Raw genomic sequence first — 72,089 nt, 5'->3', positions numbered from 1 at the left:
GGAGGACGGACTTTCACCGCGACGCGGCCACTACGTCAGTCTGGTGCGTTCTGCTCCTCGAGGTCTTGCTTCCTCGCTAGCACTCAAAGAATTCCCGGCCGCCGGGGTCTTCGAACATCTGTCTCGCAACACTGTAGGACTGTAGTCTCACGATGGTGGCATACTCGTGGAGCATTTTTCGACATAGAGTTATTATAATGTACGCTAGAGGCTCAACTGGCGCTAGTGCGCTGTTGCAAATTGAAGCAGACGGCAAGCAGTCGGAAATTGACCTCCGGTAATGTATTTCTATGGAAAAAAGCGAGTGCATTTCCTCTCTGCGCTCGATTATAAGAGCAAATATAACGAACAATTCGTACCCACTAGGCACATTAGAACATTTCCCAGTCACGCAGATGAAATAATTGGTCAGTTACGGCGTTTTTATTTTAAAATCGTGGCATGAAAAACGGTGCTAAAACTGTTTGGTACGTGTATTTATGTGCACTGTCGGACACTGTTGGCGCGCACACGGCGTCGGCGCTTTCCAGCATGGGGGATTACGTGCCAAACGAATGAAGGACATGTGGAAAACCAAGAAAGACGGCAAGAACAACGCAGTAACACTGGATAAGTAACTCATTGTGCTTGCAGACGATCAAAATAAATTGAGAGTCACGTAATACAGTCCGATTTGCAATAAATAAGTACTGCTTTATTCTTTCTGCTCATGAATATGTGCGAAGATGCTTGTTCTGTGCTCAAATCATCACCCGCGCGCTCCAAATATTTGCAAATAGGGGAAAGCCTGAGAACTGGTGCGCGATAAAAACTGCCCGACATAGGAAATAATAAGAAAACACACCTTTCGTAGCCCACGTACTTTATTTATTATGTTTCTAGCGTTTTTTTAGCCACTCGTAACGATGCACGACGGGTTCATGTTCATATAGTGAGAGGACAGGCATATTAGCAATATATAAAGCGCGAAACACATGTACGACGAAACCGTCCGATCCGACGTCCGACCGCGCAATACGACGGTCGGAGGCGAGGGTTTTCAACGCTCTCCGATGCTACGAAAACCCTCTCCCCCCAGGGTCATTCCGGCAGTCCGCACGTCGGATCGGACGGTTTCGTCGTACATGTGTTTCGCGCTTAAGCACCAAAGGAATGCTAGCGGACTTTTAGCACACTCTACATTCCTTTGGATCGTTATTTTGCTTAGAATCGTCGGTCGTTTCTGCATACCTGTCATGGGACAGAGGTTTGGGCCTGAAATATAGCGAAGTTTAACATCGTTCAGTGGTAAAAGAAAAATGCTGTAACTAAAGCAATTACACTTTCACAATAGTAATAAAGGTGCATACTATCCGGTACAACCGAAATAACAAGCGTTATTAATGTTATTTTCCGGCGACGAGACAAAATTCACGCGTGTTTTTTCATAGGAATACACAGGAAGACTGGAAAAGTAGACTGCATGCCCGGAGCGCTTTGTGTAGTGAGGCATAAGTGAGGCAATTCGAGCTTCGTAGCCCGGATCCTGCCGAGACGACGCCATCACAAAACAAAGCGAGTGCCGCGGTGCCGCCAGTGCCGCTCTAGACAGAGCGCGTCGCGCGCCCGGGCTACAGGCACCATTCCCGGGCTGCGCGGGCTGCCCGGGCGACGACCCGGCTTGACGACAGCCGCTGATTGGTTGCCTGGGGAGCCGCCGTGACGTCAGCTACCGTATGCGGAGACCCGCGTTGCGCGCCGTTCAAACCAAACCGTGACGTCAGCGCACGTAAACGGGAGCCGGAAGTGATTACGTCAGTACGGGTTCCGGCTCCCGGGTTCCGTATTCCGAGTCTGTTAGAACAGCCCTTTAGAGTTAACCAGCTTCGAGCAAACGGGCCCTGGAGTAGTACTGGACTGGCTGGAATGGGGCTCGTCCTATTCACTGCGGTTCATTGGAAGATCGGGAAGCGGAACGCAATATCCACCGAAAAGCTTTTTTTTTTTTTTAAGTTAGCGAGCGTGTGTGGTTTTGTGCATGTGCGTGTGCGTGCGTGCCAGCCTACATGTGAGGTGGAGGAAAATAGAAGTGCGTTGTTTGCTCATTTCGCGTGCGCGTCGGTCTCTAACGTTATTAGCCCCGTGCGCGACCGAAAGCGTCGCTGTGGTCGGCCTTCCACGATTGGCCCAAAAGCTGACTATGACGTCGGAAAGGGTATACCATCGACGGAAATAAGAGGAATGAAAGAACTTTAATTTCGACGGTGTTGGCAGTGTTGCTTTGAGAGCGCAATGATTTCAGGCTTCCACCATGCTATTTACAAACACCATCGAACTTGTTGTTCGCAAGGTAATGACGTCACAAGGGGGAACCATAGGAGGGCGCCACCAAAACATCTCGCCGCTAATTGTGCACGGTGGCCTGTGGTTTGCTGCTCTTCACTTCGCTGCCTGGAGCTTCTCAACAATGCCAAAAAAGAAGGTCCCAAAGAGCGTGCTGATTCGGCAATAGACCCAACATCCCTTTTGCTACTCTACCGACGGGGATATGGTCTTCTGTCAACTTTGAGCGAAGCAGGTAAGAAGACACCCTTAGAGGTACCTTGGTTTGGAGGAAAACCAAAAGTTGATCGAACGATGATTTAGCGAATGAATACGAAACCACGACATTTCAGCGAATGACGCTGTTGCGAATGGCAGCTTCGTTTCCCCTGATCGAGAGCAAGGGGTAACCTCGCCAGTTTAAAAGCCTAGCTCGTCACCGCCGAAAAACAGCCTATTCGCTAAAATGTCATTCGCAAAAACGTTCGGTCGCTCAAATATTTTCTAATCGCTAAAACGTCATTCGCTCATATAATATTGACCAAGAAAAACACCCGCATCTTTATTAAAGAGATGATATAGATGTATTATTTAATCAAATGTTTAGTGGCCCATGGGTTGAGGAAGGGTTTCCTGCACAAAGTCCGCATGCCTCCACAAAACTGTCTACCCCCCCCCCCCCCCCCCCCCCTCCGTGGCCCAGACAGGCACATACATTTGTAATGCAGGAGTTTCCTGAATCCTGGGATGATCCTCTAAAAACAGATTAAATATTTTTTTATTCGACGGATACCAGTCAAGCACAATACTTTGGAAATCTATTAGCCCTGAAAACGAACACAACCGTTGCTGTGGTTGCAGCGTGCTGATTAGCTGCTGTGTCCCTCCGTGACGTCACAGTGAGAAAAGCGACGTTGTTCCCGTGAGATTAGCATTGCAAGAATTAATTTGTAAGCATGGTATTCAAAGACCAAGCAGAAAGAATATTCGAAGTTAACATTAGCCATTACCGGGCCGTTCGCAAGGTGACTCAGGAAAAAATTCCGTGACGTCCCGGACAGGGACCACCGAAAGGAGTCACACAAACTTCTTGACGCTAATTGAAATTTTACCTAAGAAATTAACTATACTCTGTAACAATACAAAAGGCACACCGTCTTTCTATCGGACTACTGATCTCCAGTACGTGGTTGTGGCCTCCCGTTATGCTTTGGATGGGCGTGTATAAAGTTGAAACTCACGTTGGGGGCGAAGCAACTGAAATATCCCTTACCTTGCGCGACATAATCGGCAAACCAACTCTAAAGAGATGAATAGCGTGCAGCATTTCACGATGCCCCCCCTAAACAGCACGCACCCAATTTGGACAGGAGTCGTAGTGCACCCAACAGCCCTACGCCAGCTGTTACCTAAGCGACAGATAGTCTGGCAAGAGTGAGCTTTGGCAGCGGAGCGTATAGCAGCTGTGTGCTCTGATGCTAAACTAAAACCTGAACAAGCATGCACAATGGGTAGGCTTTTTCACTATTGTAAAACACTTATAAACACTCGGTGGGCGAGAGCGGCCCAGGTTTCACGGTTGAGTTACCCAACTAATGGCGAATTCGATTGGTCGTTTTGGAGTGCGCCGGGATCGACTTTTCTGGAGCGAGCATTTTTCACTAGGCGATCAGGATCGAGACGGACGTGTTCCACTGCTCGTTTTGGATTAGCTCTCGCTCCAGATCTCGATCTGGATCCGAAAAAAGTCGCTCCGACGATATCGGCGGATTCAACCGGAAGCCAGCCGGCGCACACACGTGACTTCCTTTCTCGCGGGGCATCTATCCTGATCTCGCCCATCTCGCCTCAGAATTCGTAATGGCCGCTTGCTTACCGCTTGGCTGCCTTGGCTTGACAGCCGGTTTGTTTTCAAGGAAGGAGAAGAGAAGGTTTTGCCACGCTACGGACATTCCGGCAATCTTTGCTAGTAGCTCCTGAGCCATTCCTGCCGCTCGTGCGTCGAACACGTGTTAGCACCGCGGTTGCGAAAACGTCTTCGAAACAACCGCGGCGGCCGCGGAAAGGGGATTCTTGAGCAGTTGAATGACGGGAAGGCATCCGCCGATCCCGGAGCGGTGGTCATGTTTCAGCTGGGGATCCGTAGGCGGCGTGACCCTGTTCGAATCGTGTGCTCCCTTCCGGATCTGGTCAACTGATCCCGGCGAGCTCCAAAACGCCCTGTGGAATTCATCATAAGGGTTTTAGTAACGTTCGTTGGAGAGGAAGAAAAACTGCTATTTCATTCATTTTTCTTGTACAAGTTAATAAACCGAAACGAAATCGGATGTCTATTCGGCGTTCAGTGAACATTAAAGGTTTAATGTAAAAGTTATATAACAAACGTAGAAAAATCATTTCATGGTCCCTTTAACATTATTTTATTCAGTATATAGTTCTGAAATATCGAACATACTCAATTTCCTTTTTAGAGTTCGCTTGTTCCTTATCAGGGAAATTCGATAGGGTAATATAGTCATTCTTTCAAACTAAATATGAATGCGGGTGGCGGGCTTTCGTCTCATTTACAAAATGAACCACTGCATCAGCTGAATGGTACTTCGAACGGATACGGTCTTTTTGGGGCCCTCTCTGACCCTGCGGAAGCAGCAGTAAGATCTAGCGGCTCCGTGGTGACCACACAGCTTGCTCCGCTCTGTCTGCAGACTCGAACTCTCTGAAGTACGACCACCGGTACACTGGCTACCAGAATGAACGTGAGAGCGCCGCCAAGGAACAATACGACGGTCTTGTAGACCGCACCCTCCTCCTCGAAGACTTGGAGCGCCAGGTCCTGGTTCCAATCGCACGGCCTTGAAGTATTTGCGCAGACGCACTGGTAGTGTACGCACTGTCTCTGGCTGTCCTGACACGGCGACAGGCGGGAGCACTGGATAGCGACGCAGGAGGCGACGCCATCTTGGTCCCTGTAGACGTATCCAGGCTTGCAGGTACACCAGGGCCTCTCACCGCAGAGGCTGTTGGGAACAGTGGAGTCGCACTCTTGACTGCAGTGGCCGAAGGTTTTTCGGTTGCATTCACCAGCGATGATGCTGCATCCGACACGACAAGTGCATCTTCCTAAAAAAAAAACAAAAAAAAAACACAAAGCTGAAAAAAAAAAAAAAAAAAAATCTGTTTCTTTCTGGGGTGTCACAGTTGATTTCTTTTACATGATCGGGACTTAAAATCGGTAAAAGACTGATGGTTACGTTGGTCATAGGTCCGAGTACTTAAATGGGAAAGCTCGGGCCGCTCACCCACAAGGGTGCACAATACACAACACCATGAATATAATGAAACTATAGTGGAGTGAAAGCAGAAACACTGCGACTTCTGCTATGCCAATGCTGCAAGCACGAGAGCACGCGATCTTGGCTTTGAAGCGTTCGTCCGCAGAACGAGCTCTCGCGCAAGATAGGCCTCTTCGTAGGTCGTAAGCAACATTCTCGTAAGCTGCAGATAGAAGGGCTCTGAAGGCGCGTGCTTAATCCGCACTCAGAAAGACAACACAAGCTTCCGCTATATCCCGCTAGCAACGCAAACATCTTGCATACGATCTTCGAAATTTTCTTTTTGTTAGCGCTATGCCAGAACCGAACCTGCAACGAACCCCGAGAAACGCTTCAGCATTGATGGCGTGAATGGTTTTTTCAGCAGCGTTTGGTGCAAAAACGCTATGCTTGAACGTTCAGCTGTGTTTGAATACGACCTTCCAATGTTTACAACTCCGGAGATCAGGATGCACACGTTCGCTGCTTTGGAGCGCGAGCAACGGTACCGCCATAAGCCCGTACACTGAATAAGCTTGCCGAAAATAATAAAAAGTAAGTTAGAGCAACAAAAAGCAACCGGCAAATGTGCGTATCGCCTCAGTAATTTAACAATTCAATTAGCAATGTGAAGTTATATAAACTGCCTGAGCAATTGCCTGTAAACTAGGCGGTGTCCTGACACGCTTTAGTGGGAAAGCATTGCTCGTAGGGGTCATTATGCAAAAAACTTTAAATGTTTGTATATAAAACTTCATAGCCTACTTGTTAAGCTCTCTCCATATAAATATAGCAGCTTATGTTGTATGTTATGCGGACGTTTCTTTTTCTATAAATAAGTAGGCTTTATGATATTTGTGCGCGTCTTCGTGGAAAGGAGATGACTGAAGAGTTCTCTTTCCAATGGCGCGATTCTTGCTGGGCCGTTTCAAAAGGCACTGTTGTGGTCCGGCCATACCCGATTAAATAAATTATAATAACGGCCGTATTTACACACAAAAAGCACGGCGGATTTTGTTACTATAATATAACCCGGCTTTATTAATAAAACACGAATCAACTGATACGCTCAAATTATTAGTTTAGCACTGTATTCTTATATCACTTTGAGGCAACCCATACCTGTATACTCAGCTCGATCTTCGTAAGTTCATGCTACAAAAAAAAAAGTATTTCTTGAACTTCTTAAGTGATAATAAACACCAAAAATTGAGTGAACTAACCAAAAAATCGAACAATGCAGTCTAGCAGATCGTCGGCTTTTTCAAATATGTTCGACAACCATTTTCTGTTCTAAAGAAACTAACATCCTCAGAAACTCCAATCTACGTGCTTTCTCACTTACCCGACACACACACTCGCTGTTTTTCCAGAAGCAGTCCCGGTTACTTAGACATTCTGCCGCCTTGCAGTTGGCATCTTCGACCACGTATCCAGGCAGGCAGCGGCAGCTTCCGGACACGCAGGTCTCGTTGGCTGGACAGTCCGCATCCGCGGTGCATCGGTCCGGGAGACACGTCCTATTGAAGAAGTGGTACCCCGCCGAGCACTCGCACACTCCAGCGAAGCAGAAGCTGTGCTTCACATACTGACAGCTCCTATGATCCGCGCATGATAGGGTGCATACTCCCGCGAGGGAGCGACCGAACTCCTTCCCCGTGCTGTCGGTGCATGTACAGACGTCCTTGAGGCAAAAGCCGTTCACGCGACTGCACTCTGCATCATTCGCGCAGGGGTCGCCTATTCCGGACACCTTCTTTGGGATGTCTACCTCAACGCCCTTACAAATGGGGGTGCCCGACAGGCATGCCTTTACGGTGAGGCTCTTGCCAAACGTGAAGTCGTGGCGACGTACCAGGTACACGCCGTTGAAGACCCGCCGATGGCCGTCCACGAACAGTTTGGAAACTGTTTTTCGTTCCAGTCTGTCCGTGATCCAGTAGACGAATGTGTCTCCGTAAGTGACGAGATAGCAGCCAATCTCGAGGAGATCGCTAATCGCCTTTGGCAGCTTCCTGATCCTCGCTGTGAGGGTAAGAACGCCCTGGAGCCTGCACTGACGTCGTCCTTTTTTCGAGAAAAAAGCCTCGTTTGACGACGCGCAAGAACAACGGTCGTCAGCGCAACTGTGGGTGTCTAGCTCGGTGCAGGCATCCCTTGGGGTGCACGCCGGGAGCTTTGGCTGGACGTCGACGCTCCAGGACAGTCTGGCAGAGGGACCTTCGTCGATAAGACCGGCTTGACAAACATAGATGCTTGTGTCCCGAAGTCTGATTGAGCTGATGTCAAGAGAACTGTTAAGGCTGACGCTGTCCTGGCCTGGTACAAGGACATAGTAGGATGATGTAGGCTCGGAGTCTTTGAAGCACTCAACGAGGACGCTGACCTTGGTCTCAAGTGTGTAGTTGAGTCGCAGTCGCTCGCCGACAATAGGTGTCAGCCTGGTGGCGTGGAGAGCAGTCATTGTGATGCCGTTCGAATTGAGGTCGATGGCTTTAGAAAATATACTTAACGTCGCCAATAGAATTAGAATGGTTCTCCTGAAGCGCATCTTTCTTTTCTTCTTCTTTCCTGATTTACCAGTTTCCCGAAAAGAAATGCTCGGAAGAAGATAAAGTCTCTTTTTCTGCATGTTGGCAGCAACAGTAGTGCGAGAGTCAAATGCCATCGATCGTTTAATCATACATGTCCTCTTACGGTTTCTGCATGCTAAATCTGGTTCAAACTTTAAAGTTAATATATACAAACTCAACTCTGTTACGTCACGCCGTGGTGGTGGCGCGTCGGGTGCACTTCCTCTCTAAGGCTGTGGGCGGAAGTCACTGTGCGAAACATGCATTCCTGCATTCTTTAGGAAGAAACCAGCAAAAACTTGCCTTCTCGTCAAAAAACCGCAACGGGAGACCAGAAAAGTCGGGAAAGGTTTGAAGATAAGTTTTCATGTGTTTTTTTGCCTTCTCCGTTCGTCCGAGAACGTGGATAGTAGCCGTGAAATGGGCAAAACAGACGCTGTCGAACTACGATTTATTATGTGGGAAACTCTTTAGGTTGAATTAATAGAAACTTTTTGTCGTCACATTTATTTGCTTTGTTCCAACATGAGCAAGAGAAAACCGCCAAGTTGTCCCGACCACCCGCGGGTTCATTGCGTCTTCAAGTTCAATTGGCCACCTGATCGTTCAAACTGTATTCTGCTCTTTCATACTTGTCTACATTTTGCTGTCTGCTCGTTCAAACAAAAGCGGCCCGTAGACCAAACGTTGACCGGTGATTGCGATAAGACATTTAAGAAGGCTCGGTGTAAGCAGTAGATACAAGATTGTGATCATTGGTACCAGTGGCCATCATCGAATTGTTACGCCTGATTCACTTCGTCTGTTTCCGCTTCCGATTTTCAGTATCGACGTCGATCATCACCACTACCGTCAACACTTTTACAGCTCGAGCGACGTCGTGAGCGAAAATAGCGAGAAGAATCTCTTCATGGTTTCGGCGTCCACTCTGCAGCATTCACACGGATGAATTGCCGCACGTCAAACTATTTACTGAACGATTTCCGGCGTAACGAGCCTTGATAATTTCGCTCAGACGACGAAGGTGGTAAGACATACTGCTATGAGGACGTAGAATCGACAATTCCAACGCGAAAAAGAGTACAGACTCACACGGACGCCGACAACGTGACATTCCAATGGTTTGTTGACGCGGGACGCAGTGCTTCTTGCCCACACTCCATCGCGCACGCGCGGTGGCAGTGGCGTGCCGCTAGGGGCGCTCCCTCCTTCCCCTCCCCTTTCCTCTCTTCCCCCGTTCCTCACCCCAAGTCAAGCATTTGTCAAAGCTACCTAACTCCCCCCCCCCCCCCCTTCCCCGAAAAGAATTCCTGGCTACACCAGTGGATTCCGTGTGTATGGTACGTGCTCTGCTTGCTTTCCAATGCTCGTGTAAGAATAGGCGCTCTCCGCTTAAAGGGATACTGAACCGATATTTGGATTTCGCAAAGTTAGGCTGCAGAAGCGTTGAACGGAACTCTACGAACTCCAAAACATTACTCGTACATCGATATCTCAAACGGATGGCCGTGCTTTTGGAAAAGAAGGGCGAGATCAAGCGAATTCTTTGGCGTAACTGCCCTCCGGGAGAATTTGAGAATGAGGAGAAGCGGCCTCGCTCCTCTCCTCCTCGCTTCGGTTCACCAGCTTGACGGGACGTAGCGAGGAGATGCGAGAATGGGAATCGTGACGTGCCTTGTCTCGTCGGCCTCGTCGGCCGGGTGCGTGAACGCTTGTGAACGTGTGGCGCGTAGACCTACATTCAGAGAACAAGCGCTTCGTGTTGTCTGTGAACCGAAATTTGGATTTCAAAAAAACAATGCAGGAGATGTAGGCGGGACGCTACAATCCTTACAACACTACTTGTAAGGCGATATCTCGAATGGACGGCCGTATTTTTTGGAAAAAGAGGTCGAGATTGAACCAGGCCGACGAAGCGCGTGATGTCAAGATACCTTGCTTCCTCCTCTCTTCGCTTCGCTCCCTCAAGGCAGCGAGGCGGAGAAGACGCGAGGTCGTTCCCTCTCCTTCTCGGAGAAACATGAAGTCAACATTTCTGCCAAATGCGCCTCCTTTTGTGAAAAATACGGTCATCCGCTTGAGATATCGCTGTATGAGTGATGTTTTTGTGTTTGTAGCATCCCGTTGCACGGGAATCCAAATTTCGGTTCAGCATCCCTTTACAGGGGTCATGAAACGCTTTTTCAACTTTTTCCTGTTTAACTTTCCTCCTCAACTCATAAATCGCGCATTCTACCAAACAGTTCAAAAAGACGGAAAGGAGGAGTCCCCTCTTGCTCGGACTCTCGTTTGTGTAATCCCGGACGCATCCATTCTCCCCCTAGAAGATTAGCCCGTCGCCCAAACTTCAGACAAAAGTTGCTTTCCCCAACCCGTTCACCCCGAAGCTGACAGTGCTGTGGAAGCTACGTGCTCGTTGGGCCAGCCAGACTTGCCACGTGATCAGGCTCCTTCGCGCATACCCACCCGCAGAAGATAAGGTCAGGTGATGACAGGGAGGCGGCTGATTGGTCCGGCAAGCGCGTAGCTTCCACCACAATGTCAGCTTAGGGCTGAAGGGAATAAGTGAGGTCCGGTTTCGTGTGACGTGCGTTTGGACCCGATGACGCGCTTTTGGGACCGCGGATGTATCACAGTCAAAAGGCAGAGAGCTTGCGAAGGGGAGGAGGTACGAAATAGTCCGCTGTGTTTTCAAATTTTCGCACTGAAAGTCAGGCTTTTGACTTTCTACCTTTTTTTCTTTTGGCCGACTGAACGATGTGCTATTATTAAAACCCCAATCTAAAATGATTTATCCCAACCAAAACATTGTTTCTTGGGCCCTTTTAAAAGCCTCTGACACGCCAAAAAAAATTGTTTTTTCATGCTAGGCGTTGAAATTGCATGTCAGGACATTACAAAAAAAATTGTTTTACTATTCATTCATTCATTTGCTTTATTTTCAGTGCCACACAAACAGGTATACGCCTTCTTAGTGGTGCACTACGTCTAAATAAAAAGAATTCGCATCTCAAGAAAGAACAAATGTTGACATGTCAGAACGAAAGGAATACATCGATGCACTATAGAGGTGCGTAGTTTTTTATAAAAAAAAATAGAAATCCGAGGCCCAATTCAAAGTTTACGCCTGTGCACTGTGACGTAACAATGTACCGCAAGGTATCGGGGCGGTCAGAAGGGAGGCATCGCCGGAAGTCACGTGAGTTGTATACTTCCTCGTGCTTTCCGCGAGCGCGTGTAATATTTGTTAAATATTTTTGTTATTCTCCGCACCTCCACGAGCGATCCAAGCAGACAAGGTTTCTTTTATTTGCTTTTCATCGCTTAATGTTGCTGTACAGGTAGAAGAAGAGGAGTCAGTGAATTGACGTGATCAACTACAATGCCTAGAAGATGCTGTGTGAGGGACTGTCCCGCGGTATTTCAGCAACTGAAGAAGAGATCACACTGCATGCATTTCCGAGGGACGGCAGGCATCTTCAGCCTGGAGAATATACGATGATTCGACGACCTCGGTTTCCGAACCTTCAGCAATGCAATTGGGCGTGTCGTAGGCTAGCAATCCTAATTTGTGCGAGCGTTCTAAAACTTTTTTTTCAAAACTTGATAGCTCCTTTTGTGCCCAGTATAGCTCTGTATCCTCGGACTGACGGCATGCACTCGTACACTGGCTTGTACTCGCAACGCTTTCATCATTGACCTCCATCACGTCGATCTACTGACTCTTCGTCCTCAACCTTTACAGTACGCAAACTAACTGTGGCGGCCCGTGGCCCGTCTAGACATGCTCCAGACAGCGGACGGTCCTGCGACGAAGACCGCGCAAGCGGACGGCGGTCGTAGGTGTGAAACCCGGCACCGCGCATTCCGGAGGGGAAGAGCTTGGTGGCCGAGTGTCGGGGGACCGTCGGCTCAAGAGCCAGACGGCTTAATGGGTTCCCCCTCGCCTTCGTAAAGACAGCTCGGCGAGGGGAGTCTTCGTCTGGGAAACACGTCTACTGGTCCGCCTGTTAGCTTTGATTATTAAACCTATGTAGTCCTTGTTAAAACAGTTATCTTTTTTACTTTACCTATACTGAAGTTCCTTCGCGACCAGAATTGGTGACCCGGTATTCTTTACGCAACCTTTTCTCGACGAGCGCCATGGCTAACGGCGACGACCACGCCCAAACATCGGCGTAGCAGGAACAGCATCAGCAACCGTCCTCCGTGGCATCACTGGCTCTGAAACTCCCACCGTTTTGGCCGGCTGACCCTGCGCTATGGTTTGCCCAGGTGGAAGCCCAGTTCAGCACCCGGAGGATTACGGCACAAATGAAGTTTCACCACGTCATCGCTGCACTGTCACCAACTGACGCAGCTGAAGTCCGGGACCTTATCCTGACTCCTCCCGATGACAACCCGTTCGACAAACTGAAGCACGAACTCATACGACGCACTTCGGCATCAGAACAGAAACATCTCCAACAACTCCTGACGGCCGAAGATCTTGGACACAGGAAACCATCCCAGATGCTTCGCCGCATGACTCAAATGCTCGGAGAAAAGGCGAGCAACGTGGACGACTCCATCCTGCGCCAGCTTTTCCTGCAGCGCCTCCCCCCCAACGTAGGCATGGTTTTGGCGGCGGCTGGTGACATTCCACTCCACGACCTCGCAGCTCTCGCGGACAAGGTGCTGGAGGTGGCGTCGCCCACAGTCTCCAACATCCAGGCTCCTCTCCAGGCACAACAAGCGACTGTGAGTGCAACCTCTGCTTCCCCGTCTAGCGCCGAATTCTGCACGCTTCATACGGAAATCCGGAACCTGACAAAGGCCATTGCTGCGCTCCAAACCGAACGTGGTAGATCTCCGGAACGCCGTTCGGGCTACCGCAGCCGGTCTCGTTCCCTGTTATCTTCCACCAACATCTGCTGGTACCATTCCACATTCGGGGACCAAGCAAAAAGGTGCAGACCACCTTGCACAGCGGGAGCGGGAAACGAGATCCCCGGCACTGAAGTCGGCGAGCAGTGTGGAAGAAACGGAGTGTCGGCTTTTCTTCGTCAGAGACAAGTCAAGTGGCCTTCAGCTACTAATCGACACCGGAGCCGAGGTCAGCATCCTCCCTGCATCCCCCAGCGAACGTCGGCAAATACCGTGCGCACTCTTACAGGCAGTGAACGGCACATCCATCCCTGTTTTTGGAGAACGATCCCTGACCTTCGACCTTGGACTTCGACGTACCTTTCGTTGGATCTTCTTGGTCGCCGGGACTCAACACGCCATCCTCGGCGCCGATTTTCTCCGGAACTTTCGATTATTGGTGGACGTTCGCCGCAAGCGCCTCCTAGACGCAACGACGTATCTCTCCGTTTCGGGAATAGCGTCCAGAACGTCATCGCTCTGCCTCACCCAGATTCCAGAGAACGGTACCTGCCGTTTTTCTAACATCCTCAAAGAGTTCCCCGACCTCACCCGTCCCTGCAACACCGAGGTTCCCATGCGACACCCCGTCACGCACCATATCGAAACATCAGGACCTCCCGTGCACGCAATACCACGGCGACTCCCCCCCGACAAACTGCGGATCGCTCGTCAACAGTTCGAGCATATGCTTGACCTCGGAATCATCCGCCCGTCCGAGAGTCCATGGTCATCACCGTTGCACATGGTCCCAAAAGTAACACCTGGGCCCGTTTGCTCGAAGCGCTAACCGCGGCTAAAGTTAGCCGCAGTACCTAGGAGGGGGATTTTGAGATCACGTGACTGGCTCGGTAGGGATGCGGGGAAACATGGCGGTGCCCCAGTGAGTGAGCGCCGCTCGCTTTGGAACTAATATGCCGTTGTAACTGCGATATCGGGCGCGTTAGTCAGCAATCAACGGTGTAGGAGGCTTTCGCGTTGCCTTACCCTACTTAAACCGCAAAGCATGGGCAATGGCATCGCCGCATTTTTTTTTATAGACTTTTGATTCCGGGCATTCCTAAGCCTAAATGAACGCGACAATTGTCGGCATGGCAACGTCTTTGGAAAGCGGATTGTTGATAGCACACAAAAGCAGACAGCGTCCCGACAGACTTTTTTCTAAATTATCCAATCATCGCGAGGAGAACGCTGGAAGTGTTATTCTACGGTCCACGCGCGCTGGCCTTCCTCTTATAAAACATTTGAAGTAAAAAATCATAATAAGGCTTTAACGAACGCGCGTGCAAGGCAAAATTTGTTTCATACTTTTTGCTTTAGAACGGTTACTACTGCAGACGCCAGCACGTGCGACGCGTGCAACTACAGTCGTAGCATGCACCTCGGTGCTTGGATAATTTAGAAAAAAAGGTCTGTTGGGACGCCGTCTGCTTTTGTGTGCTATCAACAATCCGCTTTCCAAAGACGTTGATATGCCGACAATTATCGCGTTAATTTAGGCCTAGGAGTGCCCAGAATCGAAACACTATCTAAAAATTGCGGCGATGTCATTGCCCATGCTTCGTGGTTTAAGCAAGGTAAGGCAACGCAAAAGCCTCCTGCACCATTCGCTGCTGACTAACGCGCCCGATATTGCAACCACAACGACATATTAGTTCCGAAGCGAGCGGCGCTCACTCACTGGGGCACCGCCATGTTTCCCCGCATCCCTCCCGAGCCAGTCACGTGATCTCAAAATCCCTCTCCTAGGTACTGCGGCTAACTTTAGCCGCGGTTAGTGCTTCGAGCAAACGGGCCCTGGAGACTGGCGGACATGTGGGGACTATCGGGCTCTCAACCGGATCACGACAGCCGACCGTTATCTAGTGCCTCACATTCACAATTTCACAGCGACTCTCGACGGCACCACGATCTTTTCCAAAATTGATCTAGTCCGGGCCTACCACCAAATCCCAGTTGAACCGGCCGACATCGAAAAGACCGCGGTCACAACACCATTCGGACTCTTTGAATTCGTCAGAATGCCATTCGGACTCAAAAATGCTGCACCAACTTTTCAGCGTTTCGTCGACCAGGCGCTGCGAGGTTTGCCGTTTTGCTACGCCTACATTGACGACACCCCGTTGCAAGCGGCTCCGCCGAAGATCACGCACAACATCTGCGTACGCTCTTCGCTCGCCTGGCGGACTACGGCATCGTCGTCAATGTCAGCAAGTGTGTGTTCGGCAAAAATGAACTGGAGTTCCTCGGACACAAAGTCGACGCATCGGGTATTCGCCCTCTTGACAGCAAAGTGCAGGCAATCCAAGAATTCCCCCAGCCCGTCAACAAAAACAACTACGTGAGGTTTTGGGAATGCTTAATTTCTACCGCCGTTTTTTACCTAACTGCGCCGAAAAACTTCAACCACTCACCGACTTGTTGAAAGAAAAGCACAACCCAACGACAGAACTTCAGTAGGACGACCCTGCCCGCCAGGCATTTCACCGCGCCACAGAGCTCCTCATAGAGTGCACACTCTATGAGGAGCTCTGTGCAACACATCGCTTGCCCTGGTGACGGACGCCTCCGCCACCGCAGTGGGTGCGGTGTTGCAGCAGGTGGTTGACGGATACCCTCAGCCGTCGTCGTTCTTCTCACGCAAGCTCTCACCAACCGAGCAACGTTACAGTCCCTTCGGCCGTGAACTGCTGGCAGTGTACTTGGCTGTAAGGCATTTTCGCCATTTTGTGGAAGGTCGCAACTTCGTCATAATGAACCACCACAAACCACTTGTGCACGCCTTGCGCAACTTGCGGCCAGATGGTGGAACTCATTCCCAACGGGAGCTGCGTCAGATGTCATGCGTTGCGGAGTTTATATCCGACATCCGCCACGTCCAAGGTCGCGACAACGTCGTTGCTGACGCGCTCTCCAGGGCAAACATTTGCCATCTAGAATCCTCCGCAGTGGTCGACTTCAAGGAAATGGCGAGCGCTCAGCAGACGGACAGCGACCTGCAGAACCTGTGTAACGCACCAGGTGGACTCGAGTTTCGGATGGTCGCACTACCGATGTGCGACACGGAGCTCCTGTGCGACATCTCCACCGGAACGCCTCGACCTTACGTACCCGAACCTCATCGACGCAAGGTGTTCGACACCCTTCACAAACTCTCCCATCCGGGAATCAAGGCAACTCAGCGCCAGCAGACCACAAAATTCGTCTGGCCCTCCATCAACCGGGATGTCCGGCAGTGGACAAAGGCCTGCCTTCAGTGCCAACGCTCCAAGGTTCACCGGCACACAGTGACGCCCCTAGCAAACTTCCCGCTGCCGGACAACCGATTCGAGCATGTGCACCTAGATATCATAGGACCTCTTCCACCATCCGAAGGTTACACGTATCTCCTCACTATGGTGGATCGATTTACACGCTGGCCGGAGGCCGTCCCAATCACAGATGCCACAGCGCCAACCGTCGCTCACTGTTTCATCTCTACATGGATCTCCCGCTTCGGAGTGCCGTCCCGGGTAACAACTGACAGGGGTCACCAGTTTGAGTCAAATCTGTTCCGGGAACTGACGCAACTCCTTGGCACGACGCACCTGCACACCACGGCCTACCACCCTTCAGCCAACGGTCTCGTCGAGCGACTCCATCGCCACTTGAAATCCGCCCTCACAGCCCACGGTGACAGCATCCACTGGACAGAGACCCTACCCCTAGTTCTCCTTGGCATCCGCTCAGCATATAAGTCCGACCTCGGGTGCACTAGCGCGGAACTGGTGTACAGAACATCACTCAGGCTACCTGGGCAGTTTTTCGAGCACTTGCAAGACTGACTGCCAGATCCAACAAACTACGTCGACCGACTGCGTGCAGTGATGGACAGCCTTCGGTCAACGGCAACCAGGACATCAAAGAGCAACCGCCCTCACGTCAGCGAGAACCTGACACATTGTACGCACGTTTTTGTCAGGCACGGTCCCATAAAGCGCCCTCTTCAAGCCCCCTACGACGGTCCTTTCCGCGTGTTAAAACGCGAACCAAAACATTTCACACTCCAAATTAGAGGCCGAAAGGAGGTGATTTGTTTGGACCGTCTCAAGCCCGCCCACATCGAGACATCACCCCCCAGGCCCACGACGACGGAACCCCCCACAGACGTCGAAGGAGACAATCACAGCAAAACACCCTCGCCTTCCCCACTCCTCGCTCCCAGAAAGGCAGGTGCTCCGGACCCCCGGGGCAAGCAGGGCTCTCCGGCAGCTGCACGGAATCCCCATCAGGGACAAACGACACGTTACGGCCGCAGGGTTCGCTGGCCTGATCGGCTCGTTCTCAACGAAACCCAGCGTTCGCCTGCTCACTGAGGAGGGAGTGCTGTGGCGGCCCGTGGCCCGTCTAGACATGCTCCAGACAGCGGACGGTCCTGCGACGAAGACCGCGCAAGCGGACGGCGGTCGTATGAAACCCGGCACCGCGCATTCCGGATCGGGAGAGCTTGGTGGCCGAGTGTCGGGGGACCGTCGGCTCAAGAGCCAGACGGCTTAATGGGTTCCCCCTCGCCTTCGTAAAGACAGCTCGGCGAGGAAAGTCTTCGTCTGGGGCTCGAGAAGAAAACACGTCTACTGGTCCGCCTGTTAGCTTTGATTATTAAACCTATGTAGTCCTTGTTAAAACAGTTATCTTGTTTTATTTTACCTATACTGAAGTTCCTTCGCGACCACATAACCAACGGTGCAGCGATAAAGAGCTAGGGGAACTGAAACTTCGTTTTCTACAATCGCTCGTACAAAGTAAAGTCACTTTAGTACAAAGAGCAGAAAAAAAAAGCCTTAGGCACGGTCGCGGAAAGCACGAGGAGTGAAACTCACGTGACTTCCTGCGAACCCACTTTTAATAACGTAGGTCGATGCCTCCCTTCTGACCGCCCCTACACCTTGTGGTACACTGTTACGTCACAGTGCACTGGCGGGAACTTTGAATTAGGCCTCCTATTTCTATTTTTTATATAAAAAAACTACGCAACTCTATAGTGAAACAATTTTGTTGTAATGTCCTGACATGTCATTTCAACGCCTAGCATGGTGGTGGTGGTGAACAACTTTTATTTGGAACCAGCAGTTGGCGGTATCCCCTCCACACGCAGGTGGTGGTGACTACGCGCCACGCGGTACGATCCCCTCGGGTATTCCCCCCCCCCCCCCCCCCCACCAGCCCTCAGCCCCGGGCGCGCCCCTTTTCTATCCGGGAACGAGAGGGGGAGCCCATCGGACCTCCGCGAGCTCCCTCACCTCCCCCATGATCCCTTGCCCGTTGCCTATCTAGAGCGGTTGTGATCAGCCGGACGGCCCTACGCTGAACCTCTAATTCACAGCTCCGCGCCGCGTCTTAGAACTGCGGCGGAATCGTCGTCTTCTCGCTTGCCTCTCTTGGGTTGAGTTCACAGTCCCACAACAGGTGCGACGCGGTGGCCCTCGCCTTCTTGCAAAGTCCACACGTGTCGTCCGCGTAAAGTCCTGGATATATGCGTTTAGCTAGCATCGGTGTTAATAGCGACCCTGTCTGTAATTGTCTGAAAATCACAGCCTCCTCACGTTTTAGCTCGGAATGAGGGGGAGGTACTACTCTCCTTCCTAACCTATACCACTTCACTATTTCGTTATACGTAGTCATGCGGTCCTTCGTGCTAAACCACTCTCCACCACGTGAGACTGTCCCGTTTGTCGCCGCCCGGTTGGTGAGTCCTCGCGCTGCGACGTTGGCCGTCTCGTTGTGGTTGGGATTACCGTTCACCGACACTTCAATGCCCATGTGGGCCGGGATCCACTTGATCACCACTGCACCATCACGATCACGTCCTGTCGTTGTGGCCGCTCGCAAAATGCGAGCCCCCTCACCACACACCCTACCCTTTGCGAAACTAAGCACTGCTGTCCTGGAATCACTGATCACCGTGTCACAGCCTGGGTCGGCCACAGCTAGAGCTATGGCCACTTCTTCCGCCTGATGCGAGTTGCGAACTCGGGTGCTGGCTGCAGCTCTGGTCGCTCCATTCGATGCGCTCACCACCACCGCCGTGTAGGCCTCTCTTCGGTCCTGGTATTCCGCCGCATCTACGTACACGGCTCTCTCGTCCTGCGCGTAGCTGTCCACAATGGCGCTCGCCCGCGCCGCGCGTCTCCCCGTGTCGTGTATGAGGTTCATGCTTCGCGGTATCGGCTACACCTGGAGTCTGGTCATCATTTGGCTCGGAATTGGCACCGTGTCCCGCGATGCGATGCCGCTGGGATTGACGTCCAAGTCTTGTAAAATCTTCCTCCCAGTTCTCGTGCTAGAGAGCCGCTCGAGGTGCGCCGTTCTTTGATCTTCTGCTATTTCTTCCAGGGTGTTTTGCACCCCCAACTCGAGAAGCCTCTGCGTGCTCACGTTGCCCGGTAGTCCGAGAGCTATCCTGTAAACCTTGCGAATGAAAGCGTCTATCTTGTTTCGTTCGGCGGGGGTCCATTTGTAAAAGGCAGCCACATATGCGATGTGGCTGATTGCAAAGGACTGCGCGAGTCTGATCATGCTTTCTTCCTTCATACCGGCTTTGTGGTTGGAGATTCGTCTTAGCAACTTGGTGGCAGACATGACCTTATTGTTGAGCTTGGTGATCGTCGCCCCGTTCACCCTGTTCCTCTCGAAGAGCATTCCCAACACCCTGATCCTGTCAACCTCCGGTATCTTGTGTCCCCCTTTGGTTCGGATCGTGATATTTGGTCGTTCCACCATAATCGGTGCGTCTTTTCTCCGCCTCCGTACCCTCTTGGAGGGGATAAGTAACAGCTCTGATTTCACTGGAGAGCACACAGGTCCCGACCCCTTGAGGTGATCCCTCAATTGCCAACACGGCTTCTTGCAGCAGATCCTCTATGTGTCCATCACTGCCCTTGGTGACCCATAGCGTGATGTCGTCAGTGTAAATGGTATGTCTGACGTCTCTAACTTCCTGTAGCCGCTGAGCCACCCCTATCATGACCAAGTTAAAGAGCAGGGGGGAGATTACCGACACTTGTGGGGTACCGACACTTCCTAGCTCTTTCTCGTCTAGTTCTACGTCGCCGCACACAGTCTAGTGGTTCTTCCCGTTAAGAAGTCTTTAATGTAGTTGTAGGACCGCCTCCCCATGTCAAATTTAATAACCTGGGCAAGAATGGCAGAGTGTTCTACCTTGTCGAAGGCACTCTCTAAATCTAGCCCTATGGCCTTATTGTCTCCGGTACTTAGCGGTACGTCTGCGATTTTGTGTTTTAACTGGATCATCGCATCCTGCGTTCCCAGCTTGTTCCGAAAGCCAATGATAGAGTCTGGGTACAGTCCCGAGTCTTCCAGGTATTGCTGCCACCTGCTAAGCAGTACGTGTTCGAGCACCTTGCCCACGCACGAGGTAAGCGAGATCGGCCGCAGGTTCTCCACGCTAAGTGGCTTGCCTGGCTTAGGGATCAAGATCGTCTTGGCCGTTTTCCATTGCTTAGGCAACGTGCCCTCTCTCCAGCATTTGATGGAGTATTTCGTGATGTGCTTATTCGAATCATCGCTTAAGTTCTTGATCGCCTTGTAAGTGATGCGGTCCGGGCCGGCGGCCGACCTGCCGTTGAGCCTTTGCATGGCAGCTCTCACTTCCCACTGCTCGATATCTCTATCCAGGATCGCGTTGTCATTACCGGTATACTCCGGATGTACTATGCTGGGGGTAGACGGAAGGTATGTCTCGTTTAGTCGCTTCTTAACCTCTGCTTCTCCCGCCCTGCTCATGGCTTCGTGCATTATTCTGGCTAACTTGTTGCCATGGCTGCTCTTGGTGTTGGATTCATCAAGTAGATGCCGGAGCAAGTTCCAGGTTTTGCCTTTGCTCATCTGACCGTCGGCTTCGTTACATACTTCGTTCCACTGTTGAGTACAGAGAACCTTGCAGTGAGCTTCAACGCGTCGATTAAGTTCCGCCACCTTCCTCCTTAGCTTCCTGTTTGTACGTTGCCCTGACCATCTGGCCTTAATTGACTGTTTGCCTTCCATCAAAAGTGCTAATTTACTGTCTACCCTCTCTATGTGTTCTTCCGCCTCGACCTCCTTGGCTGTCGCCTCTATCGTCCTGTTGACACGATCGGTCCACTGATCAATGTCCCTAATCTCCGATTGCCAACTACCCAGCGCTTCCCGAAAGGCGTCCCAGTTAGTGATTCTATTATTTCTCCTTTCCGTGTGACTGCCGGGTCTCGTTATCGGGATTGTCGCCTCGACTATAAAGTGGTCGCTCCCTAAGTCTTGGCCTGTGTTACGCCACCCTACCGCTCCTGTGCGCCCTATCCCCCTGAAGAAGGTGAGATCTGTAGTAGTGTCCCGGGTAACCGATGATCCCGTCCGTGTGGGGTATGCAGGATCCGTGATGAGGCTGAGCCCCGCTTCCAATGCGTCCTGTAGCAGTTCTCTTCCCTTAATATTTGTTTTACTGTATCCCCACGTCTGGTTAGCCGCGTTAAAGCCGCCACAGATCATTAATTTATTATCCCCCGCCAGCCTGCATGCTCTGTGAAAGAGCTCTTTGAATCTTTGGTGATGATGATTCAGTTTGCTATACACGTTGACTAAGAAGACACTCTCCTTTTGTCTCTTCTTCCCTACTATAACCTCCACCGTGCAGTGCTCAATAGTGCTATTACCCATTACCTCGTGCTTTATGAATGTGATTGCTCTTGCATACGAATATACACACTCCCCTGCCCTTCCCTTTGGGCAGCTCGCAGTCGTCCGATGGCTTGTTGAACGCTCGGTAGCCTGTGAGCTTTGGTGTCTCTGTGGCATTGGATTCCTGCAACATGATCACATCCGGTTTCCTCTCCACCGTCTTTTGGTGTTTGTGTAACACTGCCTTCTTCCTTGCATGTGCGTTGCAGTTCCAGTGCCAGACTACTAAGTCCTTCACTGGCGAGGTGGTTGTTGCTGCGCCATGTGACCCATACATGATTGCTGAAGTTTAGCTACGATCCTGGCTTCCATACTCTGCATCTGCGTCTGTATTTGGGCTTGTACTTGTAGAATCATCTGAGCCACGTTCTTCTCAATTTGTGCCACATTCTTCTCGTGCGATGTGAGTCGTTCCTCTACATTGTCCAACCTTTCCCCGTGTCTATCTAGAGTCTTCCGTTCTTTAAGGCTTTCGATGGCCCTCCTCTTCGGGGCCGGCTCCGCCGCTCTGTCTGTCCTGGGACCGACCTCTATTTCTGGATCCTCCTCGATCATGATTTCGTTAATCTTCGCTGCCTGCGCCGGAGACGCCTGCTCTTCCTTGTTCCTAACCAAGGCCGCTAGCTTTTCGTTAATTTCCTTTATTCTGTTATCCTGCTCTAGGATCGTGTTTCTTAGTTTCTCGTTCTCATCCCTGAGGGCCTTTATAGCCGCCAAGTCATCCTGACTGTTTTTTGTCGTGCTGGCTATCGGCGTTAGATTGTCTGTCCCCTAGCTTAGGGGTCCTAAACGTGTCGGCCCAAGAGGTTTCTCCTCTCGGCGGCGAAGCTTCTCTTCGTCGGCTGACACTTCTGCCTCTTCTCTCCATGCTATCCACTCGACGCTGACTGTCCGCCCTCCTTCTAGATGTACTATTCGTCCTCCCGATGGCGCGCGGTCCCAGCAGCGGGAAGTCTCCTGCTGTTGTTCGGCACTCCGAAGCGTCCGTTTTCTTTTCCCATTGGCGACACTTTACCACATACGGCTGCTTGTACTTGTTCTTGCAATTCCGCTCTCCAATCGGATGAGGTCGCCTGCAAAGCTTACATTTTGACTGGCATGCGAGCTCGTACCCCTCCTCCGGGTCTACCTTCCCACAGCCAAAGCAGAACCTGTTGCCTGGGTTAGGGCAGACGTCCCTTCTGTGTCCTATTTTACCACATGCCTTACAGACGTCGAAACGTTTGCGATATAGCCCGCATTTCATCAACACTATTCCGTACTTGATGTAGCGCGGTACCTTGTTACCAGCGAAAAGCACTGCGGTGGAGTCTCCGATCCGGGGTGCCTCTACGGCCAAGGGATTGTACTTATTGACGATATTTAGGGTAATGTCCTCTGCCGTTTCTTCGATGTTTATGCCTCTCACAATTCCCTTAACTGTCTCGTACGTCTTGCCTCCCTCTTCGATTGTCGTCATTCTAGCGCACCGCGTAGCTCGCTGTTCGTCTGGAGTACTGACCACGATGATGTTCTGCTGGGCATTTGTGCCGACCATGTCCTCGCTTGCCTCCTCTCTGGTGACCTTCGCCGCCCTTGTAATCGCCGCCATGGCGGCCGGGCCCCCCATTTTTGCAACGTTAAGTCCGCCATGCGGTCTGACTACGATCTTGATGTCCTCCTTCGGCATGCTAACTGGCATCCTTGCCCCCTTAGTGATTGCCGACGTAATTTTCTTGACGTAGTTAACCCTAGTTCTGGGTCTAGATTGGCGTTGAGTTGCATCGGACTCACCACCGGACGTGCCGTTCACGATCTCCTTGATTATCTTGCCTGAGACTTTCCATCCCTCGGTCTCACCCGGAGAGATTCGTTCCCCGGGTACCTCGACGAACGTACGCCCGTCCACGTTGCCGATTCTAGTTGCACCGTCTGCTGCGTCTCCTCTGGCGTTGCGGCGGCCGGTTGTTCGACCAGCATATCGAACGTGACTGCCTTCGGGTTAGGCCTAGTGGCCGGCACCGATTGCCGTGCTCGACCTAGGCCTACTTCAGGCTTAGCGGGGTGCCCCCGCCGCCCCGGGTGAAAGGTCCACGACTTCGGGAAACTTCACGTACCACTTGGGAAAGTTCGGTGTCCTTCGGTAGTCCACACGTTCGCGCACACGTGAGAACCAAAATCCGGGTGAAATTGATTAATGGGCACCGCGTAAATTGGCTTTAACTCATGAGCCGGTGTGGGAACGCGTCCGCTCCTCTCGGCGACCGCAGCGCCCCCCCCCCCCCCCCCCCCCCCAGCCTAGTATGAAAAAAAAAGTTTTTTTTGGCGTGTACTCAAAAAGAATTCAACTGGACGCACGCGTGGCTCTATCCTGGACGACCTGCCCGAACTAGGGGTGACTCATGCCCCGCTGCGTGGCGTGTATCCGGTCGTTCTGTCCATAGCGGTTTTCCGTTCCCAGCCAGGTGCTATGAGCAAGGTTCAATTCTCGCGCTTGCGGAGCGTCACGTGTTCGAGGATGTACATTACAGTTATGCCAAGGCCAGACGAACAAGCCGGGCCCGCAATTGATCTCGCGCGACCGCAAACTTCACGTCTTGAGGATCTATTACACATCCTGCCCAGGCAAGACAAACAAGCAGAAAAACAAGCTCGGGAGCAAACAGCGCCATGGTTACTTATTCCAGTATTCAGCCCGTAAAAATGGACCAGTTCATGAGTATGAAAGGCAATCTCGCTGGAAAGTTTGGGTTTAAAGTAAACTCCAGCGGTGAAGTTTTCAACTCGAAGGAAGTACACTGCATCATCTGCTAAAAGCCGTTTTCGTACAGTGGAAGCTTAGGTTTGCTTCAGTATCACCTACGAGCGAAGCACCCATGTACGCCGCTGCAGCAAGGACCATCCCCGCCAAAACGAAGAACACAACCAACGCCTTCTCATTGAGGCCCTTTTCTCTGAAAAAAGAAGAAAGCATCGCCCAAGCCCTGACTACTTGCCTTCCTGTCGAAGAATGTGGACAAACTTCTTTCTCTTCGGCGCTGGAGCAAAAATATGAGTCTTTGAATTGTTGAACTATATGTGTCTTCAATTCTAAATGTCCTTTGCGCCATGTACCAGAGAGTAAAATAAGTCTTCAAAGGCAAGACGAGTTGCATTCTTTTTAATACATTATTTATAAAAGATCAACGCAACCAATTAATCGATTAAAGGGTGGCGATTAATCGGGATAAAATTTTTAATCGACGCCCACGGCTACAGCCGTTAACATCCATGTTACTTTGGGGCGCTTTTGCTGCGCTCAAGCCTAGGGTTCTTGTTTCCACCACCTCAAATCACGGCGTTACGATCGACACTGCTGCCGGACCGCCGGGCGCCACCGTACGTGGAAACCGTGGCAAGGCGCAGCCGGTGCGACGGTCGCCGACTTCCGATGAGCGTGAACGTCTGCTCCGAGTGTTCTGCTAGATTGGCGTTGACTAGAATATGGCCTCGAGATCGACCTAGAGGTGGCGCTACGGTCGCGCCATCATCATCATCAAAGCGGGGATAGGAAAACGGCCGCCCCATAGGCTTTCCACGTTCGCGCGCGAGACGGCGTAGATTCTTGCGTTTAGTTTGTCACATACTATAGGTGAGAAAACTATTCTAGCGGTAGAGGATGCGGTACTGTCCGGTGGTTCAGTGAAGACCGAATGGTGTTGCCAGCGTGCGGCCTAAATTTATATAATCGCTTCTGTGGGAGCGTCGTCTGCTCTATGCCGACGTTGGAAAGCATGGATCACCACGACTGATGCATGTTTCCGGCTGAACTGGAATATTTATGTTAAATATTTGTATCTTTTAAAATGGATGTATCGGTTCATCAACGCGGGAATTAAAAGAAAAAACCATAAATTCCAACCCAGATAACATAATACTGGTACTGCGGGCTGTGAAATCGCAGCTACGATGCTTTTATTTAAACTTCTAGCTTTTTCAGTAATATAAATATTTGGAATGAAGATAAGTTAGCGCTGTATTGGAAATTACTACGCTATTGAGTTCCTCTGCCCTCTTACGCTGCCATGGTGTGGGTAACTTTTTTGGAGTCGGAACAAATCTACTGCGTTGCGACGAGGAGAGAGTGTCTCTTCTAGTTAAGTCCAGAAAATTGCACGGTTGACAGGATAACGGAAACAAGTGAAACAAACTGTTCTAATATATCTGCCGTGACAGTAATAAATGAGTGTAACCGAGCAACGCAGCAATGTTTATGTTATTAAATGCTTTTCTCGGTAGTGTGAGTTCACCCGCTTCAATTTTCTTGGTGAGGGCCGCGGATGTCAAGAGGGTAATACTATAGATTTCTGGATAAATAATCTTGTATTCAAACACAGTAGACTCTGCGACCCCAACAAACGACGCGCACCACGACATAGACAGCATCGGCCGCAGTGATTCTGTTTTACTGATCAGGGCTAGCGACCTTCACGAGACTTTCCGAACAGCCTGCGCCCTCACCTAACGTATATCGGGATTGGGCAGTTCATCGATTAACTTTCAAAATATTCAAGTAAGGCTTCAATTGCAATTTTTTTGACGGTTAATTTTAGTCTTGTGCTGGAGAAAGTCAACAAGAAGTAAAAAATGCCTGCTTTAATATTCTTGACGTCTCTATTTCTTTTGTGACATAGGCGTGCGCGATAAACCACTTCAGCGTGCTTGTCATTTCACCGAGGGTGATTATACTGTTTAAATAATAACTTAAAAAGTACTTCATTTTAAAAGGCTTCCCGTGTTCATATTTATGTAGGACACACAACGCGAAGTTTAGAATGGGAATGCAATATGCCATTTATGACACAGTAAAACCAGTAAAACAATGTGTAGTTTTAACGTCTTTCACGCAATCTGACCGGCGAAAAATCAGCATACGGATTTATTGATTGATTATTTTATTAAAGGATTGCGATCAGTCGGGTTAATTTCCTAATCGAACCACAGCCCCACTCAACATCCAATGCTTTATGAAAGCCGCGGTTTGTGCGAGATAACAAAAATACGTGGGATGCAGCGATTGTATACAAACCAACACACTAAGATTATGGAAGCTTCCGACTTAATAATAATCGCTTTGCTGAATTTCTACGCACGGGAAACGATACAACTCAACCTTTAGTAAGAAGAAACGGCAACAAAAGCATAAAACATTTAGTAAGGAATGTCAAGCTCAGCCTGAAACGGGCTTGCGTCGTCGAGATCCATGCTTCTGAGCGTGCGTCCGTAGCAGACGACGCACGGCAATATCTTCGCTTTCGCGCGTTTCCAATTTCGGCCGCACGGTGGTGACACAGTTCGATCTCGAGGCGAATAGCTAGTAGAGACGGCGATTGAGCGCCATGCTTTGAGGTGGCGGAAACAAGAATCCTACGCTTGAGCGCAGAAAGAGCGCCTCAAGGAAACGAGGGATGTTAACGGCTGTACTCGTCCTAGTGGTCGGAGTCGGTTATTAACATATTTGACGTCATCGTGACGTCACCCTACTTTTCTCTCTCTTTTTTTTTTTCGCTCATCGGTCGCTCTTTTTCTCGCTTCTTTGCTCGCTCGGACGCCCGAAGCGCGTTACAACAGCCAAGGCTACGGCAGCGCCGGCCTAGTCAAACCAGCCGGCAAAGCTGAGTCACAGTCCGTTGCAGCACAAGCCTGGCGGTGGTTGATTTGAAATAGTAGGATGACTCACGCAAGAAGTTCAACAGATTTCCGAATGCTTCTGCGCCCTTAGTATTGCACGGCTCAAGGGTACGTCATCAGACGACGTGAACGTGATCCGCTGCTCTGGTGATGCGATACCCATGGGAAGGAGGCCAGACGAGGCCTCGCTGTGCCAACCCAGACTTTGTACACCTGTGACTCGCCTCAAGAGCGCTGTTTCTCAGAGAGCTCGAACCTGCGACGGAAATTTCAGGTCGCACTCCACGAGGGCCTCTGTTTGGATGATGCTAGGCGAAACTTGAGCGCTGCCATTGTGAGCATAGCTTAACCGTAGCCATCTTTTTTTCTTCCATCCCCTCTGCGGCCCCCGCTCCGTTCTTTCCTTCCGAATTGCTCCCCGCAACCCGAGTCCTCTACAGCCGTCTACAGCCAACGAGTCCTCGCCGCTCAAACCGACCGTCCCTTCTCCTCATCCTCAGTTCAACCCATCGCCCAAATGTAAACGCCAGCCAGGTCGACTTTGCTCGACAGCCCCGGCAGCCGACTTCGCCGCAGCTGTAACCTTACCCCCCTCCTCACAAACCAGCTTCGCTCTCGCCCTCGCTTCTGCCCGCTGACATCGCCTCTTCGCCGTCTTCGCCTGAAGATTCTCCAAGGCAGACTGCTTCCGCCCGTCCTACTGACTCAGACAGACCTTCCTTTTCCGTAATAAACAGTTAATCTTTAAAGTTATTCCTTCTTCGTGGGCCCTCACACCATCCGTGCGTCAGCAGGTCAGTAGAAAGGATCGTCACAACAGCGATGCCGCCGTGTCGTTTTTTCAACCGTAACAGAAGGTAAGACATGTGTCCCAGGATGCTTCAGGTGGTTTACCTATTTTCGAAAATTCCAAATGCAACTGCCTGCACGATCTTCAACGAGATCACCTACAAGGAAAGTACGTATTGTCCTTTCATACAGCAGCGTGGATAAAGTTTGATGTTGAAGACCCCACCTACATATACACGAATACCAGCTCATTCCACCGTGACGCCATGCGATCACTGCTGACAGGGGCGCCCTTATTGGACAGGAGCGTGGTGACGTTTTTATGGGATTTAAGGCGTCATGGAATTTATTTACAGGTCGAAGTCTTTTCGCTTAGCTCGTCCGACAGACAGGATGTCCGGGAAGGGGCCGCTGTCAGTCTTTGATGGGACGTTTTTTTGAGCCCACTGAAGACTACTCGTCGTCCGAAATCACTACCTTCAAGGCAATGTGCCAAGCCAACGGAAAAGTAATTTCGGAATCCAAAACTTCCACTGCAAACGTCAAGCTTCATCTCAGTTGGCGTCTTAAACAAATTTGAAAAATGTATTGCGGTATCAGTATTTCGGTATATGTATTTCTGCCCTCCCTACAATTCCTGTATTTGTATTTCCAAAGACTTTTTGAATATTTTTAAAGTGTATTTCTGACACGTATCGCGATAGATTTTGACGGATATATTTTAGTATCAGTATTTTGGCTACTATTCTCATGTATCCCAGTATTTGTATTTCCAAATGCATTTTTGAGTATTTCTGCCTAACCTTGCCCTATCTCGGCCAGAGGATGTCTTTTGCCGCATTTGTGACGGACTGCGGCTCCACGGCGGCGGGCACGACCGGTCCCTGTTGCACCGGAGCCGGGCCAACGGCAAGAACGCTGACGTCAGCGGGCCCCGGCGCGTGGACGACCCGGCGGAACATCGAGACGCCATCCGGTGCTTCGGCGCTCGGCTGGCCCGCGACCCTGTGTTTTCTGCCGCCGCCCTGGAAGCAGCCGGACTGCAAGGGGTAGCTGCTTCGGCCTTGGCGACTGTGCCACCGAGACCGCCAACACCGCGCACCGAAGACCAGGCCGGGCCCAGCGGACTATAGGACCTGATCGACGGGGACATTGACCTCAACCCGCTGTGACCTGTAGACCGCTGGGCAGGGACGACGACTACGAGCCCCTTTGGGCTCGGGTAAGCCTGCTGTTCCTTTTTTTTTTTAATTTATGAGAGCCGGTGGATCTCCATTTTATATCAGGTAGGCCCACCAAGCCTTTTATGGAGGAGGGGGGGGGGGGGGGGGGGGGATGGATGTGGGGACCGCTGGTCGTTCGTCCCCGATGGCTTGTATAACGGCCGTGGTTCGGAACGCTCGGCCCGGTTGTCGTGAGCTCCAACATGTTCGTGAAGCGTAGGAAAGCCGCCTGTCACCGGTGGCGCACAACTAGGCTGCACTCCCTAGAGAGAAAGAGTATGGCTAAATGGACACCCTGGACAAAGATGTATATAGCTTTGATATTCACATCGTTATATAAATTTGTAAATATAGAACTTAACGCATTTAAGGCCATTTTTGTATATAGATTTATTTGTACTTTCACCGTCTTGAGGAGGGCACCATAGTGTACACAACGCTAAATAATTCGCTATGGACAGACACTACTATACAATCGAAATGCAAAACAATCCCAGTAGAAGACAAATAATTCAGATTAATTTGGAAAAATCAAACGTAGCGACAGCACACCTAGAGGAAGTTATAACTGAAACTAAACCCGCATTTATTTTATTCCAAGAGCCTCGTGCAATAAACAATAAAATTTTAGGAATACCATTACGATTTCAAATTACAGCATCACAGATTAATCCTGAATGCGAATTATTTCCAATGATAATAACGATTTTATTTTTCCTTTACTGCAACTTTCTGACATCGTAACTATGCAATGTACATATAGTAACATCGAAATAGTCTTAATCAATATTGGTTTATCTCCCAGCTCTGCATTTTAACAAACTTTGGATAATTTAGATAAATTTCTTCGTTCATTAACAAATAAAAACATAATAATAGGAAGGATTTTAATGCAAAACATGAAACATGGGGAGGACACGTCACAGATAACAAAGGAGAAATTTTAACTAAATTTCTAATAATACATAACCTTTTTATCATCAATATTAAGCATTTCCCGCCAATATTTATAACTACTAATGGACGAAGTTGGATAGATTTACTAATAATTTCAGGCGACTTATTAAATAAAATCTCCCACTGGGAAATCCTAGACCAAGAATCTCTCAGTGATCATCAATATATATATTTTTTTTATATTAAAGGACAACTCCGGTTCATACTTTCGATTTTGGGATTATGACCGTTTTTAGTGCAGTCAGGGTCCCTGAATTGCAAGGTGTAATTTTTTCTCTCGTTATTGTGCGTAGTTTTTTCTCTCGTTATTGTGCGTAGTTTTAAAGATATCGACGCCTCAAAGTTTTGTTTGGGGCGCGGCAAACAAAACCAAAACTAGCCGTTCGAGGCCCCGGCAACACTGGAAATCAGCGTTGCGGAATGGGTACCCCCATTCCATTCCAATTCCATTCCGGGGAATTAGAGTTTTCGATAGTTCAATTCCTTTCAATTCCTAGGAATGGAGACACTCGGCTTATTCCCACTCCTGGACTGGCTGAATCGTTCCATTCCATTCCTCTAATTCCTAAACGTAAAAATTGGCACTTGACAGCTACATTGTGTTGCCGGCATAAGCAGCATAAAGCTGACATAACTAAAAGCAGAGACAATTGCAAAAAAAAAAAAGAAGCTAAATTCTTCAAAAAAGCACTGATATTACTAAGCGGGCCACTGGTGCCACAAAGCTTTTATTTATAATGTACTGCAAACATCGAGAAAGCCCCTTGATATGTTGATGCTTGTCTAAGACATCGGTTTTGCGACCACGTGGCTCGCAACAAACAGCAAAATTTAAATCCGCTCATTTTCTTTTCCTTTTTTAACTTTTTTGCATTTGACTTTTAGGACATACGCGGCCAGCGTGTTTGTTTGATAAGACCATAAATATGTCCAGTTCGTGCGTAGCGCAGGAATAAGCTATATTACTGTATTCTTCAAATACTGCAACACGGCTAGTACACTGCTGGAAGTGACTCCATGTACAGCGGCAAGAATACATCCACTGACAAAATGCAACCTCTGCGGCGCAGCATGAGGGACCGTATAGTAGTGGTGTAAAGCTATCGATAGTACTATCGGTAGTATCGATAGTCGCCAGAAATCTGACTATCGATAGCAAAAATATATCGATAGTCGATTATCGAAAGACTATCGATAGTACTATCGTTAGTCGTCCATCGAAAAACTATGGATAGTAGTATCGATAGTCGACTATGAAAAAAACAAGACTATCGATAGCACTATCGATAGTCCGCTATTGAAAAACTATCAATAGTTTTATCGATAGTCCGGAGGCATGCAGTTTAGAGAAGCTCGTTTTAGCGAACGCCGTTTTACCGACCCCGGTTTATCGAATGCTTTTATAGAGAACCCAGTTAAGAGAAAAGGGCGATGAGCCTCCTTTTTAGCGAATTCGGCCGCCGCGAAGCCGCGTGTACGGGTAAATCAGATGAGTTTACATTTTTGTAATAAGCCGCCGCGAAGCGGCGGCTCATTACAAAAATGTTAATTGACCTGATTTACCCGTAATGAGCCGCCGAGGGACCGCCGCTTCGCGGCGGCGGCGGTCCCTCGGTGGCCATTTTGAACAAGTTATTAGTTCAACCACTAGATGGCGGAACTCATCCGTGTGGCCAGAAAACAGTCTCGTGGCAGTGATGTTCCTCCTCTGCTCTTAATTTCCTCCTTTCTGCTGCTCGCCCGTGCACGTTCAGGGCTCAGCGCGTGCTCCCGCTGACACAAATGCCAGCAAACGTGCAAGTGGTGCTAGCAGTGCCCAATTTGCACAGAAGCGAAGCCCAGCTAGCTCATGGACCCGATCGAGAGTGTCCAGCTGGGCAAAATTTGTTCTTTGATACTGGCTTGATTCCGCGCTACAGGGTTGGCAAAGCGATTTCGTTAGAGGCTCACAAGCTAGTAGCTATCGGTTTAACTATTCAAGAATTAAAAACATAGTCAATCAATCAAACGATATTCAATTGGAATGTTTTTCACTTTACACGAGCTTACTGGCACTAGTGGGACTCAAGGATACTCGCACGCAACGCCACTGGCCAAGAAACTCCTTTGTTGCGGTGTAATTTCAAGGACAAAAGCGATCATTTTCATTCAATCTCTCCTTTGCAAAATTTTATGACGTAACGTGGGGATCGCAGTACACCCAAGTGACGATATTTGAATGCGGTTCATAGATTGGACCCGAGCATTGCGTGGGCACTCGACTTGGGCTCGTTATAATTACTAGCTCGAGAAGCACTCGGGTAGCGGGCCCGTGTCCAATCGCTGCAACGACGGCAATAGCCGAGCCATAACAATGTCTGGAACTCAGCGCGTGTCCTGTGCTTTGCCAACCCCAGGGCGTGCCTATGATCGCCATTGGCGGCATATAATCCGCTCCGGATCATGTGGCCGCTTCTTCTGGCTGCGAGTTGAGGGGGTGAACGCTGCTCGTTTTTCTTTAATTTTTTTTTGGGGACTTCTATTCCGTGGGGTGAAAAACGAACGCCTGTTTCATGGGTCATTAACGTCAGGGATCCGTTCTAAGCGGTATTTCCGCAAAGTACAAAAATTGTTGCATCGCCCCTTTAAAGAACATATATAAGACATGCCTTGTCAGCATTTCGCGATCGAAAGGGCTTTTGCACGACATAAACGTTTAAATTCATTTTCGCCGTAAGTCAGAGCGCAACCGACATAACAGGTCAATGAGGCCAAGCAAGCAGAGCCAGAAAACACTATGTCACGGAGCTCAACCTCTTATAGTGCGTTTTTTTTTTGTCCCCGGTCAAAGCAATCAAGCGCAAACCATGCACCATGGCCTGGCGCTTTTAGTATGCGTGTTTGTGCTTGTGTATCTTATAGTCTTTGACTGCATTTTGATCTATAATAAAACAAGCAATAGCAAACTTTTTTTTCATGACGGGTGTTCAGAAGGACGCCCTATTTAGCTCATCATTTATTGGTAGTTTGATTAAGCTTAATTACCAATTATCTGACCTTATAAATAATCACCCCAATATTGTTGAAATAGTACGCCGAGGTCGAAGATTTTGTATGTTCAAGAAAAGAGTAAAAGTGTATTTTAGAGCGCAGCTCTTAGGCGCCCGTTACCAGCTTGAGCGGCGTCGGCGTCGGCGTCAGGACCTCGGGTTCCTTCGGGAGGACCTCGGGTAGCTCGGTGACCTCGGGGAGGACGTGACCCCCCCCCCCCCCCTGAGGTCACATGAACCCCACTCCCCGAGGTCACGTGACCCCCCCCTCTTCCCGAGGTCACATGACCCTCTCCCCTCAGTACCTTCCCTCGTCCTCAAGAGCTGCGCTCTGATTCGGCGTTACAGGGAGTTGTAAATGACTTTCACTTTTTCAGTCCCAGTGACCTTAACTTAAAATTTGTTAGGCGAGTGGGTAGCAGATTTCAAAGTGATTTTTATAGTGCTTTTGATATTTTTTCATTAATATTTAAGTCTATGGATAATTTGATGTTGAAAAAATATATACCAACTACTTAAATGTATATATATATATATATATATATATATATATATATATATATCTGTTTGAATGCAACAGAAATGGAGAATTTTACAGTAGCGCTGACATTGTATGTAAATGAATGTGATCTCAACGATGTCGATGTGAATGATTGCTATTTCAAACATTTCATGAAGTTGATATTAATATCTGCGACTATACGGTGCTTAGCCAATGTCTATTTGATTATTTTATGTATAATTGCTTTTTATGCTGACAAAGGTCCTGTACACCGTTGAATGCTGTAAAAAGGGGCTGATGGCCAGGTCAGAAGACTCTTTAATGCGAAAAGATTATTTGCCCCACTACACGAATATCCGGCGGCAGCGGCGGCGGCATGACCAAGCGATGGTACCGAAAATGGCCGACGGCGCAAAGAGTGAAAACAAGTTAAAAACGCTCGGATTGACGTTACAATTTTCACGAAGGTTTTTAAACAAAGTAAATCAGTGGCTTTGGAAACAAACTTTAGTACATTTCGGTCTGGATGGGAATCGATCCCGGGCCTCTGGGGGGCGAGACGGACAAGCTTTTCCGACGGCGGCTCCACGGTCCTGCAGCTGACTAAGGTCTGCCTAGTGCGTGCGTCATTGCAGGCGTCACGTCGCAACCATCTGGCTGACTAAAGGTGTGGCCAAGTGAGTGCGTCATTGGGCCGGTGACGGCGCAGCCAGTGGAGAGAAGGTGGCGCCACGTCATGAGTGTATAAAGTGTGCCCGCTGTCTCCCGCGCGTCACACAACGAATCGGCAAAAATAACGCATGTGCAAAAACTAAATCGAAGTCTTTTCACCAAAGGAACTACAATGTTTTCGCATTCCCACACGTAAGCAATCTTAAGTGTCTGTGCCGAATTTCCTTTTGCATTCTTTTGCCATAGCCCCTCAGACAAATGTATGTCTGAAAATAAGGATTATTATTATTATTATTATTATTATTATTATTATTATTACTATTATTATTAACTCACGCACACTTGTTGTCGTAATATTTATTTTTATTTTTGCAACACGTACACGGGAGCACCGCCAAGCGGTCCAGATCATCCAAAGTTCAATGTGTCTTTACGTTCCTATGGCCGTCTGCACGTTCACGTTCAAATGGCAAAGCACCGTAGACCATCTTCCCTTTTCAAATGACAACGAACCGTAGACCAGATGAATGTACATGCACGCTGTCTTCACGATAATTGCGAAATAAAAGTCATAGGCCTCTAAAGGCTTATGAACTTAATGGATCATGGAAGAAGAAAGAATAAAACAATTAAAACATGGACAACACAACCACATCTTTCTTGTCCCCGTTTTAATTGTTTTGTTCTTTCTTCATCCATGACTTAAACCAACACGCTCTTCTCCCAAGCAGAACTTAATGGATGTTCAGGCTGAATTGACTCAGTGTAAACAGTAAATAGAAGGTGGTGCTGAACATTGTAACTGGTAGAAAACGCCGACTTGTTATGTCTGATTTACATGATCCGCTTCTGCTTGAAATGATCAGTTTCGACATCGAGCACCGCGGTTTCCGTCAAAAATTATTTTGCAGCACGAGGGACCTCGCAACTGAAAATAGCGAGCGGAATCTCATTTGGAATCTTTTGATCCATTCACGAAAGCTATGCGACGGTAGCGGGAACCTAATGGAGCTCGAGCGGCCGGCAGCTCTGCAGAGCCCGGCCACGCTCTCCCTCTTACCGGAGGCCGGGCCGCTGGGTCATGGAGAGCGCTTCTCTGCGGGGTGGCGTTCCTTGAAACTATGGCGCGCGCGAGCCAATAGAAATGTATCCATCAATTCGTTGTTACAGACTTCAGGCTTCGCTCCATAGGACAGAAAAATTTAGGTGCCCTTTGGCGCCGCTTCAAAAGCTGATAACGTCGGTTGGCTCCATAAAACAATTAATGCTTTCGCATAAAAAAAAAAAAAAAGAAACGGCAGACCAAGGCACAGACGTTACCTAGCCACTCCTTCCAGAACGCATATGCGGATAGCGAACCTGCGGCTTCCAAAGAATGAGGGTCTTTTTATTTATTGCAAATAAACGTATGGCTTGACTAATAAACTAGATGAACGTCATTGAAAACAACTGTAAAGTGAATATTTGAAAGATTTTAAGCGGGTGCTGCGCTAAAGTTACCACTCAAATAACGGGCGCAAGGCGGGTGGTTTGGAAACGCACAAGAAACAAAACAAAAACGCGCGAGCATGTCCAATTCGGACGCATTTTTGTGACGAAGTGACGAGGCGCCGAAGTGCCTCTCGTGCCAGCTCCTCGTGTATGCCGCTCCATAATCTGCTCATGATCATGATCATGATCAAAGCAGGTGGACATCCGTTTAATCTAGCTAATGCTTTGTTCACACTATTAAAGCCCCTTATCTATTTACGCTTGTCTTGCAAGTAGCGTCAAATGTGCCAGTGCACTAGGCCCGTGTCTCGTGCGGCCCTTGGAAGCAAATAGAGGCGCAGCGCTGACCTGAGCGGCCCTATGGAGCGAATGGCCGCTCGTGGCACGTGTCTCGCGTGTTTACACCACAATGGTGGGCGGTACTTGACCAAAGAAATAAAAACGCCTTTATCAAGGGGATTTACATCCGCCTAAAGAGCCTGGATGTGTTTGCGTTTGTTTTCCAAGTAGCGTAAAACACGTCAGAGCACGAGGCCCATGTCTCGAGCGACCCTTGGAAGCAAATGGAGGCGCAGCACTGAAATGAGCACCCCTTCCTCGGAAGCGAATGGTGGCGGTGCACCTTTTCGTGGCACGTGTCTTGCGCGGTGGCCAGAGACACGAAGCCCCTCGATGTGTTTGCGTTTACTTTGGAAGTAGCGTCAAATGCGCCAGTGCACCAGACCTGTGTCTCGAGCGGCCCTTGGAAGCAAATGGCACAAGCACAGCAATGAACGCGCCCTCGTACGCTTTCGTTTGCGCGAGAACACGTGCAAAGTTCAAAGTCTACGGGACATTCCTGGTTTGAATGAGGCACGGGATCCAATTCAAATAGTAGATTTGCATGCGACATGTGAAGCACAGATGTCCCGCGGAATAGGATGTAATTATGACTGGGCGTCAATTTTAGTCGAATAATTAATCGATGGACCTATTGCTATATTACCCAAGCATCAAGGAGACTTCAGGGACTGGTGTTCCACGGGCTACACGCGCACGCCTTCCCCGTATAAAAGATTCGAATTAAATGCCCGAAATAAAGCGTTGACAAATGCGTGTGCAAGGTGTCATTTGTTTTAGATATTTGCTTTAGAGAAGTTACTAAGGCTGACGTCAGCACGTGCGGCGCGTGGAACACCGATCACTTCATTTTCCTTGATGCTTGGATAATATAGCAGGTTTCGTACATTCCCATGCATCATAGTTTTAAAAGAGTTAAAATGAAATTTTTTGTTTGCCTTTGTTAAATTTGTGATAAATGGCAAAATGTACAAATTCAGATTTTAAATCAACTTCGATGTGTATTTGAGAACAGCCGAAAGACAGCCACACTCACAAATTATTACTTCAGCCGCAGAAGCAAACAGGTTCATTAATATTTTCCATCAATAGGGAACTCCTTTGATTGTTCACAATAGACCTATAAGGAGTATTCACCGGGCGCCATATTTGTGGGTGATGTCTAGAGCGCATGCTCTGAACGAGCCCACATTAATAAGCTGCTAAGACCGGCACTCTTGATGGCGTGAAATGCACGCTGCAAAAGAACTGTGGAAGCTCGCCATCAGCACGCGCTCAGCAGTCGTGCACACAGCTATGGCCGCCAGTGAATACTTCCTATTGCTAAATTACCCAAGCATTAAGGAGAATGCAGGAAATGGTGTTCCACGCGCCGCACGCGCACGCATTCCAGGTATAAAAGATTCGAAGTAAATAACCAAACCAAAGTGTTCACGAACGCGCCTGCAATATGCCATTTGTTTTGGGCTTTTGCTTTAGAACAGTTACTGCTGCAGAGGCCAGCACGTGCTGCGCGTGGAACACCGTTCCCTGCATTCTCCTTGATGGCTGGGTAATTTAGTAATAGGTCTATAGCAGGCACGTAGCCAGGATTTTCTTACGAAGGGGGGGGGGGGGGCGGGCCCCATAGGCTACCCCCCTGACTACGTGCCTGGTCTATAGGCTCAGCTGCGCTAATCGTGCGGACAACGGACAAACGGACAATCGCACGGCGTTGAAATGGCTGGGACAAGTATAACCTTCTCCACTTCTTTCGGGTCACACCATCTCGCCCCTTTAAGTCAAATCTTCACCTAAAGTTTGCCTTGATACAGGAGTACTCGTACACGTCTGCGTGGTGAAAGCGTTAATTTTTTACTTCTTCCTTTGTCAAAATTTAACGGAGTAACTGGTTAAAAATTTAATCACGATTAAATTATTAATTGATTCATCGGTAGGTTATAGATCAAGTGCCCAGACCTAGTTATAACGTAACGTAGAAACACATAAGCAAACGCCCCTGTGTGAGCCGACATTGCCTCCTTCAGCAGTTTAAAGAGCAATGGCCAGGCTAGAGTGAGCAGGCGCGATCTCTTATGGCCTTTGCACCGGGAGTAGACGTTGCTCCCTGCTGCGGCAGCTTGGAGGGGTCGCTGTAACCCTACCGCTCCTACAGCGCTCTAATTCCTTCTGAAAGGCACGTCCTCCTCAACGTGTTGTCCTCTTTGCTCCGGGGTTGAGTTGGATAACGTTTTAGAGTAATTAGACTTACAGGTCGTAAGGCCGGCTGCCTTCAGGGACTTATGCGGAACACGTCTTTCTTTTCGTCTCCTTAAGAAACGAATTTGTAAAGACAAGCAATTAATTATTGTAAGCCGAAACTTATTTCAATCGGCTCACTACAGTTATTTCAAGCAAGTATAATTGCACACATTTTCAATCGCAGTGGTCGGGGAGCAGCTGTTCAGGATAACTCAGGCTGCGTTGGGTATAGTTGTGTGGTCGCACCCCTACGCGGCTAAAGAAGTCTCATTGCTCCTCGGCGAGAGTGTAGGCCACAAGGCAGGCACGTAGCCCGGGGAGTGGCCCATGGGGCCGGCCCCCCCCCCCCCCCCCCCCCCCGAAATCTTCCATTTTGCTGGGGACTCCTCTCCCCTCTCTCCCTTATACAATATTTTGTCATGGGCGCCCCCCCCCCCCCCCAAAAAAAAAAAGAAAAAAAAATCCTGGCTACGTGTTTGCCACAAGGAAACCGCTCTCCAGCCCAGTCATGGAAGAGCATGGCAGGGCAGCACTGAGCCTCTCGTTTGATTTTATTTCGCAACACTCATTGCGGGGACTCCCAGAAACGAGAGAGAAGCGCGAGGAAACTTCACAAGTGTTGATCCTGGGCCGGCTTGTTAGAACAGCGTCTCAGCTGAGACCGAGTGAAAGAAAGCAGTGCAAAGGGTGGGGCGCGCGACTGTCTTGAGACGCGGCTTGAGTCCCGCTCAGCTCGAGCGCTGGCTTTGACACTGCTTTCTTTCCCACAGTCCCAGCCAGACATGCACAAATTACTCAAAAAAGGTAGTTAAGTTAAGTTACTGAGTATCGACGCCAAAAGTAGTTGAAGTAGAGTAGAAATTACGCATTTGTAATAGTAATTGAATAAACTACTAACTGCTGTAAAAAAGTAGCGAATTACTTTGAAGTTACTTTCGAAGTTACTTTTTTATGTTTTTGTGGCAGCAAAATGCACAGAAGTTTCGATCAGTGAAAAACCCTGCGAGCCGGAAATAAATGCAGTCATGACTTCCAAAATAGTTTGTTCGCTCGCCGAAGCAATTGTCTTCCAAAGTTGTTATCGGAGAGTTTTCCTCTTTTCCTTCTAATGACGTCTTCGGTCAAGCTAAAGAGACGTGCCACCGTGGCGCTGGATGCAAAGACAGCGTTCAATTTCAAAAGCAGGCTGTGCAGGGTCGGGTAAGCGAGTGTCGGCATCTTTGGTGTCCATGACGAAACATGTGAGGCTTGCCTCGCCTAGAGGGTCTTTTATAACAAACTTTCCTTTTTTTCTTCGGAAAATTGAGATTGTTATGACTGGCCCCTCTTCATTCTCACGACGTTCCGAGATTTCGCCAAGCGAGTGCACCTCACCGTCAAGGGATCAAGTCTCGCGCCACGACGATGAGATCATCCGGACGACTGCGCTTCTCGTTGCAATGTTAAAGCCACGCCACTTAAAAAAAAACAAAAAAAATATTGTTTTTCGCATTTGACGTTGGGTCCAACAAAAGGATCTCCCAAGGGTGACTCGAAATCATCGCCGGCGACTACGGTATCCTGACTAGGGATGCCGCGAACTTTTTTCGAATCGAAGTTTCGATGATCGAATCAAGCGGTTCGAAAGGTTCGAAAGATTTCGATTTTTCGAATTCTCTATATCGTAAAATTCGACAGAGGTCGAATTTTCGAACTTGTTAAGCTAAGAAGTTCGACGCTTTTCGAACCGTCGAACTTATTACGCTAAAAAATTCGATCTTTTTCGAACTTTCGAACTTATTGCGCTGCAAGGTTCGATGCTTGTCGAACTTTCGAACTTGACTGACCAAAAAATTCGATAAATTTCGAACTTTCGAACTTATTTATCAAGAAAATTCGAAAAGTTTCGAACTTTCGAATTCTGAAAAGTCAGAAGTTCGACGAACTTCGAACTTATAGGGTAAAAGTTCGACGTTCGTCGAACTTCGAAAGACCGGCGGACGGTTTCATTTGATTTCAAGTAGTGGGGTACATTCGTAATTTTTTTTCTGGAACTTTTACACGCGGTGCTGCGTTCCCTACGAAAGACAATGTCATTTATTTCAGTGTTCTGGCATGCTTAGGTTTAAAGAAATAAATCCCCGAAGGGGCGAGGACGGACGACGGGTTTTTGACGATTATCGTTTGTGCCAGATTTGAAGCACTCTGCAGCCAGAGCTATTTATGGTAGATATGTTATACTTTTTTTTTAAGAATGATCTATGTATAGCGTAGGTAAGTGCCGTCTTAAGATGTGATTATTGTTATTCAACGTGAGTTTCGAAGAAATGTCCAAACATGTATCTGCATGCAATTATGACCTAAACTTGATATTTATTTTCGTCTAAGTTGTTTGAGGTATCGCATTTAAATTAACACCACAGACAGTACATATCATTGCCATCTGCAGAATACGAAATAATATATTTATTGTTTTTTCACGTTAAGGAATAAATTAACTCATGGCAGAAGATTTCTAGTAGTGTTCAAGTTCAGCACGTCATTAAAAGAAAACTTTTTTTTTTTTTTTTTTTTCGCTTCACGTTCCTGGGACGTGTTTCTTTTAGCCTGTACACATTTTGGTAAAAGAAACTTGTTTCGAAGTTCTGAACCTCTGAATATGCAAGAATAGAACACTTCCGACGAATTCTTGATAGTTTTCTTTTTTTCTCCTGCTTTTTATTCCCGCATTTATTCTTTTTTTTTTTCTTTTGTTACTATCGGCACGGGTGTTTAGGTCGAAAAGACAGCTTTGAACTTCCGAACCACTAAGCATGTGACGAGCAGTGCCTTCTGACAACGAGTTTCTAACAATGACCATCTACGCAACCTTTTATGCAGTGAAGAGCGACAGTAGCTATACATATGCATAAATAATATCAGCTTAAAATAAGCTCGACCACGCCCTCTTTCCCCGTATTGTTTTCTTTAACAGTCCGAAATACCTGCAAAAGGAAGAAGGAGACTAAAGCCCCCCCCCCCCCCCCCCCCGCAGCCCTCTTTCCCCCCGTTTTTCCTCTTCCGACGCCACTTGTATGGTAGAACGCTTCTCGACCTCGAGTTGTGTCGGCTTTTGTGCTTTTTGCGAGGCGATTCCTCCGTCCCAGAAAATAAACCTCCAGTACAATTATAAACTTCACCGGATCGGATTACTACCAGCGTGCAAGGGGTGGCGAGCTAGTTTGCCAGGTCGCTTCAAGGTTTCTCTGAGCCTCAACCTCCTGCTCGCCCCTGGCCGTTTCGTACTGGATGAGTCTCGTAAAACAGTGTGTTCGTGCAATCACTACTGCGTAATAAAGAACCCCCCCCCCCCTCCCCCGGGGGCTGGCGGTCACAATTCTGCACTGGCAAATATTCTAGCACGTCCGGGACACTCGTCGTCTCATTTAATTGCCTGACCAACTTCGCAGAATCTAGATATCACACCCTAACTTTTCTAAACTTGATTTTGTGAAACCAAGTGAGTCGTGAAAACGTTATTTGAAACTGAAACTGTAGAAAAACTTGGAAATCGGACTTCAAACTTTGAAAACTTGGATTAAAAAAAATTCAAAATCTTCAAAGTTTTTTTTTTTTTTAATTTAGCGTTAAAAGAGAATCGAAACTTTCGAACTTTTCGAACTTTATGCCAAAAGAAATTCGAAATCTTCGAATTGTTCGAACTTCATGTCTATAAAAATTCGAAGCGTTCGAAGTTTTCGAAGTTTTTTTACAAAGAATTTCGAAATCTTCGAATTTATCGAACCTGAAGTAAAAAAATAATCAAAATATTCGAATTCGAAATTTTAGAAACCGTGAAAGCTTCGAAATTTTCGAATTCGAAACTCCGCTGTGGACAAAAGTTGCGAATTTTTCGAAATCGAACCTCGGTCGGTACGAAAATATCGAAATTTTTCGAAATCGAACCTCAGTTCGCTTCGCAAATATCGAAACCTTTCGAAATCGAACCTAGGGTGGTTCGCGACATCCCTAATCCTGACGCGCCCCGACAAGTAAAACGTTTTCAACAAAGAGGAGGTCTCCCTGGCGTGGAAGGTCGGAAGGGCGCGAAGGATTACGTGAACAAGCATCGGCGCTCGTACAGTTGCACTTGGAAGGGGGAACGTGCTCCCATGAACGGATTATCCGTGTCTGCGTTTGTGCGCGGGGGAGTCCGGCTTTGCAAGGGAGTATGCGCTGACGACGAGGCGACCATGAGAACAGGCGCCCAGTTGCGAGGTCATCCCAGTGGCGCCTACCGTGGAACCTACCACTTGAGTCAGAACTCACTAAAGGCACACCATGAAAACAACAACAACCCTCGGAGTGTCCCCTTCTTTCACGTTTGCAGCTGGAAACGCGGCGCTTGCGTGCATTACGGGATGAGGTCAACACCCGACCAAGGCTTGTCAAGCATCTCTGACTGCGTTCGTGCGCGCCGGTGTTATGTTTTGGCTGCTCGTCGTCGCCACCTTGGCCCAAGGACGCCTGTGATGCAGTTACTAGGGCTGCCGAGTGTAAGTGCGTGGGAACGGAATGTGAGGGGGCCCCTTGTTCGTGAATACCACTTAATCTGCCAGCGTCTTATTTATTTCTGCACTCAAATTTTTGTGATGAAAAAAAAGATAGGATTAAATTTCGAAAGTAGTTAGTAATTTGAGTAGAAGTTACATGAAAAACGTAGTTAAATTAAACTACTAATTACCCAAATAGAGTTGTAATTGAAAGTTACCAAGTTACTCGGAAAAGTAGTTAAACTACAGTAGTTTGAGTGGAGTAGTTGAACTACGTCCAAGTCTGGGACTCCCAGCTGAGACGCTGTTTCTAGCAAGTCGGACCTGGCTGCTTTTAATTAGTTGCAAAGGACAAGAGTCGTGGTTGGTGTAAAGCGCAAATTGGAAGCTTGGAGTCGTTGCATTATTAAACCAACACCATGAAATTCGATTGTCTGACATTGTTCTTAATTGAATAAATGAAATAAATATTAATCCAAAGAAAGGCGACCTAGTGAGGTTTCGCACATGTGCAACGCTTTTGATGGAGCACTTCATGGAAAGGGGGTTTAGTAGACCCTTTTCTTGAGCCTCAAATCTGAGTCACGATGACTGGCTGCAGTGGCTGGTCCATAAGGACCAGCCAACACTCCCCGTAAGTTGTCTAAGAGCAGAGTAATGTTAAAACTGAAAATCTCAAATACATGCACGACAGACGAACACACCAGAACCAGCGCGGTTGCAAAGCTGGAACCTTAAAAAAAAATGTCTGCTAAAAATCTTGAAGTGAGGGGAAAGAAATTCCGCTTCGTCGTCACCATTAAATGGTGTTCAATATTTGCACTTTTCGTAGTGTCGGAACATGGCAGGCAGCATTGAATAGCTTATTTATGGGCGCTATACTCTGTTTCACCTTATGCTGTACCGCAGGAAAGGCTGTAAGCGCGAGATCCTTGCTCTGGGTACAGTGTTCTAGAGGGGGTTGTAGTGGCAAGAGCGGCGGCCACTTTGTGAAGATTTTGCGCGTAGACGACACCATGGCGCTGCTGTTCTGTGCCCTAGGAGCGCGCCCCCGTCAGCCCCATCATCAGCGCTGTTCGGCGCTTACTACTGTTGTTTGACTGGAGCTTTTCGCGGTGCGAAACAACTGCTAATGTTGTTCTGTATACTCTGTTTCACCTTATGATCTACCGCAGGAAAGGCTACAAGCGCGAGCTCTTTGCTCTGGGGCACATCTTGGCGGCACACGCTCTCGTGAATTAAGAGCAGCTGCCAACGCTATGAGCTCGCGCTTCTAGCCTTCGCTGCGGTACAACATAAAGTGAAAGGGAGTACGCACTTAAAATTTTAACACCCTTATTGGTGTAAATGGCTTGTCCTATGGGGAGCACCCTTATTCGTGTAACAGAACACCCTAGGACATGGGAGTAAGTCTTAGCACCTTAAAAAAGGGGTGTGCTTTTCGGACACCCTAAAAAAAGGGTGTGATATTCTCACACCCTAGAATAAAGGTGTGATGTTTCTAACACCCTTAGTCATGGGTGTGATTTCTAGCACCCTTAGTCATGGGTGTGCTTTCTAACACCCTAAAAAGGGGTGTGATTAATGTCTAACACCCTAAAAAGGGGTGTTACTTTCTAACCCCCCCCCCCCCCCCCCCCCGGTAAAGTCAACCTCTCAGAAATTCCTGGGGAGAACCCTGCTTGCGACATTTATTCTTTCTTGCACTGGTGACGTAAGCAAAGCTCGACAGGCTTGGAAAGACGGAACGACCGGAAGTTACTTGGGACGCAAGCGGCAGTTCATGTTTTCAAACATGCTTGCAAAGTGCTTACAAATAAGAGAGCGATCTCATGTAATCCGTGATAGATGCATAATCTGATTCGGGCAGCACAGAACAATTCGCAAACACAATGCCGGGGATGAAGGCGGTCGCTCACATTCAACGGAAGCCTCGCGGTCACCGATGAGCAGCTCTCTATCGTGATAGATGCATAATCCGATTCGGGCAGCACGAAACACCGCAAACACAATGTCGGGGATGAAGGCGGTCAAACACATTCAACGGAAGTCTCACGTCCGCCGATGAGTAGCTCTTTGTCGAAACTCGTCCAACAAACACAGCACAATAATTCCATAGACTCTGACGAAATAAATGGCCAATAGATGAAAAAGTTGGCATAGATGTATTCCGGCCGTTCACGACGAAAAACCACGGTCGCGAAATGGAACTCGTCAGGACCTGCTTGCACGAAAAAGAGAACACTGACGGACGCTTTTTGGAAACCGGATTTACGTGGTCCCTACAACTCACCATAAACTGGCAAACGGCGAAGGCTATGACCCCAGTAAGCCATCAGCGTGTCAGAGCGAGTCGCGTGACAAATGTTCGTCCAACCGTTTTTGTCCTACGGAGAGCGGTCACGTGTTTCGCTCCACACCTCTGATTCGCTAGACGCGGCCTTCGCACTCGCTCACAGCCACACGGACACAAAAGAAAGTGGGGAGGCTTATCAGAAGAAGAGGTCAAAGGGGGGTGGACAAGCTGCTAATCTCCCTCTGCTGCCTCCTGGGCTGCACAGGGAGGGTCGCCTTGTATGTGGGACCTTGAAGTTGTTGTTCGAGTGGCGGTTCCCTTTCGAAAAGTGTGGAGCCGGGGAGTGGCTTATGCTTTCTGGGTAGAACTCGTTGATCGTCGTCTTGTTTATGTGTTTGAATTCCTTCTTTCTCTTTCCTTTTTTTCTTCATTTATTTGGAAGTGTATTTATTGGGGTTCAGTCAGGTGAGTTTGTGCTACCCCAAAAAAGGCGCCACTGTTTGTTCCAAGCTTCAGCGCAGTTAAAAAGAAAATGAATAAAAAGATTAAGCGAAGCGGAATTTGCTCGCTTTTTGCTTGAGAAAGACTTCTCGGACTAAAAGCAAGCAGATTCCGTTTTGGCTAATCTTTTTATTTTTAACGTCGTATTTTAGGCAGCAAGAAATAGAAATACCTCTCCGGCATAGCCGATTCACGCATTATAGTCTCAACACTCAACTAAAAACGATATCCTGACATAACGCACGTTATGTCAGGATATCGTTGGCGCGACTCATCCCATTCGTTAAATATTGGCAAAACCAAAATGGTGTGGGCACAATCTTTTCCAATAGATCCAGTATCGGCGACATACGGTGTGTTGCCTGGGCTGTATATTTACACGTCTTCGGTCACCTTTTGCGAGCGGAGGTGATTTTTTAAATCGAAGTTGAACTGATAAAACTGATGCACGCGCGACACGTAATTTTTGGCTCCTCTCGGACGAAGAGTTCGATCGGAGTTGCAAAAAACATTCTCTAGCACTTTCTAATCATGCGCGCCTTTGTGTGGCGATTAATTATATTCAATGTTGGTACCGCCGTACATCAGCAACCGTTTCATCAAAGCAATAAACATGAACGGTTATAAAATCATGGGTGTAATCGACAGTATCAACATTACGCCCGTCTCACTCCGTGTGAATGAAAAGTGTGTGGATGTCCGCTAACCACTTACCGGGGACGGAAGCATAGAGCACTGCTCATCGTCGTTTGCGCCGGGTTTTCGGGCAAACACCGGTAGGAATTAATGGCCTCTCCTCTGGCGTGAAGAAAAACGGCGTCGATGACAATGATATTGACCGAACAGAGGGGAAAGCGGATTTGTGTAAGATTAATGTGACGCGCATTCTTGCACGTTCTCGTTGATGTCCTGAAGTTTTGACGGGACGCGGACCGATGCATCGCTACATAATTCCAAGCAATTTGAGCTACGTCTTGGTATTGCACAAAGTATAAAATCCACCGCTTAAAGTACATATTAGATTAGAATTCGAGCTTGCTAATGCAGGCGACATTTTTTTTTTCGACTCATTTCATAGCTAGCTCCTCAATTTGGGGCACATGCTGCTATACGGCGATGACGATCAATCAATGTCACGATGTCCTTACTGGTTCCTCTCGTAGACAAGGGTTTCTTCGACGTGATTAACTCCGACTCCTTGAAATCATATAAGTCCATCACACCCTTTCTACACGTTATGAACGGGGGGTGTTGCGACGAGTGCCTACACCCTTCTAACACGGTTTCCTGAGCATATTTCAAATAGTGGGTGTGATAGGGGTGTAAGAGGGGTGTATGTAGGGTGTAAGCCTTGTCGTACACCCCTGTTACACTCACCAATACTCAAAATCATGTAAAAAGGGTGTAGGAAGGGTATAGGAAGGGTGTTGGTTAAAACAAACACCCTTTTAACACGATTTTGGGTGTTAAAATATTTACTGTGTATAGTAAATTGTAGTTCTATCTTTGGACTAATGTCTCTAGAGTGTGTGCTATCCTCTACGTGAAATATTCCCGTGTTTTGAGGGAGATTATTTAATCAATATCGACTCCCCCCCCCCAGTACTGACACATCGTTCAGCAACGCTATCACTTGGGCTGCAGGCTTAATAGCTGCGAAAGAAGTTCTGCGGTGCTACATTTTGGAGAAGCGTACCGCGTCACCCTCGTCGTCTTCTTCGTTCATCGCACACGTGCCATTAATTCTCCCACAGAACTCCAGCGCCACTCGCGGTATCTACGTCGACCGTCTTCACGCGCTTCATTGTAAGTGGGCGCCGCTCTTGCGACTACACCTTCTAGAACACTACTCTGGGGCAGATCTCGGCGGCACAAGCTCTCGTGCAGTAAGGGCAGCTGTCAACGCTATGAGCTCGCGCTTCCAGCCTTCACTGCGGTACAACATAAGGTGAAACGGAGTATATACTTCGTCTCATCTTAGCATGAACAATTGTTAGCCGCGCATGCTAAAAGCGCGAGCTAGTTGCTATGGATAAAGCTTCGACGGCTGCATGGGCGCTCGTGCAGCGGGTGCTACAGTCAAGGCAGTCAAGGCTACCTGCTCGCCCTTGCACAGCCTTCGCAGTTAGTCCATGCCAAGGTGAGACGAAGTATCGATGTTTTCAAGAACTTACTCAATATTATTTACTCATTGCAAGAACGATGAAGTAGCGCTAGAAAATATTTGAAAAAAGAATCCTCTGCATCAAGGACAGAATCGGCGCCACTTTGCCTGAACTTCTCCACCTCGAATTTCAGCCACCTTTCAAAAGATGGCGCAAGTGCGGGTCGTCTGCTACAACACCGGTTCTTTTTTATTATTTAGGACAATTAGTATGCTTTAAAAAAAAATTACAATCATAGAAAGTGATTTCCATTAGAACGATAAAAGCTTTAATTAAAGAATCGTTGTTTAAATAGCTGTCGATCCTCTTCTTTGAAGCCGGTTTCTTGCGTACAGAGTCGAGCCGCAAAATAGTCCCATGATTTAAAATTATTTTAAACAAATCTGAATAAGAATACAAAAAAATCACGTTTGCAGTGAACCAGCTCAGTTCCTCTAGCATACAATTAAAAAAAAATAGATTAGATGCCAGAACACTGTCTGAGAAAACCAAGAACGCGTTAAGGGAATTCTTTGAAAATTTATCACAATCAAGTTGTGTTTACAAAAAAACTGCTGGCGTTGCACTTCTTTTTTGTTTGTATGCTGAGTTTCTATGTTTACTAGGAGCATGCCCTTAAATGTAGTTGCGGCTTTATGATGGGAAACTGAGTTACGATACTTTAAAATCGCATAAAAAAGGCTCTTTTTGAATAAATATTTTTAAAAAATGTGAGGGCACTAATTAAGAAAAACACGTATGCACGGAACTAGACAAGTCCTTCATCTATTCAATAATAAAAATAAGAACGCGTCTTGGATGCATTTTCAGTCTAGAAACTTGGAATGCATAGAGGTATGTCTTTGAAAATATCGAAACTTGCACTTTTTGTTTTCTTATTGTGCGTTAAGTCTTGAAAAATGCGTATCATATTTTGCACTAAACGAGTATGATGAATGGGCGATTTATTTGCAAAAAGAACGAAATACGTGACACGCGCCGAGACGTAACACTTGCACCGCAAACAGGAGCGTTAGCACAGCTGCCATCGGTATTATGGTTGGGGCCGTGGGACAGCCGCCAGTGATACACGCGAGAAGTAGGAAAGCCTTTTTTTAAAAAGCGTCCCCTTTTCAATAAACGGCGTTTCCCTAAACTGAGGCTCTGCTTTCTCTAAACCAGGCTTCGATAAAACGTGTCCTTTCTCTAAAACTTGCTTCGATGAAATGGCATTCGATCAACCGTAGTAAACCCTCGATAGTCGACTATCGAAAAGCTATCGATAGTTGACTATCGTTAGTTCTGCGACACTATTGATAGTTACGGAAAAACTATCCATAGTCAAATTATCGATAGTTTTGCATTACTACCGTATAGGTCACGAAAGCTGTTTTAAAACGCATAACTCAAGGCTTGCTTTACGAATCTCGATATTTCTTATCATATTCAATTCAATTTTTGGCTGGTTCGCCTGCCCTTTTCCACCCTTTGCATACTCATTCTCGTGTTTCCTCTTCATATGGCGAATAAAGTTCGATGATATACGCCGACTGCACCGAGTATAGTTTTGTTGCACAACTTTCAGCGTGCAGCTTGTTTATTTTCTTCACAACTAATGTCGAAAAATGTCTTCCACGATGCCCAGACTCGATCTGTCCTCTTCGCGCTGATCGAGAGGCGGGTTCAAGCAGCGGACGGTACCAACCGATTCATTCTTCTACCTCGGTGTCGGTTGTTCGCGTTGTTCACATCAAGATACAATTAACGGGGTAATACCGCACCGTTCGAATTGACATTCCCCGTGTTTCCTCAACAACACCCTCCAACTGACTTCTCACCGCCTCAAACAGGGTCCAGGACAAGGAGCACGAATGCAGCCCGGACAGCCGAGAAGCGCGGAAGCCAAAACCTCAGTGGCAGCAAGCACCCCCCTCTCTTTCTCAGTTGCCCCCACAGCAACGGTCCCGCCTCGTCTGGCGCGGGACGGTCTTTCTGCAGGTCTAGTCAGTTCGGTCACACCAAGAGCGGTGACGATAGTCTACTTCACCTTACGAAGGACCTCAACAGACAGCACGAGAGCCATCGAAACCAATCCAGTGCCTTCTGAGTGTCACGTGACCCTGCAGTCCCGCTCACGGTGCTGGATTGCCTAGGGTGACTCGTAGGGTCCGTAGCGGTCCATCGCAAGGTGAAACGAAGTATGCAGAGACTAAAGTCGAAGGAAATAAGCGGGATACCGTGTAACCCCAACACACTAAAACACATAACACAGAAAACAAGCATCGGAACCAAGAGCAAGTAAAAGGCGGACTCGCACTACAAATGCGATATATAAAAAAAAAAAAAAAAAAAAAAAAAAAAAGCTTTGGAGCAAAGCGCAAAAGGAGAAGAGGAAGTGAATCTCGCTTTGTTTTAATGCTGAAGCAAACCCCCATTTCGCGCTTCAAAGGAGTGCGCACGAATGAACGTGGAAGGCAGCAAGGTTGGCTGCCTGCTAAACAATTAACGCTCTTTGAACTATAAGAAAACAATACCCGATCATCTTTCGGCGCGCCCGAGTCAACGAGTTGCCAGAGCTCTGCGAGTTAGGAGTCGCTTCCGCTTACAGATCTCAGTCTGTGCGCGCGCGTGCATTCTACAAACCGTCGTAACAACAACAACAACAAAAAAGCATGACAAGAAGGACGATGAGCAGCTGTGCATGCCGGTTTCTTTGTTTGCCGCTCCCTTTTCTTTTGCTTGGTGCTTGGTTTCTTGTTTCGCTCTCGTGTAACGCCATCGAAGTCCGACGCCTGCGCGTCCGTAAAAGGCGCCACTGTTACCCTCCTTTCCCCCTTTGCCCTTTGCTTTGACGCTTGTTTTTTTGTATTGCTTTTTTTTTTTTTTTTGCGTATAAGTTTGTTATGGCTTTACACGGGCTAGCAGTTTCCCTCTCATTTTATTTCTGAGCAACTGACTCGCTGACTGGCTCAATTTAGCTGACCGTAAACCCTAAAAAGAAAAAAAAAAAGAAAAAGAATAACCGTGCCTATTCCATTCCCATTTCATTCCGGGCAAAAGGCACCTAATTCCATTCCCATTCCATTCTCAATGTTGCCGCCATTCCATTCCGGGGTCGTGAAAATGCGGAATGATTCCGGAATCATTCCAGCTCCGGTGCCAACTCCGCAAAACTGGTGCCGAGAGGATTCTCAGGGGGATTCGGCTCTTGAAACTGGGGGACTAAAGCATGGGTTTTAATTTTGGGAGTTTTGTCTTGTAGATTGCTGTTGACTTGTTATCGTCTTGTTTTGAAATAAACGTGGCCACAGTGGCCATCGTAAACCAACCAACGTCGTAATGTGTCCAGCGGGATCGAATAACTTCTTTTTTTTTTCTTCTTATTCGACTTCCCGGGGACTTGCATTGGGCGAACATCAACATCGGTCGTCACCACCCTGACCGGCCCCCTCTTCCTCGGAAAGCTGACTGCCTCTTTCTCTGAAAAAAGAAGAGAGCATCGCCCAAGGCCTGGCTTCTTGTCTTCCTCTCGGACAATATGGACAAACTTCTTTGTTTTCGGGGCTGGAGCAAAAATATGTCTTTGAATCGTTGAACTATATGTATCCTCAATTCTAAATGTCCTTCGCGCCGTGTACCAGAGAGTAAAATAAGTCTTTAGAGGCAAGACGAGTTGTTGCCCATTCTTTTGAATATATTATTTATAAAAATCAACGCAACCGATTAATCGATTAGTTAATCGATTAAAGGGTGGCGATTAATCGGGTTAAAATTCTTAATTGACTCCCAGCCCTAGCACTTTACCCACAACAGATCTTCCACCAAGGCATTATATCACTTAACTCAATACCTTGATAAACTTAAAATCCATCACAATATTTTTACAATAATTTTATAGAATTTTCAAGGATCGTTTGACTGTATGCTAGCCATTATTCTAGAATTTTTAAAGAAACATAACTGTCCACGTAATTTATACTCCCTACTTCATTCATTTCTTAAAGACAAAACTATTTATTATAAGTTAGAACACAATCCAATAACAAAAAAGTAACTTTAGGATGTCAACAAGGTTCTCCCCTAGGTCCATTGTCATGGAATATCATAACACATGATTTATTAAATACCACCATTCCTATCTATAATTATATCCGGGCATTTAAAGACGATATGGTGCTGGTTGTAGAGGGATTTTCGCGCCGGGAATTTGAAACGCGCTCAGAGAATATTGTATATCATATCACACAATGGGCTACAGAGAGAAAATTAACCTTTAACTCCGAAAATTATTGCTGTTTATTAATTGATCGAGGAAGTATCAAACGCACCTTCCCCAAATTAAACTTATCCACCCCAAATTAAAATTCAAGGAGGAATTAAAAATATTAGGCACCATTTTTGATACTCATTTACCTTTTATTCCGCATGCAAATTATATATGTAATAAAGTACTTAAACACAGATTTAATTTAGCTCGATTCTCCTCTGTGCAATAATGACTGAGTTTTTGACAACTGAGGACAATTTACCTATAATACATTGAACGTTACATAATATACGGGGTACGTGTATAGTGGAAAAAAGAATACAATAGTTATTTCAAAAGTAAAATAATCTATGTTCAAAGAATTCCATTATTCAAAATCTGGCAAGCATATTGAACTACTTCAACTATTATTTTACCTGTTTTATGTAATATTCGCCCAATAACGTAAACTTTGGATTTAGATATTTTTATGTTTAACATATTTCAAGAGAGGAAAGCCAGTGAATTTAAAGTCTAGTTCTTGCAACCACAAAATACTCAATATCCCATTAATTTATGGGCCGTGCACCCTAGCAGTAGATTCTCTATAGATTATAGAATACACAATCTTACCGCCTTCCAAAGCAATATAAATACATTCAACATTTACACAGATGTTTCAATTTGTTTAAATACAGTCGGTGCAGCTTTTGCCATAACAAAATTTAATGGAGGGATTTTAAAAATAGGAAAATATACCCTAAATAACCATAACACCATTTTTGAAGCAGAAGCAGTAGCTATTCTGAAATCAATCGAATACTTAATAATTATACAAACAACCCGAGGCTGTAATATTTTCACAGATAGTTTATCAGTCCTACAAGCAATGAATACCCTGTTAATCCAAATGAAATAATCAATACAATAAAAAAATTGAGAACCTTAAATGCACAGTGCAACCCTAATTTTTTTTTTGTTAAAATTCACCATGGGAATATAGGCAATAATTTAGGTAATCAATATGCATCATTTGCTAGATACCATGGTGTCTACTTACCTTTTAAACTATCAAAACAATACGTCAAAAAACAACTAATTTTAAAAAGTTAATGGTTTATGGAACGCTCAGTGGCAATGGGAGCCAGGGAACAGAAAGTGCACTTATCCAATGGATCCGGTTAACATACAGCATTTCATCATTTTTTCCTTCAACATATTACTTAACTCAATCATTAACAAATCATAGCAGACTTCCATTTTATTTTGTTAGATTTAATATTAAAAATCACAATAGATGTTTTTGTAGCGTGCAATGTAATCATACAAACCATTACTTTTTCACTTTGTCCGACTCTACGAACAAAGGCTAATTTATTAAATATTTGAAATCTAAATACTGCACAAAAACAATAATTACTTCATTCAATCTCTAAGCTGGAAATAATGGTGGACATGATAAAACAATAATTAATAATCTAATATAACTAAATAATTAAGGAAAACCCTCTGAGAGAGCGACTCCAACCCCACACATTTAATAAAACGGGGTAAGTCTATCACAACATAAGCCCATCATTTCGTCACTTAACACACTTTCACAAAAATAATACAGGAAAAAACAAGAATTAAGAAATAACAAAAAAAAAACTTGAAAAAAAAAAGGCAAGATGGGAAACGCAGGAAAAAAACATGTATAATGTGCGTTGGATAAACCCACAGCTATAAAAAGGACATGAAAAGGTGGATAAAACCACAGACACAAAAAAAAAAAAAAAACAGATAGGTGTGACCAACAGCGTGTTGCATGCATAGATGACCTACTTATTCTTAGGTAGGTAGGTGTGGACAAGATTTGTAACCTCTAACTTCCTTTAGCTTTAAAAAAAAATACATCTAATGCTATTGCTTTTGTGAAGAAAGTGAGATCATCTATATGAATTAACTGGTTACTACATGTTGAAATCACTCTTTCCAAGTTAAACAAATATGATAACTATATCGATTTCAAAACATAAAATATCAAGACCATTTTTAAAAGATTCAATGAAATAGTGTTACAAATATCTTAATATGTAAGAGAAAGCATAAATATAAATATCACTCCTGAAAAATTGAACGAATTAATATATCAAATACTTCAAGTTAAATAAGTAAAATGAAAACATAAAATAGGAATACATAAAATAAAATATTGATATTCAAATTGAGCGGTCCAAGCAACCTAACTGCTTCATATTATGTTAAGGAGATAAACTATTTCATTCTGTTCTCCTAAAATTTGAAGTCGGAGTACATTTACAAAGTAAAAGAAAAAATTAAATATAAGAAACAATTTTGAAATATTTATCTTCAAACTTAGATTTCCACGTCGCTTATACCTCTATCTATATATCTATATATCTGAAAGGGGACACTCCGCCCAGCACCATGAAAGGTAAAACAAAAGTTAAAAAAATAATAGAAAAGACAGGATTTTTCAAACACAACCTGAGCTTTCAATCACAACTTCTTTAAATAATGACAAATACTGAACAGGTAATTAAAGTACTTGAGAAATACTTTATCTCCATTAATATTAATATACCACTATTTTATCCTCCGACCCTCCTAAGTATAAAAAAATAAATAAAATTAAAAAAAATAATAGTTATACGAAATATTCTTCTTTTCAGAATAAACATCATGAACACAAGCCTCTGTCGCCGTCGTCCACCAGCTAGGAGACACGAAGCCTCCTTTGCTCTCAAGCCCCCCCAAACCTAGGTATAGATACGTACAAATAATTTTCTTTTTATAAGTAAACGCCCGCACTGACTCTTTTCAGGTCCATTCCAATAACTGTGGCTTCGTAGTATCTCCTGTTTTTCTTTGCGAATTGGCTCTTATATTAAAATTTTCTTTTTGGCATTAGTAGGCCCCATTTATTTATTTTTAATTGGTTTAAACTTGTTATATTGTTCGGTGGTTCAGGTAGAGAGACACATTATATTTTTATTCATTCTAGCTCTCACTCAAAAAAATGTAAAAAAAAAAAAAGGTATATGTAAAATGTTCCACCGAGACCGCCAGCGCCGCTCACCGAAGTACAGGTCGGGCCCAGCGGAATACAGGATCTGGTCGACGTGGACATTGACCTCGACCTGCTGTGGCCTGTAGACCACTGGGCAGGGACGACGACTTCGAGCCCCTTTGGGCTCGGGTAAGCCTACTGTTCCTTTTTTTATTTTTGTATCAAAGCCGTTTTTTTTTTGTTTTTTTTTTTTTATCAAGTAGGTTTATTAAACATTTTCAGGAGGGGGGATGTGGGGACCGTTGGTCGCCCTTCTCCGATGACTGGTATAACGGCCGTGGGGATTCCGGGGTTAAACGATCTCCGTGCAGCATGGCGGACGAGAAAACCCTGACCTCGCGTACTGGCGGGGAGAAGTTTTTTCCGTAACGACGACGATAGCGGACGAAGTAAGAATTTAAAATTGTGTTGCTTGCGTGCTTATGTAGCCTTGATACTAGTACGCCGCAAGGCGTAACTGGTCTGTTCGCTGATGTGCGAAATTTAGCCAGTGCAGTTCAACCGCTAACCCTGGTTTTTTTAACGTGCATCGCGCAGTAGCGATTGCACGAACGCGTGTAGGTACAAAACTCATCCAGATCGGAACGGGTACGAACCCATAAGTTTCTGCAACGCAAGCTTTCTCTCCACGCTGCGGGCTGAGACCCGTTAGACCACAAGGCAACCGACCCCCGCCGAAATCTCAGAAAAGTGTTGCCCGTAAAGCTATATCGCCGTAAAGCAATCGTTGTGGATGGCTCGGGAGTAGAGTGCCTCAATGTTGCTTGCTGGCTTCACCTTGCAAGGGTAGCGACATCCTTTGGGAGGGCAAGTGCCCCCTTTTCCCTACTGCGGCCACCAGTATGCCTCCTCCCTCCTGACGGACGCCGAAAACAAACGCATCCTTGATGTAATTTGTAACGCTGCGTGTTCTCGGGGTTACCCGGTGCCTTTTTGACGAGTGGTAATGTTCAATGACAATAACAGCGTGATGACCTCATAAAAGGTTAAAAACAAGGTGGAGACTCCGTAAGCAGACGGAAGAGTTATCACCCCTCTGTGAGGGACACCCAGCAAAATTCAGGCATTCTACTCTGGAGCCACCGCTGCCTCTTCAGCCTTGTTGTCTTGTTGTTTAAGACTGGAGCCATGAACCGGAAGAAGTAGCCACCCAAGGCTGTTCCTCAGCAAGAAAACACACCAATTTATTCAACTCATACGTGATGTGTCTCTTTAATGGACGGCCAAGGCAGTGCAGAATGACGAAGGAAAGAAGATTCACACTTCAGACATCAAAATCTAAACTACTTCTAAGAAGAAAAAAAACAGCTGGGATGACTGACACCCGAAGACGCAAATGCAGCTATACTCCGTTCACCCTCACTAATCTGAGACGTCACTAGTCTCCGCTTCATACGCCTCAGCCCCTAACCAGGTTTTAATACTAATCGTGTTTTCGGAATACGGCGTGTCAAATTCACGACAACAGGATTTCGATCACAGCATTATATATCAGGGGTTGAAGTGGACGATAAATCTCATGTACCGATTCGGTAGGTTGGCTCTGAATATTACCTGCTTGGGGTGATCAGTGCATAATCATCTTATTCAAATGTAAAGCTTAAATTTAGTCCTTCATGCCTCACTAACATACCTGTTTGTTTTTTTGTTTTTTTAATTTAGTGCCCAGTTTTAGTATTGTTGAACATGCGTAGTGAAAGGTACAAACAAGTATTGTCGCTTTCCGTTTTTTACTGTTCATTAACCGTCGTCTTTCTAAACCTTGCAGAACAAACTAGGCAGGAATTTTGACGCAGATGTGAACGACATTTCGCTCCTTTAGGTGGCCTGTCACCCGCCAAGTCCCCTTTCAGCGGTGCAGGGACTTTGTGCTACATTTTATCTTCACACAAGTGGCACAGAGCCAGATCAAATGAGATAACTACAGTTGAACCTGCTACGCGCGAACTTTTCATTGTCTGCCTTACCTTTGCGACCAATCGCCTCTTCCCCTTCTTTCAAAGGCTATTGGAGGCTTTCGCACATGTATTTATGTAAACTGTATAATCCAACTAAGTATGTCTTAACGCGGACCAATTGAATAGTGTCTCTTACTTTTGCTTTATAATGTAAAAATGTCTGGAGGTGGAGTCTTATTTCTAAAATGGTGAAACATGTGCCATATGTGTGTTTAATTTATTGTTTCCTCAAGTAAAGGCAAGTTTACACATTTCTTCCTGCCATGCTTTTAACCGCAGATGCTGAAAACACTGGCGACTACTTATGACCGGCAGCGCAGCGGCTGGTTCCCTTACAAATATGTTTTTTGACATTTTATTGAAAACGTGTTGACTTCTTGTTGACTCTGATTACTTTCTTTTGACTTTGACTTCATGTTGACATGGTAAACAGATTTTGTTTCATTTTCTGTTGAAACTTTTCTGATGGTTTTCTTTAGCTGAGTCAAACAAAAACCTGTTGACCACCGAATCAACTCTACGTTGATTTTTTTTTTCTGCTGACATCCTGTTGACAGTGCCATCAGGATGACTGCAGTTATGTTTACTTCGTGTTGAAAATGTTCAGTTCACTCCCTGTAGCCAGTGTCATTAGGAAAGCTAGAGACTTTCTGTGGATTTTTTATTTGAACATAGTATATCTTGAGTAGATATGTCAAAAGTTTCTTTCCAAATAGTTTCTGATAAGGAGACAACGGTAGAAAGCAACGTCAGTTGTCCCGCCTCCAGCGCGAGCCTCCTGTATACCCTTGAAAACGCGTCGGCGTTCGTGCACTTTGAGCGCGCGCGTGCAGTGAAAGGGCATGGGGCGCATGCTGGAGGCCAGGCGTTCGAAAGGCATATATATATATATATATATATATATATATAAACGAATATGTGCAGATGAATGAACCATACTTAACCCAATGAATCAAAGAATTGAAGTTTTCAGGAACCCGCCGAAAGCTAAAAAACGGCGGAGCCAGGACTCTGGGCCTCCCAATGTCCGGTCGGGTGTGCTCGTGGTCGTGGGTCAGGGGCCCATTTGGGAAAATTATTAAAGTCAAGGATAATTCAGTTGTTAATTATTTTTGCGTCATTAACTTTTTTAATATTGTGTTTAAGGGCATGGTTTCAATTAGAAAATTGCTCAGCATCATCGAAAAACACTAAATCAACAAATTGCAGAACGATAGAAGGCACGCGAAGCATTTTACGGCTTTCTAAAAAACCGCACACATTCGAAGGGTTTTTAAGTTTCGGTTTGCCATCGGAGCGCATCTCGGCCCCGGCGGCACCGCGCCCCGTGGAGAGATAGTGCAACCAGCCTCTGCTGCTAATGAAGGATTAGAAAAGTGTTCAGCGACGGCGATCTTGAAGATGAGACGTCTTTAAAGTGAAGCTGAAGCGGTTTTATATTTGAGTAAATACACTTAAATCGTCTCAATTTGGCCTCCAGGAAGTCCAGAAAATCATTTTCAAAGTACCGCTGAAGCCCCTCCTTCCCGCAGCGTGCAGTCATGAAAGGAGTTTTCGGAATCGCCACTTTCGAGCATCTCCAGGGCCTATCAAAGATATGCACGCGCACTTTTGTTATTTAAAAAAAAGAAAAGTCAGAAAAAGATGTCACGACTGGTGCCAGTGCAGGGGAGTGGCAAGCTTGCAATTGCTAGAGCTGCCACACGTGCGACGCGAGCTTGTAGGCCGAAAGATCCTCCTATGACGTAACGACTGGTCGGAGGTTTCTCGACTTTCCTCACGTTTACTAAGGTCTTCGGGGAAAACGAACCCAAAATTCAGATTTACGGGATAAAACTACGCTGGAATCAACCTCTATCTCATTTTTGTTTTGGACGATGTGTTTCAGCTTCTTTTTAGTGGGACGATGACAAGGGGAAAGCCACTCTAAGCTTGTCTTGAGTCGGAAGAAATATATAAAAAAAGTTTTGTGTTGCAAAAGGGATTGCATAATTTACGTTGGTGATCAGTGGTGATCAATTTATACTGGTCATCAATTAACTAACTTATAACGTTTTGTAGTCAACTTCGGTATAATCAAAAGGGCTCTTTACCCATGAGGGTCTCAGGGGAACTCGTCAACGTGAACCAAGTATCTTAGCTAAAACCAATTCTTCCTAAGTGAGCCCCGCTTATGATCGTTTTTGGAAAAACGCGAGGATGACTGATTGATCTACACTGCATATCATTTTATAAATGATAGAATTAGACGCGTGGATGCAGCACTGACGGAACCTACAAACATGTTCCTCCTTCCTAGCGGTTTGAAGCTGCATATATAATGAAACATCTCTCGTGGAAATCAAAATGGTCAGTGGTATTTGGCCAAAACATTCACACTTGGAAATGGTATAGTCACATAGGACTTATTTTTTTTCGCGTACTTCAGACTGAAATTTCTCGCAGGTACTCCAAACTTACAAACGTTGGCATTATCTATTCCCTGTTTAATTTCAAAAGTGGCCTTAAGTTCTTTATTTTCTTGAACTGTACTGCAAATGCGCGTTTTCCAGGTTTTTGGATTATTTTTTTCTCGTTTCTGCGTCGTAATTCGTGATCATTTACTGTGCAGTTTACTCAAGTAGTGAATAGCCAACTAGACCAATTTCCAGCACTGGTGCCCTTCAGTTTTAGTTTTGCTCATTGAATGTGATGATATTTTAGCCCAGGTATCATAACTTTGTGTTTGCGACTGTTTATTAATCTTCATTCTTCTGAACCTTGCAGGACGAACTATCCGGAAATCCTCTCGTAACGAAAGACGGCCAGCCAGGTCAACCTATGGCAGTGCCAGACCTTTCGGCTACGCTTTTCCCCAGATGAATGGGACCGACTAGTCGGATCAAATAGGGAATGGCCTCAGCTCAGCAAACTACATGCAACATTTCCATTATCTTCCCTACCTTTGTTCGCCGACACAGCATGCATGTTCGTTTTGTTGACCTGTAATTCTCAGAACCTATAGGGCGGTGATACACCGTACAGTTGTTGCTTTTCTAGCATGCCCGCCTTTTTTCAGCACTACGAAGCAGGAGCGTTGTAACTAAACCACGCTCCTTTATCGTACCCAGTTGTGTCTTCCTCGATTCGTGTGGGTCTATTTGGACGCACTCGCTTACCGCATGTTTAAAGGTGAAGTCAAACCTTTGACTCACGTGCTTAATAGAGAATTATCACTTTTATGTTTGGTTCACGTGCGTTTTTTAGAATCGACTTTTTCAGGATATTCAGTATCCAGTTATCATGCATTCAACCATGGCTAAAAGCGCCAAAAAGAGGTACACAAGATAGAAGACAAACACAAGCGCTTCTTCTATCTTGTGTACGTCTTTTTAGCGCTTTTAACATGCATGGTTCAATACAGTCAACACCAACTATCCCAACAACAAGTTCTTTTACAGTTATCATGTTCGTGTTTTTTCGTGATATCATTATTTTACCTTGGGAATTACACCGCAATGCGAATGTAAACCCCTGAATTTCTCTACTTTATCTCCACGATGTGTCTCTGTTTGCTTGTTCCTTAAATTTGTTCTGGTTGGGCTTCTCTGTTAGTGTAGTATATGTAAAAAGAGCCTGCAACTAACGGAAACTTGACCTTCACGCCTAACAAAAAATGCCCACGCAGCATTCGACTACGAATGGCAGAGAACGGACTGCCAGGACAAGGGAGCGAAGCTCTTATTTCGAGGAGCCGAATTCCATTGGCAACCATGGAAGTCGGACCAGGAGGGGAGGACGGACGGTGGTGCGACTTTTGCCCCCAATCTTATGGTGCTCTCAGAACTAACACCACCAGGTATGAGAAGACGCTCACGGGGCAACACTCATCCAGCTTCGCACCTTCTTAGGACACCCTCAAGGATTCATGAACGGTCCGCACACAGATAGAAAACGTTTTTCTAGGCTAGCGCTTTCCAGAAGGTGGAAAAAGTGATGAGTCTGATGGTGTACACAAAGTTTCCCTCACGTGGACACGTCATTAAGTTTTAATTAGCGGCCTATATCAGACAAAAAATTGTACTACAACAAAATTCAAAGTTGTTTTTATTAAGGAATAAGGAAGGAGGGGGGTTAAAGGTGTTACAGTCCAAAGTCTAAGAACTACAACCCAAGTGAAAGTAAACAAACAAACTGGGCTCTACCGAAGGAACATTCAGTCCGAGCACTCGAAGTTTCAATAGGTACATATTATTTGATATGAGATAAATGTACTGTGCAGACTTGTTTATTTATATCACAAAATTATCTTTTTTCCTTTAGTTGCGGTCGACCCAGTAGCTCTCGCAAATAGTATCAATTCTTTTTGGTGCATGAAATTGCCCAAAAAAGGTTTGGCTGTTCTAAATGATCGAAGCTTTTCTCACAACAATATTTGTGTCGCCGAAGTTTAGCTTTAGACTGGTAAATATCCATATCAATGTCGATTTAAAACATACATTGTTTTTCGCTGTTTCAGATTATTTTACTATCCTTTTGAATGCTATATTGTGTAATCTAATAATATGCACCCTAAAAGAAGCCAGTGTGACAACTTACCTGCACAGCACTCGGAGAGCCAATCACCACAACTTACAGAGGCGACTCGGTGAATGACGATGCCGAAACACATGTTTAGACCAAAAAACGCAGTCAGATTTGTGACATTAAACATTGCAAAACGTCACGCTTGCATTGCTTAATGTCACAACTCATACTGCGTATTTTTGTCTGAACATATGTTTCGGCATCATCATTCGCTGAGCTGCCTCTGTAAATTTCGGTGATTGGCTCCTCGAGGGTTGTGCGTGAAAGTAGACGCACGGGCTTTTCTTAGAGTGTGTGGGAGTGAGGAAGTCTCTTTCAGCCTTACTTAATATACAGTCGCAAATATTAGGAATGTCAACAAGCTATCACCAAGAGCTCCGTGCTGGCAGCGTTATGCAGACGCAGAAGGAAGTTTTAGTAGACGGTTTCCGCAGCACGCTAAGCACCCGTATAGCGTTCCATAATTCGCCACATGACCTTCAACCATGTAGACAACGTTGGTGTCGCGCACGCGCAGCTGCGGCGTTTTCTTAACGGATACCGTAGCGGAGGAGAAAAACGATCTATTACGACTTCCTAGTGTTGTAGGTGTTACCGTAGAAAAGTAATGAAATACGTTACTCGTTACGTGCAAAATAAAAGAACGCGTTATTTTTACCGTTACAGAAAAAAAAGTAATGGACGTTACTTTTCCGTTACTTTTTATTTATAAATAAACAATAACAGTGTTTTCTGCGCTCTTTTTTTTTGCAGCGTTTTCTTTTACATTGAGATAACTGGAGCGGGCGTTGAGGTTTTTTTAAAGTGGAACTTTTTGCTTGCTGAAAGGACAGCAAAATTTTTAAAATATGTGGAATGAGTACAATAATTAATGACTTCGATCATATTCTACGCTCCAGATTAACTCCAGACGCAACCGACGCTACGAGCTAATGGGACCAGTAAAGCAGCGGCAAAATCGCAAGTCACTGTGTTTCTTTTGTAATTATGACTGGGGTTCAGCGATGATAGAACATGTCTAGAGACACGGCGAACACAATGATGGCTCCCTTTTCACTCTTTCTGATTGGTATCATCAGCTTGTAGTGTCAGCTGTGGATGGACTTAAAGGGGCCCTGCAATTCTATTTAAGCCTTTTTTTTTTGCGGTTTTCACGTCTTTTGTTGTTCGGGCAACCCAGCGAGCGCGGAGAGAATAACTAAATATGAGTGCTTCCTATTTTAACCGTACGTCGCACAAGTCTCCTCCACCTACAGCGGCGCCCCGTGGTGCCGAACGCGCGCAACATGTGACGACATCGTGACGTTTCAGGTCCTGGCCGGCTCCTGCCTTACAACTAATGAAAGCCGCGCGGCTTTTAGCTTTTACCGCTAAAAGCTTTTTTTTTTTGTCGAAATACAAAATATAAGTGGCACGAACCGTTTCAATTATTTATCAAAGTAGTTTTTGTTCAGTATTTTAGATCAGAAAAGAAACAAATGCAGTTTAGAAAGTACGGAAACAAGAAATGGATGAATGGATGAATGGATGATTGCGGCTGAGCCCTTTGGATCGGGCGGTAGCTTATTCCACCTAGCCATTTTGTTTTACGATTTAAGCTTAGGATATTTAACTGTGAAATCTATATTCACTCCGCACTGCAAAGAAAGTGGGGCTATAAAACCCCCTTGCCATCAGTTAATAAGAAAATACCTAGTTTTCCCTCGCTTTCTGCCACCATTCAGTTAATCTTTGCTTGGTAATCTCTACAGTCTTGAAATCCACTCTCCTTTCCCCGTTTCTAAAACCCAATGACTTTATTAAATCCATGTTGTCTTTGGTAGGCATAGGGTGAAGCCCTTTACAGTAGATTATCAAGTGCTCAGCCGTCTCGTCCTCCTCTCCACAAGCAGTGCACACTGTATCCAATTCCTGGTACCTCGCTCTGTATGTTCTGGTTCGCAGAACACCCGTCCTCGCCTCAAACAACAATGAGCTTCCAATAGAATTGTCATAAATGCTTTCTTTGGCAATAACCGTTTTGTTTAATCTATAGCTTTCCAGAGCCGTCTTTGTCTGCATTCCGTCTAGCCACCGATCTCTTTCTGTGGCCTTAACTTTCTTCTTAACTGAGACTTGCTTTTGCGTATCTCCACTATAGCCTAAAACCTTTCCTCTCAATTTCCTAGTGCGCTGTCTCCACTTTGTGTCTAAGCTCCTTATGTACAAATAGCTGAAAACCTTTCGTGCCCATTGGTCCCCATCCATCTGCCTCAACCGATCCTCAAATTCTATCTTGCTCACCGCTTCCCTGCTCTCAAAAGACGCCCATCCCATGTCTCCTTGCACTCCCAGGTTTGGCGTTTTGCAATGTGCCCCCAAAGCCAGCCTACCTACTCCGCGCTGTTTTATTTCTAGTCTTGCATGCACTTCGGATTTTATGCACAGCACTGCGTTTCCAAAAGTCAAGCCAGGAACCGTAACCCTTTCCCAAATCTCTCTCACCACCTCATACCTGTTGTAATTCCAAAGTGCTCTATTTTTCATTACAGCCGCATTTCTGTTGCCCTTACCTATTATATACTTTTCATGCTCACTGAGATATTCTGCACCGTCACATCCCCATACTCCTAGATACTTGTATTTACTAGCTCTCTCAACTGTAATATTCTGTATTTTCAGCCTCTCAACTTCATCATTGTTAAAAATCATGACTGCTGATTTTTCACTACTGAATTCTAAACCTAATTCCTCTCCTTCCTTACCACAGATGCTCAATAATTCCTACAACTCTGTCCTGTTGTTAGCCATTAGTACAATATCATCCGCATACATCAAACCCGGTAAGGATTGCTGAATTTTTTGGCCTAGCTTACTGTACGAAAGGTCGAATCCAAGCCCACTCTTCTCTAGTCTATCCTCCAATCCTCTCAGATACAACATAAACAGCAAAGGCGATAACGGGCACCTCTGCCTAAGGCCTCGTCTTATCTCAATTTTCCCCGTCACCTTTCATTCCCATGTTATAATCACCTTATTATCTTTGTCAATGTTCCTTAATAGGGCTGTTAGTCCTTCATCTAGGTTTAAGCTCTCCAGTATGTCCCACAGGTTCCTTTGGTTCACATTGTCATAGGCACCCTTGATATCCAGAAATGCCAGCCAGAGCTCTCTGTTTTGTTTTTGCGCTATTTCTATACACTGTGTAAGAGAAAATATATTGTCCTCCAACCTTCTTTGTTTCCGAAACTCGTTCTGTAACTTGCCCAGTATGCCCTCGCAATCTACCCACTCCTCCAGTCTGTTCTTTATAATCTGCATTACCAACCTGTAAATAACTGGTGTCACGATTATGGGACGATAATTCCTAATATCAGACTTATCTCCCTTTCCCTTATATATCATACTCATCCTACTAAGCCTCCATTTATCTGGAATATTTCCTTTTGTTATCATAGTGCTCACTACCTCCCTTAGTTTTGCCTTAGATATAGGACCCAAATTCTTCACCAGCTTGATTGGGATCCCATCTGTGCCTGTCGATGTGCCACTAGGGACTCTTCGTTCCGCCTTTTCCCATTCTCTTTGTCCAAAATCCGCGATGTTACAAGCTGGACTGCTACTTCCTTCGGTTCTCCTATCTTCCACATGTACCCGTTCCCGAAATTTCTCCTCCATCACTGCTCCTATATATCTAGGGTTGGTCGTTTTCGGGTAAAACCCGATTTTACCCGATTTTTACACCCCGAACAGGTTTCAGGAAAATCGGGTTAAACCCGATTTCTCCCCGCATTCCAAAACCACATAACCAACCTCTTTATTTTTACGCCGCACGGAGTTTGCCGTCACACACGCTATCTACCCTACTTCGGGACAACAGTGACCTGTAGTTCGTTTTGCAAGCTGCGTGCAGCACTGTGGACGCTACACGGCTCTCAACCAACCGCCCAACGAGCGCGCCTAACTCACCGTGGCGTACGGAGGCCGGCTGAGGAAAAGCGTTGGGGCCTCGGAGGGACATTTCCGTCCCCCCGCTGTGCATGCAGAACCGCCTCGGCACGCCACGTAGCTTCGGCCCTGCTGCACGCAGCTTGTGAAATGCACTATCAATCCCCCTTCGATCGTCGAGGTGTCGACTACCAACAGGGTCTCTCGGGTAGCATGGCCATCGCGCTGACGTCCAATTTTTCTCACGAACAACGTTCGAGCTAGTCAGTCGCGTAAACAGATCAGGAAAACTTAACAAGTTTATTTCATAGCAAAATATTTGATCGAAGACTACCGTCCCTCGAACGGTCGGGATTTTCGTTGGCACCTGAGAGAGAGGAGGATTCCTCGGGCGGTACTTCCCTTGAAGCGACCGACGGGAGTCGAAGCTAGAAAACCCTGATGTCCCCCCCCCCCTCCCCATTTACCAGCTTGAAACACATCCCTAATTTTAACGCATTAGCAATAAACAGCTCGTAATACCCTCCAATAACAAAAAAAAAAGAAACTAATGTATTATTGAGTACATCCGTGTATTTAACCCGAAAAAACCCGAATTTCCGAATGTTTCCTCAAAAAAACCCGATTTCTCCCCGATTATCAGCCTGAAAAATACCGCCCGATTTTTACCTCCCGAATTTAGAAAAATATAAAACCCGAAAACGAACAACCCTATATATATCGTATCGCATCATCTCCCTCTAATTTATCTCCCTGATGCGAGAGTATGAACCTCTGTCTAGCTTGCGTCGTTTCACCGAGTGAGTTCAAGTACTCCCAAAACTTCTTAGCTGCGTTTCTATCTTTCTTGCTTACATTGCTCATCCATTCCTCACCTTTTCTCTGAATTTTCGCATTCATGAAACTGCATGCCTCTCGGCGACATGTTATGAAAGTGTCCCATTTTCTCTTTACTTCCGTTTCTTAATCCCCACTGCGCTTGGAATACCTGCGTTCTCTAGAGGCTTCTTGACGTTTTTGTATCGCTTGCTTCACTTCTTTGTCCCAACAGCTTTTGGGTCTATGTCCTTGCTTCCCCTTTCGTTTGCTCTGAACTTTGTCTAGTTTCACAGCAAAAAGCCTGGTTAGGCTCTCATAGGTCCAATCTGTATACCGTTGCCCTGAAACTGCTTCCTCTATTCTTTTAGCAACTATTTCCAACTCTTTGTCGCTGCAGAAAGTTTGCTTTGAATTATGTTTTATAGTTTCAGCATTCACTTTTCTGGCAAAATTCAGCTTAATACGCTGTGATCACTACCAAGACTTTTGGAACCTTCTTCATCTATTTTCATTACTTGTAACTCACCATATATTTTGTGTGACATGAGTACGTAATCTATAGTTGAATGTAGATTGCCAGTTTCCCACGTTATGTGCCCGTCGCACTTCTGACTGGTATTACATAAAAGTAAGTCATGTTTTTCTACCAGTTCTAGTAATGTGCTTCCAGTTAAGTCCGTATTCCCATCCAGACACTCGATATGGGCATTCATGTCTCCCATAATAATTATTTCAGAACCTTCCCCTAGCTCACTAATGTCTCTTGATGTGCAATCAATCATTTTTTTCTTTTCCTCTTTAGCACCTGTCCCTGTCCATAAGTAAACAACTCTAAGGACTGTTGATTCCCCAGCGACTTTTCCTTTCAGCCACAAATGTTCAGCGCACTCCTTTCTGGTCCTTTGAAAGTTCATATTCTTCTTAATAAATGCTCCAATTCCACCTCCCTTCCTCGTTCCGCCCCCCCCCCCCCCCCCCCCCCCCCTTTGTTGCATTGTTGAACATACATAGTCATGGTTACAAGGTGGCTGCTCTATGTCTCTGAGATGGGTTTCCACAAACCCATACACCATTAAATCCTCCTTTTTTAGTTTCCCATTTTAACCTATTTCTACCACGCTGCATGTTAATATATCCAATGTCTGATAGTGCTGTTTGTTTATACTTGTTCTTACGCTTTCTCCTCTTTATAACCCTGGGGGCCTCTCCTGACTTTGTTAAGTTTTCAGTTACTTCAGTGCCCCCAGGGCCCTCGGTCCCCCAAAAAAAGCAGTCACCGTGCGACCCATCCTATCCCCCACCCTGTAACCCGTGGCCTCACTGTAGTGAATGCCATCTGCAAAAGGGCGGAAAACAGCGTCGTACACTTCCCTGTTTACTTCCATTACGTCGTACCGAAAGTGTCGACTCATACCCTAATTACTGTGTTGGCTTCGACAACCCTCCCCTCCGTTGCCCCGGACTGCCGCCAAACTTCTGGAATGGTGCACACAACCACGTGCACATTCTCAGACACGTCCCTCAGCTTACGCATTCCCACGTTTAGCTGCTTTCCAAGGTTCTGGCTCCTACCCTTGAGCACATCATTAAGCCCCGCATGAACTATTACTAGGTTTCTTCTCTCACGGCTATCCCACACCCCCTCACGTGCTGCGGTCATAGCATCCACCATACACTTCCCTGGCTGGACCTCTACGGTTACCCTCTGGTCCCCCTTCGCCCTGTTATGCACACCCCTCTTAACCCGTGCTACGTTAGAGCTCCCCGCTACCAGTACTCTAGATCCCCCTGGTACCTCCTCGCCTTTGTCCTGCAACTTATCTCCTGTCACCTGACTGCCCGACGCCTGCTGCTCGAAGGCGCCATTGAGCTGAGTGTCACTCAGCTCTCCAGCGTCGTCGAGCCCGCCGGCCAACAGGCTGGACTCCCGACCACCAGGGACCCCAGCCTGCAGACTGGTGGTTCGTCCCGCTAGAACTGACACTTCCTCCTTTCTTCCTTCGCTACTCTCACTCGCTCGAATTACCCCTTCCAGGAGCTCTACCCTACTGTCACACTCCCTCTTACGCTCTTCTAAACCCGCCTTCCATACTTCCCCCAGCTCTTCCGCCTGCTTCTCGAGGCCGACCCGCTGCTCCCTCTCATGAGTAAGCTGCCTAGTCAGCTCCTCAACCTGGACCTCGAGACCCACCCGCTTCTCTCCTTCTACCTTAAGCTGGGCCTCAATCTCCCGAACTCTACCCTCCCATTCCCCAGTTACCTGCTGAAGCTTCACACAAAGCCGACACTCGAAACTCATCCCCGCCGCCTCCTCCAGAGTTCCGAAACCTGTCTCCTCTAGGTAACACAACCTCCCACACCCCTCGCACTGCACCAACTCGTCCCCACCCTTGTCATGCCAACCCAAATCTAGACCCATATCCAGACCGGGAACAAACCGTCCCTTCCCGCCAAAAATTCAAACAGAGCCTGCTTTGCGAAATTAACTTCAACTGCTGCTGTTCAAACCGGTTCAAACCTAATACTGCTACTGCATAGTCACGTCCAATCAACTCTCAAAAAAGAGAGAAAAAAGAACAAAAACTGGCACTTAGCTTCGGATGCTCGAGGAGAACCAGGAAACACGTCCGCTCACTTGTCGATATACCCGCCACCAAGCGGTGGAAAAGGCGGCGCATGCTAGAAAGCTGTCGTGGGATCAGGCGCCGACGCGCGCCCCGCACTGCTGTGAAGCGGCGAGCGTAGAAAGGTTCTGGATGTACTCGGCGGCGCTGCGGTCGTATGTGCTGGAGGATCCGAGCCGCTCCGAGCATTCCGAAGGCCTTCGGCGAGCAGGTTTGGCTTGCGGTTCGTCCGTTTACCGGTTTGGCAGCGCTAAGTGGCTCCCGTTCTGAACTGGTCTTTACCCCGTGTTTACGGTCGTTTGTGGCCTATGAAGTGTCATGCCGCAGCCCGCTTCATCCTTGCGATCCAGCACATGCTTTAGTGGCGCCCTATCAAGCCGTAGAGACGGAGTGCGGCAGCCGTGAGAGCTCCCTCAGCTGACTACCCCTCCTCTAGTTCACGGCCACCCAAGCCAGGACCAGGGACGTCATGAAGGAAGTTACTATGTTCAGTGCGCTCATGTTCGGTGCAAATAAAAAACCAGTCAAGAGGTCGTTGCAGGGCCCCTTTAAGGTAGAATTAAGTATAAAAAGGCGCAAAAAAATGTAAGCGTACTTTTTCAGGTTTTCGGAAAAATATGTATCGGGTAAAGTCGCTACGTTATCCGTCACTTTAAATAAGTAACGTAAGTACGTCACCCGCTGCTGTCTTAAAAAAGTAAAGGTCACGTTACGTTACTGAAAAAAAAGGCGTTACCGGTAATGACGTTACTTTTAACGCTTAGCACCAACACTGTGCAGCGGCGGCCGCGGCGGCTTGAGCTCCCTTTCGCACTTGGTTAGCAGAACGCGCAAGCCACCACAGCTTTTGTACCGTGGGGCTGCCAGATTCAAGTCTTTAACGATCGGCTGTAGACCTTTACAACCATCGCGAATGAACGTTTTAACATCTCAAATGAATAAATACCTACTTTAGACCGTACCGGCACGATGTAGGTATTCATTACCATGTTCATTAGGTACTCGAAATTCATGTTCACAACGATAAAAACAGCTCCGACCTCTTTTGCTTTGTTGCGTCTTCCCAACAGACTGGATCGAAGAATACAATGGCGACGAAGTGGATATCTTTGACCGTGACAGCCGCACGGGTGACAGCTCTCCTCAGACCGATTGGCCGGGCCCACACAAGCAGCAGACGCACCGACGACTGAACAATCACCCGTGCCGCTTCTGTCCTTACTCATGCTCTTCCGCAACGGATGTCGCCATCCACGAGAGGACACACACTGGCGAGAGGCTCTTCAGTTGTGGTGTCTGCGAGAGAACGTTCGCGCATAAGCCTAACTTGACAGCTCACGTTAGAATTCACACCGGAGAGAAGCCGTTCAAGTGCAACACGTGCAGCAGGGCATTTATTCAGAAATGCATCTTAACTAATCATGAGAGGACTCACACAGGAGAGAAGCCGTACAGGTGCGAGACCTGCAGCAGAGCGTTTACGACTAATAGCGGTTTACACCAACATCGGAATATGCATCACAAGCAGTCTTGTACACGTTACTAAAAAAAGGTAATCGATTACAATTACTATTACTCTTGGCTAAAAAGTATTCAATTAGATTACTTGATTACTCGACGGCAAAAGTAATTGGACATTACTTAAAGAAGTAATCGTTACTTTTCCGATTACTTTATTGTGTGAAGACGCATCTTTAGCGCTCATAACAATGAACTACTTTCAACCTGTATTTCACATTTGCACAAGTATTGGAGAAGAAAAACTGGCTCCCTCTTCGTGGTCGTTGCACCTCCTCAATGCGGACACAAGCATAGACTTCGTTTGAAGACGTTTAATGATTTGGGCGTTCGCCAGTGCGTGTGTGTGTGTGTGTGGGGGGGGGGGGGGGGGGGGGGAGCGGAGGGGGTTCGAGATCTTGTTAAGCTTGAGCAAGGGTTGTCGCTCAAAGTTTGCGTCGCTCATTTCATTATTCACATGTGGATGAGCTCGCATGTTATACAAAAGAGCAGCAGATCCAGGATTTGAAACGGATCATATATAGTATCCACTAGCGGAAGAAATCGCCCGACCACTTCTCAACTCGAAACATTGATTGTCACAAAGACCACATAGGGGAAATGGGGAAATATTTCAAATGCCTTTGTTATATTTTGCATCCCCTTCAGGCAATCTTCGGTTCTGGTTCTCCTACGGGCTGCGAGTAGGTACCCTAAGCAGGATTTTTTAATTTTTTTTTTATTTCTTTGTGTGTGTGCGTGAGGGGGCTAGTTTGAACAAAGGACTCACAAAGCTACATTCTGCTTCCTCAAACTTCGCCCTGAATGGCCTTTGTCACGCACTGTTGCTTCCCTGGGGCTTCCCACTCCCAGTTCGAGCTCGAAAAAAAAAAGAAGAAAAAAACGGACATTCCACAGAAGCTGTACATCGAGATTGACCTCGTTTCCTTGAGCTCCGCAAAAATCTTTCTTTTTTCCGTTCGAAAAAAAAAATCAAAAATTTATTTTTGTCATTTCATAAAAAAAAGGCGTGTGCCGGGGGGGGGGGGGGGGGGGGGGGGGGGTCCCGTGGACAAATTGTAACGGTTATAAGTAATTTTATTACTTAAAAATATAGTCAAATTACTCTTGCGATTACTGCCTAATAAAAGGAATCAACCGATTACAAAATTACTCCAAAAAGTAATCGATTACAAGTAGTTTGATTACTTGTAATGCGTACGGAACAAGTCC

The 72,089-nt window shown here is 46.7% G+C and overlaps 1 long non-coding RNA gene across 2 annotated transcripts; it reads left to right on the top strand.

Moving 5' to 3' along the window:
• The first annotated feature begins 27,073 nt into the window (after nt 1–27,073).
• Nucleotides 27,074–60,818, top strand: LOC121834099. Of its 2 annotated transcripts, none has more exons than XR_006077042.1 (4): nt 27,074–28,308; nt 29,063–29,462; nt 55,068–55,594; nt 60,190–60,818. It is a non-coding gene; the product is annotated as an uncharacterized LOC121834099 (long non-coding RNA). The 2 variants fall into 2 exon arrangements; XR_006077043.1 differs by lacking the exon at nt 60,190–60,818 and adding an exon at nt 57,703–58,314.
• Nucleotides 60,819–72,089: the final 11,271 nt, after the last annotated feature.

This window comes from Ixodes scapularis, unplaced genomic scaffold, assembly GCF_016920785.2.
Source record: "Ixodes scapularis isolate PalLabHiFi unplaced genomic scaffold, ASM1692078v2 ptg000494l_1__unscaffolded, whole genome shotgun sequence".
Classification (NCBI taxonomy): domain Eukaryota; kingdom Metazoa; phylum Arthropoda; class Arachnida; order Ixodida; family Ixodidae; genus Ixodes; species Ixodes scapularis.
Note: the sequence above shows the minus strand (reverse complement) of the source record. Positions and strands in the feature narration are given on the sequence as shown.